Consider the following 70069-nt stretch of genomic DNA (forward strand, 5'->3'; position numbering starts at 1 on the left):
TGGAGACACTTGCGGTCTCCGTCGGGCTCCATTGAAATGAATGGAGTGCGGCCGTGTTTGAGCTCCCCCCACGGTATGCGGCGACCGCAGATTCTCCAGTCCGGCTCAGAAGTTTCAGCACCCGCCCTATAAGACGACACCCGGCGTATAAAACCACCCCTGACTTGAGAAGATTTTCCTGGGTTAAAAAGTCGACTTATACCCGGAAAATACCGTAATTAATCTTATACTTTTGTGTAGTGGGCACTTTATGTAAGGCAACATTCAAAATCACTTGGAAACGTGAGGTAATGAGTATGAAATTGTCTGAGAATATATTTGGAATAATTTAGCGAACTTTGTTCTCATTCTCTTTCGAAATTTCAATGTTTTATTTGAACTACTTAGAGACCAAGCCATACACCAGCATTGTATATGCCTAGTGATGATTCAAATAAAATCACCACGTTTGAAAATGTGTGTGTGTGTGTGTGTGTGTGTGTGTGTGTGTGTGGTTTTTTTAACATGGGATGGGAAGAGGGAGAAATTGGAAGAAGCAGATGTGTGAGCATGGATGGAGGTAGAGGGTCCTGTAAGATTGGGGTTCAGACCAGTAGGTGCACCGTTAGCCCAACATCGGGGAAAAGGATGGTGCCAGGACTGAGGACTAAAGACAAAAGAGTAAAAATGGAAAGTCAGGTGAAACCCATTTAGTGGAGAAAAGTTACTTTTACAACTGAAGAGAGAGAGCGCATTTCAGACTCCCATATATAAGAGACATGGAAGTCAGTCCTTTTTACAATGTATTTACGTCCTGTATTTTTAAATGTCCTTTCACTGTCAGCTTTATTCACATCAGAATTCAAGAAAGACATCCAGGCTGAGTTCCTTCGGTACGTTTTCCATCTTTGAAGAAATCTGTATCGGTTCTCCCTTCCCCTGTTCCTCTCACTTGTGGAAGAGATCAGGTTCATTGTGTCGCGGAGTTTCAGAAATCCCGGGTCTGGCAGATCGCACCCCTGCTGTTTCTTTGCGCATTCTTCTCGCTGATGCTCACTGACCCGGTGGAGCTGGAGGCTTCATCAATTCAGCATTGACTCTGGCAATAACGTGGCCTAGACGGTGCTTTGTGCTTCCCCTCGCGTCCGCAGTCCGTCAGGAGATCCTTCGTGTCCGTGTCGTTCTTCATTGTGCTGTTCAGGTGGAGCCCGTTGTTTCAGGTGTTCATGGCTCCCACGCTCATTACAAGGTTTCCTCTCACGAGGCTGATCATGTATCATTCAAACGAAGGCGGTTCTGAGCAGGGGCTGCAAGGAGGTGCCGTGTTGGTCACGCTGACCACGCAGCCACTGTAAACCAGGCCTTGTCCCAGGAAAAGCACGGTGTGTGTGCTCCGGCCACAGCAACCTCCACCTGATCCAACCTGCATCTTGGGTTGCACATGGGGTGCAAACACTTCGTTCCCCACGGAGGGTGCAGAGGAGACAGCTTTCACCAGGAATCCCGCCTGTGGTCCCAGGTCCGCCTGCATGCTTTTCCTGCACCGAAGGAGGGCGCACAAGATGCAGGTTGGATCAGGAATTAATGGATTGAGCAGCCAGCCAGGGTTGCTGCCAGATTCAGGAATTCGTTTGATGTTGCAAATGATAATTTTTCTACAGTGATTGCTCAGAAGTGGAAATAGAGAATAACTGTGGCCCGGCTGGCGTGGCTCAGTGGTTGAGCGTTGACTGGGTTGTAGATTACCCGGGAGAAAAATCCCCTTATGACGCCATTGCTAAATACCCTAAAGTGTCCACATGTGAGCAGATGTCACCACAGGAAGCCCCGAACTGCTTGAAAAAGAAACCTTTGGAATCCATAATAATTCCATAAGTGATGAATATATAAACAGTTCTTATTCCAAGCGGTTCTGAAAAAGAAAAACACAAAAAACACTTTAGAATCAACTTATGCTTTGGTCCAAAAACAGATGGCAACTCACAAATTACAGTCTCAGAATTGAAGATTATCTTTCACATATGTTGTTCAACTCATTAAGTGTAGTTAACATAATCTATGTGTTCTATAAACACCAAGAAAAAAACAACAGCCCTGACTGGTTTGGCTCAGGGGATAGAGCGTCGGCCTGCGGACTAAAGGGTCCCAGGTTCGATTCCGGTCAATGGCATGTACCTGGGTTTCGGGCACATCCCCAGTAGGGGGTGTGCAGGAGGCAGCTGATGGATGTTTCTCTCTCATCGATGTTTCTAACTCTCTATCCCTCTCCCTTCCTCTCTGTAAAAAATCAATAACATATATTAAAAAAAGAAACAAACAAACAAACAAACAAAAAAAAACCCTGTGGAAAATGGGACTTGGGTAATAACATGCTTCTGGTTATGCGACATGTGAAAAGTAATTAGTGTATGGCTAGAAACAATAAGTTAAAATGACAAGTCTGACCTTCCAATTAGTCATTACTGACTTTCCCGTTATTAGTACTCTCAAATAAACAGCACTGGCCAAAAGTTTATGTGCTGCAAAGTATTTGTGTGAAATGCAAATGCAATGTACTCTTTTGTTTGTTAATCTTCACCTGAGGGTATTTTTACATTGACTTTTAGAGAGAGTGCAGGGGAGGGAAGGGAAGGGGAGAGAGCAACATCAATGCAAGAGATGTACCTTGATTGATTGCCTCCTGCAGTGCCCAATGAAGCAGCAACCCAGGTAAATGCCCTGTTGTGGGCATTCTGAGAACAGCACCCTAGCAAGGATATAGGTGCATCCTTTTGCAAGCAGTTTGGGGCTGACTGTGGTGACATCTGCTCACAGGAGGCCCTGTTGTGGGCATTCTGAGAACAGCAGCCTACTAAGGAATTCTGGGAGTCTGAAAATAAAACCTGTCCCACAGCTTCCTTAAGTTGTCCTCCTGTTTTTATTTTATTTTTTATTATTTTTTAAAGTATATTTGATTGATTTTTTACAGAGAGGAAGGGAGAGAGATAGAGCGTTAGAAAAATCGATGAGAGAGAAACATGGATCAGCTGCCTCCCGCACACCTCCCACTGGGGACATGCCCACAACCAAGGCACATGCCCTTGACTTGGCCGAAATCGAACCTGGGACACATCTGTCAGCAGGCCGATGCTCTATCCACTGATCCACAGCAGTTAGGGCTGTCCTCCTGTTTCTAAATTGTGGGTGTTTTTCGTTTTTTGTTTTTTTTTTTCTTTTTGGTTCTCTGTTCAGTGATGTGTTTCTCTACCTGTCTCCTAATTCATTGATCCGATCATCAGTTCTCCCCAACCTGCTTGTGTGCCTTCCAATGTGTTCTTTATGAGGAAAGGGTTTTTCATGGGGCTGCACGTCCTCTGTGCCGCCCAGAGGGCGCAGAGGAGACGGCACCCATCAGCAATGGAAACTGTGGCCCCCACAAGGGGTGCAAACACTTCGTTCCCCACGGAGGGTGCAGAGGAGACAGCTTTCACCAGGAATCCCGCCTGTGGTCCCAGGTCCGCCTGCATGCTTTTCCTGCACCAAAGGAGGGCGCACAAGATGCAGGTTGGATCAGGAATTAAGCATTTGGTCCCCTTTTGTGCTGCTTGTTCTCCGTGCGCCACAAGAGGGCGCCAGAGAGACAGATCTGTCAGGAATTCAGCCTTTGGTCCAAAGGTGGTGCTGTGTGTCCTCTGTGCGGCACAAGGGGCTGGAGAAGCCGCAGCGCCCATCAGGAATTCAGCCTTTGGTCCACACTTAGGGCTGAATGGCCTTCGTTCCTCACAGGGGGGTGGAGTGCTGCCATTAGGAATTCAGCCTTTGCCCCCACCTGGGGATGCATGTCCTTCGTTCAACACAAGTGGGCGCAGAAGAGGCACCTCCAATCAGCCATCAGGCATTCAGCGTTTTGTGCCATTACTGGGTTGCATGTTCTCTATGCACTGCAGGAGGGCGCAGGACAGGCAGCTTGGGTCGGGAATCAGCCTTTGGTGTCCACGCTGTCCTGAGCAGTTCAGTCTCCGGCACCTGTAGAGCCTGGTTTGTGCTCCCCTGTTTCCTAGATCTCCGTCTCCCAGCCCTGGGAACATAGATTGACCTGGGCAGGAATAGGGTCACATGCATGGCAGTTGTAAGTCAGCCTGGTGTCCCTAGCAAAGGGAGGACATGTTTTGGGGGGGGGCACTGAACACACCTCTGCCACGTGACACCTTTTAAACACAGTTAGGACTTCCTCCCTCTGTGGAGAAGCTCTGCAGAGGGCCTGTGGATGTGCTTCTGGAGGGGCACGGCCGCAGACACATGCAGGGCCCTGTGGCCTGGGCAGCCAGGCCATGTCCATTATTCATCTGCCCCAGCCCCTTGAGCCTCTTCTATTGGAAGATCCCTTTACCCGAGGGGGCACAGCCTCACCCCCAAGCTCAAAGCAAACACACTTGCTGCTCTCCTTCCCAGCCTCCCTTGCAACTGGAAGAAGGCACAGGGCTCTGCAGAGCCAATCGGACGTGCCCAAGAGCTAGAGGCTGTGCCTACCCATTGCCACTGCAGACACTGAGCTCTGCCCAGGCCCCAGAGCCACACACATGGACATTGTGGTCACGGTGCGTCAAGCCAAGCCGGTGAATAAGAGACAGTCATTGAGCCAACACACCCATAAAGGAGAAGACTTGGTGCTCAGCCCTTTCCTGGGGAGACCCTCTGCAGGGGATGTTTGGTTGTTGCTCAGGTGGCAGGTTCTAGAGCCCGCGGGGATGATAAGGCCCTGGGAGCGATGAGGGGAGGAGGGGTGCCCGCAGGGGGAAGCTCTTGAAGAGCTGCAGGAATGGGACTCACACAGGAGTTTGAGTTGACAGGGGTGTAGCCGCGGTGTCGTTTGGGTAGAACAGTGCTCCTAGCGGGCAGCTTCAGGGTCCCTGTAACTTCCTGGTCTGTTTGTCATAACGTAAGAGGCTTAGGAGTTTCTAGAACTTTGGGGTCCTCTTAGACACGGAGAACAGGAGGCCACTGGGATTTTTTGCCCTCGGGGTACCTATTGCCAGATGGGTACTCGATTTATCAGGGTGATCACTTCGCAACTTATATAAATGTCTAATCACTAGGTTGCGTACCGGGAACTAATATAATATTACACGTCAAGTGTAAATGAAAAACAAAAAAAGTTAATCAAAAAGAAGGGGGGAGAACTTGGGGTACCTGTAGAAAGGAGGAGGTGCTTTGGGTCCCCCTTAATCAGCTTCTGGTCAAACAAATAAGTTGTAAAGGGTCTTCCAGCTTCAGGGTCCCTGTAACTTCCTGGTCAGTTTGTCATAACGTCAGAGGCTTAGGAGTTTCTAGAACTTTGGGGTCCTTTTAGACATGGAGAACAGGAGGCCACTAAGATTTTTTGCCCTGTGGGGGACACACACCTTCCTGTGGGAGATACACAGCATCCTGTGGGGTAAATACCAATTCCTGTGGGGGAAATGCACCTTCCTGTGCGGGACACACCACTTACTGTGGGGGACACACCGCTCCCTGTGGGGGAATGCTTCTTCCTATAGGGGAAATACCACTTGCTGTGGGGAAATGCACCTTCCTGTGTGGGACACATAGCTTCCTGTGGAGAACACACAGCATCCTGTGGGGGAAATACCACTTCCTGTGGGAGAAATGCACCTTCCTGTGGGGGGACACACCACTTACTGTGGGAGACACACCGCTTCTTGTGGGGGCATGCTTCTTCCTGTAGGGGAAATACCACTTTCTGTGGAAAAATTGCACCTTCCTGTGATGGACATGCACCTTCCTGTGGGGGACACACACAATCCTGTGGGGAAATGCTTCTTCCTGTGGGAGAAATACATCTTCCTGTGGTGGAAATACACCTTCCCGTGGGAGACTCACACCTTTCTGTGGGGGACACACAGCTTCCTGTGGGGGAAATACCACTTCCTGTGGAGGACACACTGGTTCCTGTGGGGGACTCACACATTCCTGTGGGGGACACACAGCTTCCGGTGGGGGAAATACCACTTTCTATGGGGACACACTGCTTCCTGTGGGGGACACACCACTTCCTGTGGGGGAATGCTTCTTCCTATAGGGGAAATACCACTTCCTGTGGGTGAAATGCACCTTCCTGTGGGTGACACATACATTCCTGTGACTAAAGACTTCTTCCTGTGGAGGAAGTACATCTTCCTGTGGTGGAAATACACCTTCCTGTGGGGGAAATACCACTTCCTATGGGGGACACACTGCTTCTTGTGGGGGACTCACACCTTGTTGTGGGGGACACAAAGCTTCCTGTGGCGGACACACCACTTACTGTGGGGGACACACCGCTTCCTGTGGGGGAATACTTTTCCTGTAGGAGAAATACAACTTCCAGTGGGAGAAATGCACCTTCTGTGGTGGACATGCACCTTCCTGTGGGGGACACACACATTCCTGTGGGGAAACGCTACTTCCTGTGGGAGAAATACATCTTCCTGTTGTGAAAATACACCTTCCTGTGGGGTACTCACACCTTTCTGAGGGGGAGAAACAGCTTCCTGTGGGGGAAATACCACTTCCTGTGTGGGACACACTGCTTCCTGTGGGGGACACAGCGCTTCCTGTGGGGGAATGCTTCTTCCTGAAGGGGAAATACCACTACCTGTAGGGGAAATGCAACTTCCTGTGGGGGAGACACACCATCCTGAGGGGGAAATATCACTTCCTGTGGGGGTATTGCACCATACTGTAGGGGACACACAGCTTTCTGTGTGGGAACTCTTCTTCGTGTGGGGAAATACAACTTCCTGTGAGAGGAATGCACCTTCCTGTGGGAAAACGCTTCTTCCTGTGGGGGAAACACAATGTCCTGTGGGGGAAATGCAGCCTCCAGTAGGGGAACACTTCTTCCTTGGGGAAAATACAACATCCTGTGGGGAACACTTCTTCCTGTATGGGCAATAGAAGTTCCTGTGGGGGAAACTCACCTGCCTGTGGGGGAACACTTCTAGCTGTCGGGGTATCACACCTTCCTGTGTGGGAACACTTCTTCCTGTGGGGTAACTAAAACTTCCTCTGGGGGGCACACACCATCCTTTTGTGGAAATACAACTTCCTTTAGGGGAAATGCACCTCCCTGTGGAGGATATGCACCTTCCTGTGGTCGTACACACGTTCCTGTGAGGGAACCCTTCTTCCTGGCAGGGAAACACACCTTCCTCTGTGGAACGCTTCTTCCTGTGGGGGACTCACACCTTCCTGTGGGAGACACACAGCATCCTGTGGGGAAAATACCACTTCCTGTGGGGGAAATGCACCATCCTGTGGGAGACACGCAGCTTCCTGTGGGGGTATGCTTCTTCCTGTGGGGTAAATACCACTTCCTGTGGGGGACACACAGCTTCCTGTGGGGGAATGCTTCTTCCTGTGGGGGAAATACCACTTCCTGTGGGGAAAATGCACCTTCCTGTGAGGGACACACAGCTTCCTGTGGGGGAATGCTTCTTCCTGTAGGGGAAATACCACTTCCTGTGGGGGAAATGCACCTTCCTATGGGGGACACACAGCTTCCTGTACGGGACACACCGCTTCCTGTGGGAGAATGCTTCTTCCTGTAGGGGAAAAACCACTTCCTGTGGAAGAAATACACCTTTCTGTGGCGGACATGCATCTTCCTGTGGGGGACACACACATTCCTGTGGCTAAAGGCTTCTTCCTGTGGGGGAAATACATCTTCCTTGGTTGAAATACACCTTCCTGTGGGGAAAATACCACTTCCTATGGGGGACACACTGCTTCTTGTGGGGGCCTCACACCTTTTTGTGAGAGACACACAGCTTCCTGTGGGGGACACACCACTTATTGTGGGGGACACACCGCTTCCTGTGAGGGAATGCTTCTTCCTGTAGATGAAATACCACTTCTTGTGGGAGAAATGCACCTTCCTTGGGGGACACACACATTCCTGTGGGGAAACACTTCTTCCTGTTGTGGAAATACATCTTCCTGTTGTGGAAATACAACTTCCTGTGTGGACTCACATCTTTCTATGGGGGACACACAGCTTCCTGTGGGGGAAATACCACTTCCTGTAGGGGAAACACTGCTTCCTGTGGAGGACACACCGCTCCCTGTGGGGGAATGCTTCTTCCTGTAGGGAAAATACCACTTCCTGTGGGGGAAATGCACCTTCCTGTGGAAGACACACTCCTTCCTGTGGGGTAAATACCACTTCCTGTGGGGGAAATGCACCATCCTGTGGAAGACACACAGCTTCCTGTGGAGTATATGCACCTTCCTGTGGAGGAAAAAGAATTCCTGTGGTAAAAATGCCCCTTCCTGTGGGGGACACACAGCTTTCTGTGTGGGAACTCTTCTTCGTGTGGGGAAATACAACTTCCTGTGAGAGCAATGCACCTTCCTGTGGGGGACACACACCTTCCTGTGTGAGAACGCTTCTTCCTGTGGGGGAAACACAACATCCTGTGGGGGAAATGCAGCTTCCTGTAGGGGAACACTTCTTCTTGGGGAAAATACAACTTCCAGTGGGGGAACGCTTCTTGATGTGGGGGAATCACACCTTCCTGTGGGGAACACTTCTTCCTGTAGGGGCAATAGAATTTCCTGTGGGGGAAACTCACCTTCCTGGGGGGATCCCTTATTGCTGTGGGGGAATCACACCTTCCTGTGGGGAACACTTCTTCCTATCGGGTCAATAGAAGTTCCTGTGGGGGAAACTCACCTTCCTGTGGGGGAACCCTTATTGCTGTGGGGGAATCACACCTTCCTTTGGAGAACACTTCTTCCAGTGGGGACAATAGAAGTTCCTGTGGGGGAAACTCACCTTCCTGTGGGGGAACACTTCTTCCTGTGGGGGAAATACAACTTCCTTTGGGGGAAATTCACCTTCCAGTTGGGGAACCCTTCTTCCTGGGTGGTAACTACAATTTCCCCTGGGGAAAACACACCATCATTTTGTGGACATACAACTTCATGTGGGGGAAATGCACCTCCCTGTGGGGGATATGCACCTTCCTATGGGCGTACACACGTTCCTGTGGGGGAACCCTTCTTCCTGTCCGGGAAACACACCTTCCTCTGCTGGAACGCTTCTTCCTTTGGGGGCAATACATCTTCCTGGGATGGAAAAACACCTTCCTGTGGGGGACTGACAGCTTCCTGTGGGGAACACTACTTCCTGTGGTGGCAATAGAAGTTTCTGTAGGGAAAGCTCACCTTCCTGTGGGGGAACCATTCTTGCTGTGCGGGAATCACACACCTACCTGTGGTGGAAATGCACCTCCCTGTGGGGGATATGCACCTTCCTGTGTGGGGGTACACACCTTCCTGTGGGGGAATCCTTCTTCCAGTTAGGGAAACACACCTTCCTCTGCGGGAACGCTTCTTTCTTTGTGGAAAATACAACTTCCTGTGGGGGAATGCTTCTTCTTTTTGGGGAATGCACCTTCCTGTGGGGGACACACACCTTCCTGTGGGGGAATGCTTCTTCCTGTCGGGGAAACACAATGTCCTGTGGGGGAAATGCATCTTCCTGTAGGGGAACACTTCTTCCTTGGGGGAAATATAACTTCCTGTTGGTGAACGCTCCTTGTTGTAGGGGAATCACACCTTCCTGTGGGGAAAATAGAAGTTCCTGTGGAGGAAACTCACCTTCATGTGGGGGAACCCTTCTAGCTGTGGGGGAATCACACCTTCCTGTGGGGAACACTTCTTCCTGTGGGGACAATAGAAGTTCCTATGTGGGAAACACATCTTCCTGTAGGGGAACTCTTTTTCCTGTGGGGGAATCACACCTTCCTGTGTGGAACACTTCTTCCTGTGGGGGAAATAGAAGTTCCTGTGCGGGAAACTCACCTTCCTGTGGGGGAACCCTTCTAGCTGTGCGGAAATCACACCTTCCTTTGGGGGACACTTCTTCCTGTGGGGGCAATAGAAGATCCTGTGGGGGAAACTCACTTTCCTGTGGGGGAACCCTTCTTGCTGTGTGGGAATCACACGTTCCTGTCGGGGCATACTTCTTCCTGTTCGGTAAATACAACTTCCTTTGGGGGAAATTCACCTTCCTGATGGGGAACCCTTCTTCCTGTGGAGTAACTACAACTTCCTCTGGGGGACTCACAACAACCTTTTGTGGGAATGCACCTCCCTGTGGAGGATATGCACCTTCCTGTGGATGTACACACGATCCTGTGAGGGAACCCATCTTCCTGGCAGGGAAACACACCTTCCTCTGCGGGAAAGCTTCTTCCTGTGGGGGAAATACATCTTCCTGTGGGGGAAAAGCACCTTCCTGTGGGGGAAATGCACCATCCTGTGGGGGAGAAACTGCTTCCTGTGGGGGACACACCACTTGGTGTGCGGGAATGCTACTTCCTGTAGGGGAAATACCACTTCCTTTGGGGGAAATGCACAATCCTTTCGGGGACACACAGGTTCCTGTGGGGTATATGCACCTTCCTGTGGAGGAAAAACAATTCCTGTGGTAAAAATGCGCCTTCCTTTGGGGGACACACAGATTTCCATGTGGGAACTCTGCTTCGTGTGGGGAAATACAACTTCCTGTGGTGGAAATGCACCTTTCTGTGAGGGAAACACAGCTTCCTGTGGGGGACACGCCACTTACTGTGGGGGACACACTGCTTCCTGTGAGGAATGCTTCTTCCTGAAGGGGAAATACCACTTTCTGTGGGGGAAATGCACCTTCCTGCGGCAGACATGCACCTTCCTGTGGGGGACACACACATTCCTGTGGGGAAACGCTTCTTCCTGTGGGAGAAATACATCTTCCTGTGGTGGAAATACACCTTCCTTTGGGAGACTCACACCTTCCTGTGGGGGACAAACATCTTCCTGTGGGGGAAATACCACTTCCTGTGGAGGACACACTGCTTCCTCTGGGGGAGTCACACCATCCTGTAGGGGACACACAGCTTCTGGTGCGGGAAATACCACTTCCTGTGCGGGAAATTCACCTTCCTGTGGGGGAAATACCACTTCCTGTGGGGGAAGTGCACCTTCCTGTGGGGTACACACAGCTTCCTGTAGGTGACACACCGCTTCCTGTGGGGAATACTTCTTCCTGTAAGGGAAATACCACTTCCTGTGGGGGAAATGCACCTTCCTGTGGCGGACATGCATCTTCCTGTGGGGGACACACACATTTCTGTGGCTAAAGGCTTCTTCCTGTGGGGGGAATGCTTCTTCCTGTAAGGGAAATACCACTTCCTGTGGGGGAAATGCACCTTCCTGTGGGGGACACACTGTTTCTTGTGCGGGACTCACACCTTCTTGTGGGGGACACACAGATTCCTGTGGGGGAAACACCACATAGTGTGGGGGACACACCACTTCCTGTGGGGGAATGCTTCTTCCCGCGGGGGAAATACCACTTCTTTTGGGGGAAATGCACTTTCCTGTGGGGGAAACACAACTTCCTGTGGGGGATATACACCTTCCTGTGGGGTCACACCGCTTCCTGTGTGGGAATGCTTCTTTCTGTAGGGGAAATACCACTTCCTGTGGGGGAAATGCACCTTCCTGTGGGGGATACACACATTCCTGTGGGGGAAATACCACTTCCTGTGGGGAAAATGACCCATCCTGTGGGGGACACACAGCTTCCTGTAGGGGACACACCGCTTCCTCTGGGGGAATGCTTCTTCCGGTAGGAGAAATACCCTTCCTGTCGGGTAAATGCACCTTACTGTGGCGGACATGCATCTTACAGTGGGGGACACACACATACCTGTGGCTAAAGGCTTCTTCCTGTGGGGGAAATACATCTTCAATGCTGGAAATACACCTTCCTGTTGGGAAAATACCACTTCCTATGGGGGAAACACTGCTTCTTGTGTGGGACTCACACCTTCTTGTGGGGGACACACAGCTTCCTGTGGGGGACACAGCACTTATGGTGGGGGACACACCACTTCCTGTGGGGGAATGCTTCTTCCTGTAGGGGAAATACCACTTCCTGTGGGGGAAATGCACCTTCCTGTGGCGGACATGCACCTTCCTGTGGGGATACACACATTCCTGTGGGGAAAAGCTTCTTCCTGTGGGAGAAATACATCTTCCTGTTGTGGAAATAAACCTTCCTGTGGGGGAATCACACCTTCCTGGGGGGGACACACAGTTTCCTGTGGGGGAAATACCACTTTCGGTGGGGGACACAATGCTTCCTTCGGGGGACTCACACCTTCCTGTGGGAAACACACAGCTTACGGTGGGAGAAATACCACTTCCTGTGGGGGACACACTGCTTCCTGTGTGGGACACACACCTTTATGTGGGGTAAATACCACTTCCTGTGTGGGAAATGCACCATCCTGTGGGGACACACAGCTTCCTGTGGGGTATATGCACCTTCCTCGGGAGGGAAAACAATTCCTGTGGTAAAAATGCGCCTTCCTGTGGGGGACACACAGCTTTCTGTGTGGGAACTCTTCTTCTTGTGGGGAAATACAACTTCCTGTGAGAGCAATGCACCTTCCTGTGGGGGACACACACCCTCCTGTGGGAGAACAATTCTTCCTATGGGGGAAACACAACGTCCTGTGTGGGAAGTGCAGCTTCCTGTAGGGAAACACTTCTTACTTGGGGAAAATACAATTTCCTGTGGGTGAACATTTCTTGATGTGGGGGAATCACACCTTCCTGTGGGGAACACTTCTTCCTGTAGGGGCAATAGAATTTCCTGTGGGGAAACTCAACTTCCAGGGGGGAACCAGTATTGCTGTGGGGGAATCACACCTTCCTGTGGCGAACACTTCTTCCTGTGGGGGCAATAGAAGTTCCTCTGGGGGAAACTCACCTTCCTGTGGGGGAACCCTTCTAGCTGTTTGGAAATCACACCTTCCTGTGGGGAACACTTCTTCCTGTGGGAGCAATAGAATTTCCTGTGGTGGAAACTCACCTTCCTGTGGGGGAACTCTTCTTGCTGTGGGGGAATCACACCTTCCCTTGGGGGAATACTTCTTCCTGTGGGGTAAATACAACTTCCTTTGGGGGAAATGCACCTTCCTGTGGGGGACGCACAGCTTCCTGTTGGGGACACACCGCTTCCTGTGGGGAAATGCTTCTTCCTGTAGGGGAAATACCACTTCTTGTGAAGAAATGCACCTTCCTGTGGGGGACACACACCTTCCTGTGCGGGAAATACCACTTCCTGTGGAGGAAATGCAACATCCTGTGGGGGACACACAGCTTTCTATGGGGGATATGCACCTTCCTGTGGAGGAAAAACTATTCCTGTGGTAAAAATGCGCCTTCCTGTGGGGGACACACAGCTTTCTGTGTGGGAACTTTCCTTCGTGTGGGGAAATACAACTTCCTGTGAGAGGAATGCACCTTCCTGTGGGGCACACACACCTTCCTGTGGGGGAACGCTTCTTACTGTGGGGAAAACACAATGTCCTGTGGGGGAAATGCAGCTTCCGGTAGGGGAACACTTCTTCCTTGGAAAAAATACAACTTTCTGTGGGGAAGGATTCTTGATGTGGGGGAACCACACCTTCCTTTGGGGAACACTTCTTCCTGTAGGGGCAATAGAACTTCCTGTGTGGGAAACTGACCCTACCCGGGGAAACCCTTATTGCTGTGGGGGAATCACACCTTCCTATGGGGAACACTTCTTCCTGTGGGGGCAATAGAAGTTCCTGTGGGGGAAACTCACTTTCCTGTGGGAGAACTCTTCTTGCTGTGTAGGAATCACACCTTCCTGTGGGGGAACACTTCTTCCTGTGGGTGATATACAACTTCTTTTGGGGGAAATTCACCTTTCAGATGGGGAAACCTTCTTCCTGTGGGGTAACTACACTTCCTCTGGGGGACACACACCATCCTTTTGTGGAAATACAATTTCCTGTGGGGGAAATGCACCTCCCTGTGGGCGATATGCACCTTCCTGTGGGCGTACACAATTTCCTTGAGGGAACCCTTCTTCCTGGCAGGGAAACACACCTTCCTCTGTGGAACGCTTCTCCCTGTGGAGGAAATACATCTTCCTATGGGGGAAATGCACCTTCCTGTGTTGGACATGCACCTTCCTGTGGGGGACACACACTATCCTATGGGGGACACACAGCATTCGGTGGGGGAAATACCACTTCCTGTGGGGGAAATGCACCATCCTGTGGGGACACACAGCTTCCTGTGGGGGAATACTTCTTCCTGTGGTAGAAATACATCTTCCTGGGATGGAAATACACCTTCCTGTGGGAGACTCACACCTTCCTGTAGGGTCACCCATTTTGTTGTGGGGAAATCACAGCTTCCTGTGGGGAACACTACTTCCTGTGGGGGCAATAGAAGTTTCAGTAGGGAAAACTCACCTTCCCGTGGGGGAACCCTTCTTGCTGTGCGGGAATCACACAGCTACCTGTGGCGGAAATGCACCTCCCTGTGGGGGATATGCACCTTCCTGTGTGTATACACACCTTCGTGTGGGGGAAACCTTCTTCCAGTTAGGGAAACACACCTTCCTCTGGGGCAACGCTTCTTTCTTTGGTAAAAATACCACTTCCTGTGGGGGAACGCTTCTTCTTTTTTGGGAAATGCACCTTCCTGTGGGGGGCACATACTTTCCTGTGGGATAACGCTTCTTCCTGTGGGGGAAACACAACGTACTGTGGGGGAAATACAGCTTCTTGTAGGGGAACACTTCTTCCTTGGGGGAAATACAACTTCCTGTGGGTGAATGCTTCTTTCTGTGGAGGAAACTCACCTTCCTGTGGGTAACCCTTATTGCTGTGGGGGAATCACTCCTTCCTGTGGGGAACACTTCTTCCTGTGGGGGCATAGGAAGTTCCTGTAGGGGAAAGTCACCTTCCTTGGAGGAACCCTTCTAGCTGTGGGGGAATCACACCTTCCTGTGGGAACACTTCTTCCTGTGGGGGCAATAGAAGTTCCAGTGGGGGAAACTCACCTTCCTGTGGGGGAACCCTTCTTGCTGTGGGGGAAACACACCTTCCTGCGGGGGAACACTTCTTCCTGTGGGGTAAATACAACTTACTTTGGGGGAATTTCACCTTCCAGTTGGGGAACCTTTCTTCCTGTGGGTAACTACAACTTCCTCTGAGGGACACAACCATCCTTTTTTGGAAATACAACTTCTTGTGGGGGAAATGCACCATCCTGTGGGGGACACAAAGCTTCCTGTGGGAAAATGCTTCTTCCTGTGGAGAAAATACCACTTCCTGTGGGGGAAATGCACCTTCTTGTGGGGAAAACACAGCCTCCTGTGGGGGACACACCACTTTACTGTGGGGGACACACCGCTTCCTTTGGGGGAATGCTTCTTCCTATAGGAAAAAGACCACTTCCTGTGGAAGAAATGCACCTTCCAGTGGGGGACACACACGGTTTTGCGTGAGAAATATTACTTCCTGTGGGGGAAATGCACCTTCCTGTGGGGGACGCACAGCTTCTTGTTGGGGACAGACCGCTTCCTGTGTGGGAATGCTTCTTCCTGTAGGGGAAATACCACTTCCTGTGGAGAAATGCACCTTCCTGTTTAGGACAAACACCTTCCTGTGGTGGAAATACCACTTCCTGTGGGGGAAATGCACCATCCTGTGGGGGGACAAACTGCTTCCTGTGGGGAACACACCGTTTCCTATTGGGGAATGCTTCTTCCTGTGGGGGAAATACCACTTCCTGTTGGGAAAATGCACCTTCCTGTGGGAAACACACACCTTCCTGTGGGGGAAATACCTCTTCCTGTGAGGTAAATGCACCATCCATTTGCGGACACACAGCTTCCGGTGGGTATATGCACATTCCTGTGGAGGAAAAACAATTCCTGTGGTAAAAATGCGCCTTCCTGTGGGGGACACACAGCTTTCTGTGTGGGAACTCTGCTTCGTGTGGGGAAATACAACTTCCTGTGGTGGAAATGCACCTTCCTGTGAAGGAAACATAGCTTCCTGTGGGGGACTCACCACTTACTGTGGGGGACACACATTCCTGTGGGGAAACGCTTCTTCCTGTGGAGGAAATACCACTTGCAGTGGGAGAAATGCACCTTCCTGTGGCTGACATGCACCTTCCTGTGGGGAAACGCTTCTTCCTGTGGGAGAAATACATCTTCCTGTGGTGGAAATACACCTTCCTCTGGGAGACTCACACCTTCCTGTGGGGGACACACAGCTTCCTGTGGGGAAAATACTACTTCCTGTGGGGGACACAATGCTTCCTCTGGGGGACTCACACCTTCCTGTGGGTGACACACAGCTTGCGGTGGGGGAAATACCACTTCCTGTGTGGGGACACACTGCTTCCTGTTGGGGACACACCGCTTCCTGTGGGGAATGCTTCTTCCTGTAGGGGAAATAACACTTCCTGTGGCGGAAATGCACTATTCTGTGGGGGACAAACACCTTCCTATGGGGGCAATACCTCTTCCTGTGGGTGAAATGCACCATCCTGTGGGGGACACACAGCTTACTGTGGGAAATATGCACGTTCCTGTGGAGGAAAAACTTCCTGTGGTAAAAATGCGACTTCCTGTGGCAGACACACAGCTTTCTGTGTGGGAACTCTTCTTCGTGTTGGAGAAATGCAACTTCTAGTGGGAGGAATGCACCTTCCTGTGAGGACACACTCCTTCCTGTGGGGAAACGTTTCTTCCTGTGGGAGAAACACAACGTCCTGTGGGGGAAATGCAGCTTCCTGTAGGGGAACACATCTTCCTTGGGGAAAATACAACTTCCTGTGGGGGAACGCTTCTTGCTGTGGGGGAATCACACCTTCCTGTGGGGGACACTTTTTCCTGTAGGGGCAATAGAAGTTCCTGTGGTGGAAACTAACCTTCCTGTGGCGGAACTCTTATTGCTGTGGGGGAATCACACCTTCCTTGGGGAACACTTCCTCCTGTGTGGGCAATAGAAGTTCCTGTGGGGGAAACTCACCTTCCTGTGGGGGAACTCTTCTTTCTGTGTGGGAATCACACACCTACCTGTGGCGTAAAAGCACCTCCCTGTGGGGGATATGCACCATCCTGTGTGGGTACACACCTTTCTGTGGGGAACCCTTCTACCAGTTAGGGAAATACACCTTCCTCAGCGGGAACGCTTCTTTTTTGGGAAAATACAACTTCCTGTGGGGGAACTCTTCTACCTGTGGGGTAATCGCACCTTCCTGTGGGGAATACTTCTTCCAGTGGGGGCAATAGAAGTTTCAATGGGGAAAACTCACCTTCCTGTGGGGGAATCCTTCTTGCTGTGGGGCAATCACACCTTCCTATGGGGGAACACTTCTCCCTGTGGGGTAACTACAACTTCCTCTTGGGGACACACACCATCCTTTTGTGGAAATACAACTTCTTGTGGGGGAAATGCACCTACCTGTGGGGGATATGAACCTTCCTGTGGGCGTACACACGTGCCTGTGAGGGGACCCTTCTTCCTGGCAGGGAAACACACCTTCCTCGCGGAACGCTTCTTCCTATGCCGGAAATACATCTTCCTGTGGGGGAAATGCACCTTCCTGTGGTGGACATGCACTTTCCTGTGAGGGACACACACCTTCCTGTGGGGAAACGCTTTTTCCTTTGAGGGCAATACAATATCCTGGGGTGGAAATACACCATGCTGTGGGGGAAATGCACCTTCCTTTGGGGGACTCACACCTTCCTGTTGGGGACACACAGCATCCTGTGGGGGAAATACCACTTCCTGTGGGGGAAATGCACCATCATGTGGGGGACACACACCTTCATGTGGGGAAAATACCTCTTCCTGTGAGGTAAATGCACCATCCTTTTGCAGACACACAGCTTCCTATGGGGTATATGCAGCTTCCTGTGGAGGAAAAACAATTCCTGTGGTAAAAATGCGCCTTCCTGTTGGGGACACACCGCTTCCTGTGGGGGAATGCTTCTTCCTGTAGGGGAAATAACACTTCCTGTGGGGGAAATGCACTTTTCTGTGGGGGACAAACACCTTCCTATGGGGGCAATACCACTTCCTGTGGGTGAACTGCACCATCCTGTGGGGGACACACAGCTTACTGTGTGAAATATGCACGTTCCTGTGGAGGAAAAACAATTCCTGTGGAAAAATGCGCCTTCCGGTGGGGGACACACAGTTTTCTGTGGGGGAATGCTTCTTCCTGTAGGGGAAATAACACTTCCTGTGGGGGAAATGCACTTTTCTGTGGGGGACAAACACCTTCCTATGGGGGCAATACCACTTCCTGTGGGTGAACTGCACCATCCTGTGGGGGACACACAGCTTACTGTGTGAAATATGCACGTTCCTGTGGAGGAAAAACAATTCCTGTGGAAAAATGCGCCTTCCGGGGGGGACACACAGTTTTCTGTGTGGGAACTCTGTTTCGTGTGGGGAAATACAACTGCCTGTGGTGGAAATGCACCTTCCTGTGAGGGAAACATAGCTTCATGTGGGGGACACACCGCTTCCTGTGGGGGAATGCTTCTTCCTGTAGGGGAAATACCACTTGCAGTTGGAGAAATGCACCTTCCTGTGGCGGACATGCACCTTCCTGTGAGGGACACACACATTCCTGTGGGGAAACACTTCTTCCTGTGGGAGAAATACATCTTCCTGTGTTGGAAATACACCTTCCTGTGGGAGACTCACACCTTCCTGTGTGGGACACACAGCTTCCTGTGGGGGAAATACCACTTCCTGTGGGGGACACACTGCTTCCTCTGGGGGACTCACACCTTCCTGTGACACACAGCTTGCGGTGGGGGAAATACCACTTCCTGTGTGGGGACACACTGCTTCCTATTGGGGACACACCGCTTCCTGTGGGGAAATGCTTCTTCCTGTAGGGGAAATAACACTTCCTGTGGGGGAAATGCACTTTTCTGTGGGGACAAACACCTTACTATGGGGGCAATACCACTTCCTGTGGGTGAACTGCACCATCCTGTGGGGGACACACAGCTTACTGTGGGAAATATGCACGTTCCTGTGGAGGAAAATCTTCCTGTGGTAAAAATGCGACTTCCTGTGGCAGACACACAGCTTTCTGTGTGGGAACTCTTCTTCGTGTGGGGGAAATGCAACTTCTAGTGGGAGGAATGCACCTTCTTGTGGGGACACACTCCTTCCTGTGGGGAAACGTTTCTTCCTGTGGGAGAAACACAACGTCCTGTGGGGGAAATGTAGCTTCCTGTAGGGGAACACATCTTCCTTGGGGAAAATACAACTTCCTGTGGGGGAACGCTTCTTGCTGTGGGGGAATCACACCTTCCTGTGGGGGACACTTTTTCCTGTAGGGGCAATAGAAGTTCCTGTGGTGGAAACTATCCTTCCTGTGGTGGAACTCTTATTGCTGGGGGGAATCACACCTTCCTTGGGGAACACTTCCTCCTGTGTGGGCAATAGAAGTTCCTGTGGGGGAAACTCACCTTCCTGTAGGGGAACTCTTCTTTCTGTGTGGGAATCACACACCTACCTGTGGTGTAAATGCACCTCCCTGTGGGGGATATGCACCTTCCTGTGTGGGTACACACCTTTCTGTGGGGAACCCTTCTTCCAGTTAGGGAAATACACCTTCCTCAGCGGAACGCTTCTTTTTTGGGAAAATACAACTTCCTGTGGGGGAACTCTTCTACCTGTGGGGGAATCACACCTTCCTGTGGGGAATACTTCTTCCTGTGGGGGCAATAGAAGTTTCAATGGGGGAAACTCACCTTCCTGTGGGGGAATCCTTCTTGCTGTGGGGCAATCACACCTTCCTATGGGGGAACACTTCTCCCTGTGGGGTAACTACACCTTCCTCTTAGGGACACACACCATCCTTTTGTGGAAATACAACTTCTTGTGTGGGAAATGCAGCTACTTGTGGGGGATATGAACCTTCCTGTGGGCGTACACACGTGCCTGTGAGGGGACCCTTCTTCCTGGCAGGGAAACACACCTTCCTCGCGGAACGCTTCTTCCTATGCCGGATGTACATCTTCCTGTGGGGGGAATGCACCTTTCTGTGAGGGAAACAGAGCTTCCTGTGCGGGACACACCACTTACTGTCGGGGAAATGCACCTTCCTGTAGGGGACACACACCTTCATGTGGGGGAAATACCTCTTCCTGTGAGGTAAATGCACCATCCTTTTGCAGACACACAGCTTCCTGTGGGGTATATGCAGCTTCCTGTGGAGGAAAAACAATTCCTTTGGTAAAAATGCGCCTTCCTGTGGGGAACACACAGCTTTCTGTGTGGGAACTCTGCTTCGTGTGGGGAAATACAACTTCCTGTGGTGGAAATGCACCTTCCTGTGAGGGAAACATAGCTTCCTGTGGGGGACTCACCACTTACTGTGGGGGACACACCGCTTCCTGTGGGGGAATGCTTCTTCCTGTATGGGAAATACCAGTTGCAGTGGGAGAAATGCACCTTCCTGTTTGGGACACACACCTTCCTGTGGGGGAAATACCACTTCCTGTGGGGGAAATGCACCATCATGTGGGGGACACACACCTTCCTGTGGGGGAATGCTTCTTCCTGTATCGGAAATACCACTTCCTGTGGTGGAAATACACCTTCCTTTGGGGGAAACAGAGCTTCCTGTGCGGAACACACCACTTACTGTGGGGGAAATGCACCATCCTGTGGGGGACACACACCTTCATGTGGGGGAAATACCTCTTCCTGTGAGGAAAATGCACCATCCTTTTGCAGACACACAGCTTCCTGTGGGGTATATGCAGCTTCCTGTGGAGGAAAAACAATTCCTGTGGTAAAAATGCGCCTTCCTGTGGCGGACACACAGCTTTCTCTGTGGGAACTCTGCTTCGTGTGGGGAAATACAACTTCCTGTGGTGGAAATGCACCTTCCTGTGAGGGAAACATAGCTTCCTGTGGGGGACTCACCACTTACTGTGGGGGACACACCGCTTCCTGTGGCGGAATGCTTCTTCCGGTAGGGGAAATACCACTTCCTGTGGGGGAAATCAACCTTCCTGTGGCGGACATGCACCTTCCTGTGGGGGACACGCACATTCCTGTGGGGAAATGCTTCTTCCTGTGGGAGAAATACATCTTCCTGTGGTGGAAATACACCTTCCTGTGGGAGACTCACACCTTCCTGTGGGGGACACACACCTTCCTGTGTGGGAAATACCACTCCCTGTGGGGGACACACTGCTTCCTCTGGGGGACTCACACCATCCTGTGGGTGACACACAGCTTGCGGTGGGGGAAATACCACTTCCTGTGTGGGGACACACTGCTTCCTGTTGAAGACACACCGCTTCCTGTGGGGGAATGCTTCTTCCTGTAGGGGAAATAACACTTCCTGTGGGCGAAATGCACTTTTCTGTGGGGGACAAACACCTTCCTATGGGGGCAATACCACTTCCTGTGGGTGAAATGCACCATCCTGTGGGGGACACACAGCTTACTGTGGGAAATATGCACGTTCCTGTGGAGGAAAAACTTCCTGTGGTAAAAATGCGACTTCCTGTGGCAGACACACAGCTTTCTGTGTGGGAACTCTTCTTCGTGTTGGAGAAATGCAACTTCTAGTGGGAGGAATGCACCTTCCTGTGGGGACACACTCCTTCCTGTGGGGAAACGTTTCTTCCTGTGGGAGAAACACAACGTCCTGTGGGGGAAATGCAGCTTCCTGTAGGGGAACACATCTTCCTTGGGGAAAATACAACTTCCTGTGGGGGAACGCTTCTTGCTGTGGGGGAATCACACCTTCCTGTGGGGGACACTTTTTCCTGTAGGGGCAATAGAAGTTCCTGTGGTGGAAACTAACCTTCCTGTGGTGGAACTCTTATTGCTGTGGGGGAATCACACCTTCCTTGGGGAACACTTCCTCCTGTGTGGGCAATAGAAGTTCCTGTGGGGGAAACTCACCTTCCTCTGGGGGAACCCTTCTTGCTGTGGGGGAATCACACCTTCCTTTAGGGAACACTTCTTCCTGTGGGGGCAATAGAAGTTCCTGTGGGGGAAACTCACCTTCCTGTCGGGGAACCCTTCTTGCTGTGGGGGAATCACACCTTCCTGTGGGGGAACACTTCTTCCTGGGGGGAAATACAACTTCCTTTTGGGGAAATTCACCTTCCATTTGGGGAAACCTTCTTCCTTTGGGGTAACTACAACTTTTTCTGAGGGACACACACCATCCTTTTTTGGAAATACAACTTCTCGTGGGGGAAATGCACCATCTTGTGGGGGACACAAAGTTTCCTGTGGGGGGAGTGCTTCTTCCTGTGGGGAAAATACCACTTCCTGTGGGGGAAATGCACCTTCCTATGGGGGAAACACAGCTTCCTGTGGGGGACACAGCACTTACTGTGGGGGACACACCTTCCTGTGGGAAAATGCTTCTTCCTTTAGGGGAAATACCACTTCCTGTGGGGGAAATGCACCTTCCTGTGGGGGACACACACCTTTCTGTGGGGGAAATACCACTTCCTGTGGGGGAATGCTTTTTCCTTTAGGGGAAATACCACTTCCTGTGGGGGAAGCACAGCTTCCTGTGGGAGACACACCGCTTCCTGTGGGGTAATGCTTCTTCCTGTAGGGGAAATACCACTTCCTGTGGGGAAATGCATCTTCCTGTGGGGGACACACACCTTCCTGTGGGGAAAATAACACTTCCTGTGAGGGAAATGCACCATCCTGTGGGGGACACACAGTTTCCTGCGGGGTATATGCACCTTCCTGTGGAGGAAAAACAATTCCTGTGGTAAAAGTTCACCTTCCTGTGGGGGACACACAGCTTTCTGTGTGGGAATTCTTCTTCGTGTGGGGAAATACAACTTCCTATGAGAGCAATGCACCTTCCTGTGGGGAAACACACCTTCCTGTGCGGGAACGCTTCTTTCCTGGGGACAATACAACTTCCTGTGGGGGAACGCTTCTTGCTGTGGGGGAAATATAAATTACTTTTGGGAAATTCACCTTCCAGTTGGGGAACCCTTCTTCCTGTGGGGTAACTACAACTTCTTCTGGGGGAAACACACCTTCCTTTTGTGGAATTACAACTTCCTGTGGAGGAAATGCACCTCCCTGTGGGGGATATGCACCTTCCTGTGGGCGTATACACGTTCCTGTGGGGAAACCCTTCTTCCTGTTCGGGAAACACACCTTCCTCTGCGGGAACGCTTCTTCCTTTGGGGGAAATACATCTTCCTGGAATGGAAATACACCTTCCTGTGGGGGACTCACAGCTTCATGTGGGGAACACTTCTTCCTGTGGGGGCAATAGAAGTTCCTGTAGGGAAAACTCACCTTCCTGTGGGGGAACCCTTCCTGCTGTGCGGGAATCACACACCTACCTGTGGCAGAAATGCACCTCCCTGTGGAGAATATGCACCTTACTATGGAGGTACACACCTTCCTGTGGGGGAACCCTTCTTCCAGTTATGGAAACACACCTTCCTCTGCAGGAACGCTTCTTCCTTTGGGGAAAATACAACTTCGTGTGGGGGAATGCTTCTTCTTTTTGCGGAAATGCACCTTCCTGTGGGGGACACACACCTTCCTGTGTGAGAACGCTTCTTCCTGTGGGCGAAACACAACGTCCTGTGGGGGAAATGCAGCTTCCTGTAGGGGAACACTTCTTCCCTGAGGGAAATATAACTTCCTGTGGGTGAACGCTTCTTGCTGTGGGGGAATCACCTTCCTGTGGGGGAAATAAAAGGTCCTGTGGAGGAAACTCACCTTCCTGTGGGGGAACTCTTCTTGCTGTGGGGAAATCACACCTTCCTGTGGGGAACACTTCTTCCTGTGGGGGCAATAGAAGTTCCTGTGGGGGAACCTCACTTTCCTATGGGGAAACCCTTCTTGCTTTGTGGGAATCACACCTTCCTGTGGGGAAAAACTTCTTCCTGTGGGGTAAATACAACTTCCTTTGGGGGAAATTCACCTTCCAGAAGGGGAACCCTTCTTCCTGTGGAGTAACTACAACTTCCTCTGGAAGACACACACCATCCTTTTGTGGAATTACAACTTCCTGTGGGGGAAATGCACCTCCCTGTGGGGGATATGCACCTTCCAGTGGACGTACATACGATCCTGTGAGGGAACCCTACTTCCTGGCAGGGAAACACACCTTCCACTGCGGGAAAGCTTCCTCCTGTGGGGGAAAAGCACCTTCCTATGGGGGAAATGCACCATTATGTGGGGGACAAACTGCTTCCTTTGGGGGACACACCGCTTCCTGTGGGGGAATGCTTCTTCCTGTGGGGGAATGCTTTCTCCTGTGGGGGAAATACCACTTCTTGTGGGGGAAATGCAACATCCTGTGGGGGACACACAGCTTCCTGTGTGGTATATGCACCTTCGTGTGGAGGAAAAACTTCCTGTGGTAAAAATGTGCCTTCCTGTCGGGGACACACAGCTTTCTGTGTGGGAACACTTCTTCCTGTGGGGGAAATACAACTTCTTTTGGGGGAAATTCACCTTTCAGTTGGGGAACCCTTCTTCCTGTGGGGTAACTACAACTTCCTCTGGGGGACACACACCATCCTTTTGTGGAAATACAACTTCTTTTGGGGGAAATGCACCTGCCTGTGGGGGATATGCACCTTCCTATGGGCGTACACACATTCCTGTGAGGGAACCCTTCTTTCTGGCAGGGAAACACACCTTCCTCTTCGGAACGCTTATTCCTGTGTGGGAAATACATCTTCCTGTGGGGGAAATGCACCTTCCTGTGGTGGACATGCACCTTCCTGTGGGGGACACACACCTTCCTGTGGGGGACACACAGCATCCTGTCGGGGAATGCTTCTTTCTGTGGTCGAAATACATCTTCCTGGAATGGAAACACACCTTCCTGTGGGGCAACCCTTCTAGCTGTGGGGGAATCACACCTTTCTGTGGGGAACACTTCTTCCTGTGCGGACAATAGAAGTTCCAGTGGGGGAAACTCACCTTTCTTCGGGGGAACCCTTCTTGCTGTGGGGGAATCACACCTACCTGCGGGGGAACACTTCTTCCTATGGAGTAATTACAACTTCCTTTGGGGGAAATTCACCTTCCAGTTGGGGAACCCTTCTTCCTGTGGAGTAACTAAAACTTCCTCTGAGGGACACACACCATCCTTTTTTGTAAATACAACTTCTTGTGGGGGAAATGCACCATGCTGGGGGGGACACTAAGCTTCCTGTGGGGAAATGCTTCTTCCTGTGGGGAAAATACCACTTCCTCTGGGGGAAATGCACCTTCCTGTGAGGGACACACACCTATCTGTGGGGGAAATACCACTTCCTATGGGGGAAATGCACCTTCCTGTGGGGGATGCACAGCTTCCTGTTGGGGACACACCGCTTCCTGTGGGGGAATGCTTCTTCCTGTAGGGGAAATACCACTTCCTGTGGGGAAATGCACCTTCCTGTGGGGGACTCACACCTTCCTGTGGGGGACACACAGCATCCTGTGGGGGAAATACTGCTTTCTGTTGGGGAAATGCACCATCCTGTGGGGGACACACAGCTTCCTGTGGGTGTATGCTTCTTCCTGTGGGGAAATACCACTTCCTGTGGGGGACACACAGCTTCTGGTGGGGGAATGCTTTTTTGTGGGGAAATACCACTTCCTGTGGGGAAATGCACCTTCTTGTGGGGGACACACAACATCCTGTGGGAGAAATGCACCTTCCTGTGGGGACTCACCACTTCCTGTGGGGAATGCTTCTTCCTGTAGGGGAAATACCACTTCCTGTGGGGGAAATGCACCTTCCTGTGGGGGAAACACAGCTTCCTGTGGGGAACACACCACTTACTGTGGGGGACACACCGCTTCCTGTGGGGGAATGCTTCTTCCTATAGGGGAAATACCTCTTCCTTTGGGAGAAATGCACTTTCCTGTGAGGTACACACAGCTATCTGTGGGGGAAATACCACTTCCTATGGGGAAATGCACCTTCCTGTGAGGGAAACACAGCTTCCTGTGGGTACACACCGCTTCCTGTGGGGGAATGCTTCTTCCTGTAGGGGAAATACCACTTCCTGTGGGGGACACACTGCTTCTTGTCGGGGACTAACACCTTCTTTCTGTGGGGAAAATACATCTTCCTGGTGTGGAAATACACCATCCTTTTGTGGAAATACAATTTCCTATGGGGGAAATGAACCTTCCTGTGAGGGACACACACCTACCTGTGGGGGAACGCTTGTTCCTGTGGGGGAAATGCCACTTCCTGTGGGGAAAATACCACTTCCTATTGGGGAAATGCACCTTCCTGTCAGGGAAATGCACCTTCCTGTGGAGTACACGTAACTTCCTGTGGGGGGACACACAGCTTCTTGTGGGGGAACGCTTTTTCCTGTGGGGGAAATACATCTTCCTGTGGGGGAATGCACCTTCCTGTGGCGGACATGCACCTTCCTGTCGGGGACACACACATTTATGTGGGGGACTCACACTGTCCTGTGCGGGAACGCTTCTTCCTCTGGGGGAAATACATTTCCTGTGGGGATATGCACCTTCCTGTGTTGGACACACATCTTCCTGTGGGTGAACGCTTCTTCCTGTTAGGGAAACACCACGCCTTCCTCTGTGGAACGCTTCTTTCTTTGGGAAAATACACCTTCCTGTGGGGGCACGCTTCTTGCTGTGGGGGAATCACACCTTCCTGTGGGGAACACTTCTTCCTGTAGGGGCAATAGAAGTTCCTGTGGGGGAAACTCACCTTCCTGTGGGGGAACCCCTCTTGCTGTGGGGAATCACACCTTCCTGTGGGGAACACTTCTTCCTTTGGGGGCAATAGAAGTTCCTGTGGGGGAAACTCACCTTCCTGTGGGGGAACGCTTCTTCCTGTGGCGGAAAGTCAACTTCCTATGGGGGAAATGAACCTTCCTGTGGGGACACACACCTTCCTGTGGGGGAACGCTTCTTCCTGAGGGGGAAATACCACTTCCTGTGGGGAAATACCACTTCCTGTGGGGGAACCCTTCTTCCTGTTGGGGAAACACACCTTCCTGTGGGGGAAACACACTTTCCTGTGGGGGAACGCTTCTTCCTTGGGGGACACGCACTTTCCTGTGGTATAAACATTCTTCCTTTGGGGGAAACACACCTTCCTGTGGGGGAACCCTTCTTTCTGTGGGGGAAACACAACTTCCTTTGGGGGAGCACTTCTGCCTGGGGGGGGGAATACAACTTCCCTTGGGGGAAATGCACCTTCCTGTGGGGGAACCCTTTTTCCTGTGGTTGAAATACTTCCTCTCTGTGGGTGAAATACACCTTCCTGTGGGGGACACACATCTTCCTGTGGGGGAACACTTCTTCCTGTGTGGGGAAATACAACTTCCTGTGTGGTGCATGCACCTTCCTGTGGGTTAACCCTTCTTGCTGTGGGGGAAACACACCTTCCTGCTGGGGAACACTTCTTCCTGTGAGGGAAATACAATTTCCTTTGGGGAAAATTCACCTTCCTGTGGGGGAAATGCAACTTCCTGTGGGGGAACCCTTCTTCCTGTTGGGGAAACACACTTTCCTGTGGGGGAACGCTTCTTCCTTTGGGGGAAATACAACTTTCTGCAGGGGAAATGCACCTTCCTGTTGGGGACACGCACGTTCCTGTGGTGTAAACATTCTTCCTGTTGGAGAAACACAATGTCCTGTGGGAGAACCCTTCTTCCTGTGGGGTAAATGCAACTTCACTTGGGGGAACCTTTCTTTGTGTAGGGTAAACACCCCTTTCTGTGGGGAATCCTTCTTCCTGTGGGGGAAGCCTACGTCCTGTGGGTGAAACGCAGCTTCCTGTAGGGGAACACTTTTTCCTGTGGGGGAAATACAACTTCCTGTGGGGGATCGCTTCTTTCTGTGGCGGAAATACAACTTCCTGTGGGGAAAACCATCTTCCTGTGGGGGAAATGCACCTTTCTGAGGGGAAACCCATCTTCCTGTGGAGGAAACACGCCTTCCTATGGGGGGAATCCTTCTTCCTGTGGGGGAAATACAATTTCCTGTGGGGGAACACTTCTTCCTGTGGAGAAATACAATTTTCTGTGGGGAAATGTACCTTCCTGTGGCGAAACCCTTCTTCCTGTGGGGGAAACATACCTTTCTTCGGGGGAAACACACATTCCTGTGGGGGAAACCCATATTCCTGTGTGGGAACCCTTCTTCCTGTGGGGGAAATATAACTTCCTGTGGGGAAAACCATCTTCGTGTGGGGAAATGCACCTTCCATTGGGGAAACCCATCTTCCTGTGGAGGAAACACACGTTCCTGTGGGGGAAACACACCTTCCGATGCGGCAACCCTTCTTCCTTTGGTGTATACATTCTTCCTGTGGGGGACACGCACTTTCATGTGGTGTAACCCTTCTTCCTCTGGGGGAAACACACCTTCCTGTGGGGAAACCCATCTTCCAGCTCTGTGGGGCGCCGGGTAGGAAGGGATACTGCAGGAACAGGCCTGTCACCTGTGCTCCCTCCAAGGGGTCGCCCACAGCCTGGTGCTGGGTGGCTTAGGCAAGTTCCCCTCCCTCCCCCGTCCGTGTGCTCTCACTTTAGGTTCCCCATGGCTGCGTGCCCGTGTCCTCGTGCTCTTGCCTTAATTTTCCCCGTGTCTACGTGATCTCGCTTTAGGTTCCCCGTGTCTACGTGCTCTCCCCTTAGGTTCCCTGTGTCCGCGTGCCCTCACCTTAACGTTCCCCGTGTCCGCGTGCTCTCACCTTAACGTTCCCCCTGTCCACGTGTTCTCGCCTTAACGTTTCCCGTGCCAGCGTGCTCTTACCTTAACGTTTCCCGTGTCAGCGTGCTCTCACCTTAACGTTCCCCGTGTCCAAGTGCTCTCACCTTAACGTTCCCCGTGTCCAAGTGCTCTCACCTTAACGTTCCCCGTGTCCGAGTGCTCTCGCCCTAACGTTTCCCGTGTCAGCGTGCCTCGCCTTAATGTTCCCCGTGTCCGCAAGCCCTCGCCTTAACGTTCCCCGTGTCCGCGTGATCTCGCCTTAACGTTCCTGTGTCTGACGCGTGCTCCCTCGGTGTTAAAAGGAGCGTTTATTTTTATGTGGTTGGCACACTTGCATTCCCTTCATTGAAGTTCTGTCGTCTTCAGATTTCAAGTTCCCAGTTTCTACAACCGTTCTCATTGGGCCTATGTCATACTTTCAACAATAAAGATTTTAAAAACTAAAAAATAAAAGAAATATGTAAATGGGACAATATAGACTATAATCTTGGTTAAAGTACCAAAAGCAAACAAACTAATCAATAGGGGAAAATATTCTCAGGTGAGGATTAACAAGCAAACAAAAGAATATATTGTGTTTGTCAAAGTGATTTGCATTTCACCCAAATATTTAGCAGTCCGTCAACTTTTGACCAGCGCTGTTTATCCATAGTGATTCCATTTGCGTACTAATGATGGGGAGGTCAGTAATGACAGATTGGAAGGTCGGTTTTCTCATTTTAATTTAGTTTCTAGCCATGAACTAATTAATTTTGCTGTGTTGCATAACCAGGAGAATTATTAACCCAAGTCCCATTTCCCACTATTTTGGGCATTTATAGAACATAGATGATGTTAATTGCACTTAATGCGTTGAACAACATATATGAAAGATAATCCTCAACTCCAAGACTCTAATGTGTGAGTTGCCATCTGTTTTTGGACCAAAGAAGAATAATTTGATTCTAAAGCTTTCTTTGTGTGTGTGTGTGAACAGCTTGGAATAAGAACTGTTTCTAGGGAAAAAGATGGCGACCGGCAGGAAGGTAGGGAGAGAGAGAGTGTGAGTGAGGAACCCATAGAGGAGAGTGTAGACGTGTGTGGTGTGTGTGTGTGTGTGTGTATGAGCTAGGGTCAGTTAGATTCTGCAGGTCTTCCAAGGGACTCCCTAAACGGGCAGTCCTAGACGGCAGAGCCCCGCGCACAAAGCGGACACTTCTGGGCGGCTGGTGCGGACGCGGAGACCACGCCATTTTGAGAAACAGAGCTGCCTGAGACTCGGATCCTGGCTTCTGACACAAACCAGGACCCTGCAGCCACTGGGGACAGAGAACTGCTATCACAGCTTCAGACCAACAAACAACAAGAATCCAGACTTCCCCGCAGATTTCCGTGAGTCAAAGAGCCTATCCCCCTCCCCGCAGGCGCGTGGATAGCGCCATAGTAACTGATAGACCCGCCCCTCGCCCAAGCTGCCGAGCTTTGCGCAGGGACGCGCTCCCCCGTAGGGAATTTGGCACGCACGGGACAGAAGCAGCTCCCCGTCGGGGAAATCTGTCAGTGCGCACAGAGGGCTCCCCTTCAGGGAATTTGGGGGAATTTGGCTTGCGGGTCACAGCTCCCCCTTCGGGGAATCTTAGAGCGTGCACAGAGGGGCTTCCCTTTGGGGAATTTGGCGCGCAGGACGGACTCCGCCCCCCTTCCGGGACTCTGGGAGAGTGCACGGAGCCAGCTCACCTTCAGGATTTTAAGAATGTGCGCTCTAGCCAGTTTGGCTCAGTAGAGAGAGAACACATAGGACGCAGCTCCACTTCAGGGAATTTGGCACGCCGGAAACAGCTGCCTGGGATCCCTGACTCACAGCGCATTCACACTAAGAGCCAGCGACCCCAATTGTTGGTGCATGCACACACAGGGACCCTGATTCTCAACGAGAAACCACACAAGGCAACAGAGACTTTGACACTCGAGTCTTGGTGCAGACACAGGGAAACTCTGACTCTTGGCACATGCTAAGGATCTCATTTTCAGCACATACCAACAGTGTGGTGCAGACAGGGCCCCTGATTCTAAGTGTGCACACGAGACCACACGAAACACTGGGGACACTGACCCTGGGCAAGACTGGTTCCCGCCAACCAAAGGCAGCCACACGTCCTAGTGTCAGAGCACTTCAGTGAAACTCGGGTGGAGCGAAGTCCCCACAGCACACGGCCCAGGTCCATGCAAACGGAAGCTTGAGCTTTCTGGTAATAGCCAGAACGGGGAAACGAAATAACTCAGAGGAAAGAAAATGTGGAGTCGCCAAGAAAGGAAATTAGTGAAACTGAAGCTTGCAACATGTCCGAAAAGGAGTTCAGAGTAATGGTCATGGAATTTATACATCGGATGGATGAGAAAATCAACAACTTATGCAAGAATCAGGAAGAAATGAAAAGTGATATAGCTGCAACCAAAAACACCATGGAAAGTTTCAACAGTAGACTACAAGAAGCAGAGGACCGAATTAGTGAGTTAGAAGATCAGGTACAGAAACAAGCTCAATCTGAACAGCAATTGGAGAAAAAAATTAAAAAGCAGGAGGAAAGCCTAAGGGAGCTTCGGGACAACATGAAACGAAGTAACATGCGTATAATAGGGCTGCCAGAAGGACAAGAAGAGCAGCAGGGATTAGAAAATCTATTTGAAGAAATAATGACAGAAAACGTCCCGGATATGGGAAAGATAAAAGTTACACAAGTACAGAGAGTCCCAAGCAGGATCAACCCCAAAAGACCCACACCAAGACATGTCATAATTTCAATGGCAAATATAAATGATAAAGAGAGAATCCTAAAGGCGGCAAGAGAGAGACAGAGAGTTACCTACAAAGGAACACCCATCAGATTGTCAAATGATTACTCAACAGAAACACAACAAGCTACAAGTGAATGGAAGGAGGTATACAAAGTGTTGCAAAGCAAAGGACTGAATCCAAGAATACTATATCCAGCAAGACTATCAATCAAAATTGAAGGGGAAATCAGGAGCTTTGCAGACAAAAAAAAGCCTCAGGGAGTTTATCACCACCAAACCAGCAATGCAAGAATTGCTAAAGGGAATACTGTAAAAAGAAGAAATAAACAGGTAAGAAGGAATACAGACACAAAAATAGATATGACTACAAAGAAATACCTTTCAGTAATATCTTTAAATGTAAACGGACGAAATGCTCCAATCAAAAGACATCCAGTAGCTGAATGGATAAAAACACACGACCGATATATATGCTGTCTACAAGAGACCCACCTCAGAACAAGAGACTCACACAGATTGAAAGTGAAGGGATGGAAAAATATCTTTCAGGCAAATGGAAATGAAAAAAATGCTGGGGTAGCAATACTTATATCTGACAAAATAGACCTCAAACTAAATGCCATAACAAGAGATAAGGAAGGCCACTTCATAATATTAAAGGGAGAAATCCAACAAGAAGAAATAATTCTGGTAAACATATACGCTCCCAATATAGGAGCACCCAAATACATAAAAAAACTCCTGGAGGATATCAAGGGAGAGTTTAATAGCAATACAATCATAGTAGGAGACTTTAATACCCCACTATCACCACTGGACAAATCCTCTAAACAAAAAATCAGCAAAGAAACAGCAATCCTAAATGACTCACTAGACCAGATGGAATTAATTGACATCTTCAGAACATTTCACCCCAAAGCCACAGAATATACATTCTTCTCAAGTGCACATGGGTCATTTTCAAAGATAGACCATATGCTGGGTCACAGGCAAAGTCTCTTCAAATTCAAGAAGATAGAAATTATATCAAGCATCTTCTCAGATCACAGTGGCATGAAACTGGAAATCAACTACAATAAATACAATCCAAAGAAATCAAACACATGGAGACTAAACAGCATGCTATTAAACAAGGACTGGGTCACCAGAGAGATCAAGGAAGAAATAAAAAACATCATGGCAACAAATGACAATGAAAACACAACAATCCAAAATCTATGGGACACAGCGAAAGCAGTCTTGAGAGGGAAGTTCATAGCTCTACAAGCCTATTGCAAAAAACAAGAAACAATGGTAATAAATTACTTAACCCTACAACTCAAAGAGCTAGAAAAAGAGCAGCAAGAAAAGCCCAGTGTAACCAGAAGGAAGGAAATAACAAAGATCAGAGCGGAGATAAATGACATAGAGACCAAAGAAACAATACATAAGATCAACAAAACCAAGAGCTGGTTCTTTGAAAGGATAAACAAGATTGATGGACCTCTAGCCAGGCTCACCAAGAAGCAAAGAGAGAGGACCCAAATAAACAAAATCAGAAATGAAAGAGGTGAAATAACAACAGACCCCGCTGAGAATCAAAGGATTGTTACAAAATACTACGAACAACTCTATTCCAACAAACTGGACAACCTGGAGGAAATGGACATATTCCTAGAAAAATATAACCTTCCAAAAATCAATCAAGAAGAATCTAAACAGCTCAACAGGCCAATAACTATGGACGAAATTGAAGCAGTCATCAAAAAGCTTCCGGCAAACAAAAGCCCGGGACCTGATGGCTTCACAGGAGAGTTTTACCAAACATTCAAGGAAGAACTAAAACCTATCCTCCTCAGACTATTCCTAAAAATTCAAGTGGAAGGAACACTTCCAAGCTCCTTCTATGAAGCCAGCATCACCCTAATACCAAAACCAGATAAAGACAACACAGTGAAAGAGAATTACAGACCAATATCCCTCATGAACATAGATGCCAAAATCCTCAACAAAATTCTAGCAAATCGACTCCAGCAGTACATCAGAAAGATCATACACCATGACCAAGTAGGATTTATCCCAGGAATGCAAGGATGGTACAATATCCGCAAATCAATAAACGTGATACATCACATAAACAAATTGAAAGATAAAAATCACATAGTCATATCAATTGATGCAGAAAAAGCATTTGACAAAATCCAACACCCCTTCTTGATAAAAACTCTCAACAAGGTGGGAATAGAAGGCTCATACCTCAACACAATATAAGCTATATATGATAAACCCACAGCAAACATCATACTCAATGGACAAAAACTAAAAACATTTCCCCTAAGAACAGGAACAAGACAGGGATGCCCACTCTCACCACTCCTGTTTGACATAGTACTGGAAGTATTAGCCATTGCAATTAGACAAGAAGAAGAAATAAAAGGCATCCAAATTGGAAAAGAACAAGTAAAGCTGTCTTTATTTGCAGGCGACATGATATTGTACATAAAAAATCCGAAAGACTCCGTCAAAAAACTAATAGACTTAATAAATGAATTCGGCAATGTAGCAGGATACAAAATTAACGCCAAGAAATCTATGGCCTTTCTATACACCAATAGTGAACTTACAGACAGAGAGACTAAAAAGGCAATCCCATTTACCATCGCACCAAAAAAATTAAGATACCTAGGAATAAGCTTAACTAAGGAGGTAAAAGACCTATACACGGAAAACTACAGGACACTGAAAAAAGAGATAGAGGAAGACGTAAACAGATGGAAGAACATACCATGTTCATGGATTGGTAGAATCAACATCATTAAAATGTCCATACTACCCAAAGCAATCTACAGATTCAATGCACTCCCCATCAAAATACCAACGGCATATTTCACAGACCTTGAAAGAACTCTCCAAAAATTCATCTGGAATAAAAAAAGACCCCGAATAGCCACAGCAATCCTGAGAAAGAAGAATAAAGTAGGAGGGATCTCAATACCAGATTTCAAGCAGTATTACAAAGCCACTGTTCTCAAAACAGCCTGGTACTGGCACAAGAACAGACATATAGATCAATGGAACAGAATAGAGAATCCAGATATCGACCCAAACCACTATGCTCAATTAATATTTGACAAAGGAGGCATGAACATACAATGGAATAAAGACAGTCTCTTCAACAAATGGTGTTGGGAAAATTGGACAGATACATGCAAAAAAAATGAAGCTTGATCACCAACTTACGCCATACACAAAAATAAACTCAAAATGGATACAGGACTTAAACATAAGACGGGAAACCATAAAAATACGAGAGCAATCCACAGGCAGCAAAATCTCAGACATATGCCAAAAGAAATTCTTCACTGACACTGCCCCTAGGGCAATGGAAGCTAAAGAGAAAATTAACAAATGGGTCTACATAAAAATAAAAAGCTTTTTCACAGCAAAAGAAACCATCAACAAAACAACAAGAAGGCCCACTGCGTGGGAGAACATATTTGCAAATGGCATCACTGATAAAGTTTAATCTCCAACATCTACAGGCAGCTTATACAACTTAATAAAAGGAAGATAAATGATCCAATAAAAAAAAAATGGGCAACAGACCTAAATAGAATCTTTTCAAAAGAAGACAGAAGGAAGGCCAAGAGACACATGAAAACATGCTCAACGTCACTAATTATCCGAGAGATGCACATCAAAACAACAATGCCGTACCATCTCACACCTGTCAGAATGGCTATCATCAACAAATCAACAAACGACAAGTGTTGGCGAGGATGCGGAGGAAAAGGAACCCTCGTGCACTGCTGGTGGGAATGCAGACTGGTGCAGCCACTGTGGAGGACAGTATGGAGTTTCCTCAAAAAATTGAAAATGGAACTCCCATTTGACCCAGTAATCCCACTCCTGGGAATATATCTGAAGAAACTAGAAACACCAATCAGAAAGGATATATGCACCCCTATGTTCATAGCAGCACAATTCACCATAGCTAAGATTTGGAAACAGCCTAGGTGCCCGTCAGCAGATGACTGGATCAGAAAACTGTGGTACATCTACACAATGGAATACTATGCTGCCATAAAAAAGAAGGAATTCTCATCATTTGCAGCAACCTGGATGGAATTGGAGAACATTATGTTAAGTGAAATAAGCCAGTCAATGAAAGAAAAATACCACATGATCTCACTCATTTATGGATAATAAAGAACATTATAAACTGATGAACAAAAAGATAGATACAGAGACAGTAAAGCAACAGACTTTCAAATTACAGGGGGAAGGTTAAGGAGAGGTGGGGGAGATAAGAAATCAAACGAAGGACTTGTATGCATGCATATAAGCATAAACAATGGACGCAAAACTCTGGGGGGTGAGGGCATATATGGGTGTGGGGTGGGGGGGGAATGGTAAGATATGTACACATATAGTACCTCAATAAAAAAAAAAGGTTACATGAGATACGAACGGTCTGAGTCATTTACCCAATATCTTTAATTTTACCATCAGAAATGCCTTGTAAAACCTTCAAAAGGGACAGGCAAGCCCTGACTGGGTGGCTCAGTGGGTTGGGGCATCCTCCCATACACCAAAAGGTTGTGGGCTCGATTCCTGGTCAGGGCACCTTCCCAAGTCTGGGCGCATATGGGAGACAACCGATCAATGTTTCTCTCTCCCCCTTCCTCTCTCTCTAAAAGAAATTAATTGAAAAAAAGTTGATACACAAGGATATATATTTTTAAATAGATACAGACAAAATGCACTTTCATACTCAAACATGCGGGGAGCGAGCCCTTGCTGGGCCAGGTCACAATGCCTGCCCCCCATCTTTCCCAGGAGCACACAGTTCAACACCAAGTCAGCGCCCTCTCACCAGGCCGCCCTCAAGTCTGCAGTTCTGCAAAGATAAACCTGAGCGAAAGCAAGGAACGGAGAAGCTGGATGGCTCCCTGGCTATCTGAACAACAAAGCCACTTCCCAAATTCATGGCCGAGGGCGGGTTAGCCATCACCAGGCTTCTCCCTGCACCGGGCAAGCAGGAGGGGCCAGAGGACCGACAGGTCACCTTCACTCGCTCCCAGCAGCCACGCACTTTCACACTGTAAATGGCACTTTATCCCTGGGAACGACCTGCCCAACCCTTCCCAACTCCACGCGCCATCCCACCCCTGGAGCCAGAAGAAAACAGGAAGACTGGGTTGTTGTTTGCGTGTTTTCATAGGTTCCGCGGGTCCACTTCGAGGTGGGCTTTGTTTTTGAGACAAGAGAATTCAGTTCTAAAGCAGCCCCTCTCCCCATCTCATACAGGGGAAACCCATTCCCCCTGAGACACACTAGGAAGCATTGCTGGTGCTGGAACTCCACGTCCAGAAAGGCGCTGAGAAGTTCCCTTAGCTTCTGCGGGTCTCCAGAGCGCCGGGCAACTGGAAGCCGAAAGGCGGTAAATATTGATGGGCTGATGGCAATCCAGAAGCTGGGCTGGCGGCAGCTGCTGGGCTGTGTTGCCCAGTGATCAGGGCGCGGGTCCGAGGAGTGCAGAACCCAGGGTCCACAGAGGCGCACGCGGCTGGGGCGGCTCCGTCCACCCCTGGGCACGTGGGAGCGTCTCTCCCCGGCCTCCGGGCAGCCCCCACAGGTGCAGGCTGCTGCCCGCCAGACCGCGAGTGGCCAGGGACCCCGTCAGGCTCCTTCCCAGAGGGGGAGGGGAGGGGACCCGGAACAGAAGCCATGTACACTCTGGCGGCGCCCGGAGCCAGCAGGGCTGGGAGCCCCGAGGAGCGGCGGGGTGGGGGTGGGGGGCGCCCGGACCCACACACCTATCCGTGGCCCGCAGGCCACCTCCCCAAGGTGATCAGGCAGGACTGGGCGCGTCCTGGAGCCCTGGGCGCGAACGCTCGGCTCCCTCAGGTGCCCAAACCCCTCCGAGCCCCCCGCCCACCCGCGGGCTGTCACCGCGCGGAGCCCGCGGGCTGTCACCGCGCGGGGCCCGCGGGCTGTCACCGCGAGGGGCCCGAGGTCGCCCTACCTTGGTGATGACCAGCGGCTCGCCGTGCTCGCGGCCGCCCTTCAGGGTGAAGCCACACGGGGCGCCGCCGTTCAGCTGCACCTCCACCAGGCGTCCACCTTCCACCGTGCTCCCCTCGGCCTCGGCCTCGGCCTCAGCCGGGCGATCGGGCCACGCGCGGGGCTCGGCGCCCTCCATGGCACAGGGCGCGCAGGCAGCCAGGCCCCTGAGACCCAGGGCCCGCGCCCATGCACCCCTGGAGTGCCGGCTGGCCGAGGCTGGGAGGCTGCGGATGCCCGCCCAGCAGCTGGCCACCAGAGAACTTGCACTGCAACTTGAGAGCAATGTACCTGCTGAGTCGGGAGGGAGCAGGAGGGCGGAAGCAGGGGCGGGGCGGAAGCAGGGGCGGGGCGAAAGGAGGGGCGGAAGCAGGGGCGGGGCGGAAGCAGGGGCGGGGCGGAAGCAGGGGCGGGGCGGAAGCAAGGACTGGGTGGAAGCAGGGGCGGGGCGGGACCTGCAGGGGGTGGGGCCCTCCAGTCACTGGGTCGCGCAATGCCTTGTGGGAGTCCACGCAGCGGCCTGGCCGTTGACGTGGCGTCAGGGGGCGTGCCAGGTCCCTCATATTTGAAGAGGAGCCGCCCTGCTGCCTGAGCCCCAGCCTTGCCCGCACTCTGTCCTTTAGCGGCTCCGTGAGCCCTTGGCTGACGGACACTCGGAGGCCGTGACACGAAGAAGACACCCCCAAAGCCCATCTACTCTCCGGGCGGAGCCCCCGCCCGAGGAACGCTCAGGAGGTAAGTGTCCTCTCGGCGGCGTTTCTTTCTGCTGCGCTGGGATGGGAGTCGCTCCGTGTCCCCTGGTTGTAATAACGTGACCCTTTAACGTGGGAAATAATCATTGTGGGAAATGTTTGTTGTATTTTGTAATTTCTAAAAGTGTTTTAAGTGTTTCGGTTACATTCTTGTGTCCTTGTAGAGGGTCTTGGGGTGCGAATGAATTTGTGTTTGCTTCTGGTAATGGTAATGGAGGTGTGTGTAGTGCAGTGAGGAAAGTTTTGATTTCATGGAGCCTGGGTGTGTGGGAAATGTGACAAAATACTGTTGGTGGGATGTCTGTATCCAATATGCTTTGAGCCTGAGGTGAGACTAGGGCTTGTTTGCCTTTGTGTAGTATTTTTCCTCGTGTGGGGTAGGCTGGGGTCACATTTCCTGTGACTCCTGCAATATGTCCTGTAGGTCCTTTTGTAAGGCCGTGACGACCCTGTGGCAGAGCGACGACCCCAAATCAAACGCCGAACTCGAGTCTTGATGCAAAAGCAAGAGGTTTCTTTTATTCAAGCGCAGCGCAGGGACTCACAGGCAGCAACTCTGACAAGAGACTGCTGACCGGAGCCCTGAGCCAGGGTTGATTACAAGCTTTTATGGGCAAAAACCACACGCAGGTGGGGGTGGAAAGGTGGGGGAGATGGCCCGTTCTCGTGGGAACGGAATGCTTTATCTTTAACAGAAAGCTCGTAAAAACAGGAGTTTGCTTTAACAGAAACTAGAAGCCAGGATGTCTTTAATTTGTTTCAACAAAGACCAGGACATTTACTGATAAGCACTAAAGGGGAGTTCAGCACGCTCTTTTCTGGGAACTGAACTATGCCCACTTAATCTTAACTATCTCTGCCTCCCAGAACAGCCTCCGGAGCGCCAGCCCTGAGAGTGCATCCTTTCATTCCCCCCTTTTCTTTTTGGGGAGTTCCAATCATGGAACTTTTGTAGTATAATAAGGGGACCCATCAGGGTGGATATGAGGGTGGTGAACCAAGGGGATCGGCTGTATCAATTTTTCAAACTATTCTATTGTCCAAGCAAGCAAGTGTGTACAAAAGCCAGAATAGCAGGGTTAAAATTCAAACAGCAGTTTTTATCTAAGTATGGTTGCTATTATACTTCAGTACCATGGTCCCCATCAGTACTGTCCTCACTGAAGTCCAGTTCCCCTCCTGCAGGTGTCGAGTCTCCTCTTGGCCTGCGTGGAGCCCAGGCTAGGGATCTCACGGGTGAGGCTGCTGGTTGCCAGGATCTAGGCCGTTTCCTGGTGCAGGAGCTGGGAGTGGTGTAGCCAGATCTGGGTGCTGTTCATTTTAATAACCGTGGGCATGCCCAGGATAACAGTGTAGTATCCCTTTCAGGTTGGGGTGAGTCCTTGGGCAGTGAATTTCTTTACCCATACCGAGTCCCCGGGCTGGAAGGGATGTACAGGGTCCGCGGTGGGCACTGGCAGTGCATCTCGAACAAGCTTATGGGTGGCTCTCTGGGTATAGAGCCTGTAAGGACTTAAGGAAGGGAATGGTTATGAATTCCAGCTTTCAGTTTCTTCCTGTCCCTGGAAAGGAAGCGGTGGGGGGATGTCTATCATATATGATCTCTAAAAGGGGGAAACCCCTACCGGTAGGGGGTACACCTGGCCCATAAGAGGGTGAAGGGCAGGAGGTTGGTCCAGTTTTCACCGGTTTCTAGGACAAATTTAGTTAAAGTACTTTTAGAGTCCTGCTCATGCCTGTCCAGATTCTGGGCCTAAGGCTTGAGCTATACCCAGAAATACCTTGGCTATAAAGGCGGGGCTGTTATCTGATCCTATGACTACTGGCAGCCCGAAGCTAGATATAATCTCCTGGAGTAATTTCTGTGGGGCCCGAATTCTCAGGGCGACCCTCTTACCTTGCTTAGTATTTACCTGTGCACAAACTGTATTTCTAGTGACTATGCTTTTAATTATTTTATCTAAGAGTACCTGCCTTGCAGAAGTTCAGAAGTCTTGGTGATGCTAAGTGGGTAGCCTGGTGTAACTGGGCAACTCACGTCCGACCTAGAGCCTCTGGGACCAACAGTCTGTCATCTGGTAGGATCCACCAACTATCTGGTCCTTTGATGGCTTGCTTCTGTTCTGCCAGTTTCTCCTCTTGTTTGGTGTAAGAGGGGGTCTGCGTAGGTCCAGGTACGGCAGGGTTACTAAAACTGAACATAACTGCTCCCAACCGTGCTGTCAGGTCTGGGCGAGCTGTTCATACTGCGTCTGTTACCTCTGTGCAGCCCTGCATAGGTTCCTCTGGACTATCATCTGGAAGCAGGCTGTCAGGGTTGGTGGCCAGTGTCTTATGGAACCGGACACAGGGCTGGTCTAGGAGAAGAGCTTGGCACTGGGTGATCCTGGTGTTTGATATTCATCTCTTCAGAGTACCTCAAAGGAGGGCCTCCACACCATGGGGTGTTGTCAGGGCTAGTTCCTAGCCCAGAGTCTACTTATCTGCCTCCTTTACCAGCAATGCTGTGGTGGCCACTGCCCAGAGGCACGCTGGCCACCCTGCTGCCACGGGGTCTAGCCTCTTAGCAACAGGTCTCTTCCAGGGACCTAGAGTCTGAATGAGAACCCCTTTGGCAATGCCCCTTACCTCACTCACGTAGAGGTGGAAGGGCTTCGTGACGTCTGGCAAGGCTAGGGCAGGTGCTGAGACGAGAGCCCTCTTTAGCTTCTCAAAGGCCTGTTGTTCCACTTCGGTCCAGTTCAGTGGATGCATTCCCCTAGTACTTGAGTACAGAGGTTTAGCAATCTCCGCGAGCCCCGATATCCACAGGTGGCAGTATCCAACTGCCCGTAGGAATTCCCGCTCCGTCCCCCTCAAAGGATATGGTGGCACATCCAAATAGTTTCTGCAGGAGGTCATGTCTACATAGGGGGTACGGACATTCTCGCATGATCAGAAATGAATGCGTCACCGTGTCCTTTCGAGGTCTACAGTCCTTTTTGATGTCTAAGGAAAACAGGCAATTTGTCCGGTGGCTCCCTGGACTGATGTCTTCTTAGAGGTTACGGGTCCCATCGGCTCTGTCAAGACTGAATAGGCTGCCCCAGTGTCCACCAGGAAACTAACAGGTTTGCCCCCCACTTGTAAGGTTACCCTGCGCTTCTGGGGGCTCAATGGAAAGGAGCCCCAGTCCTGTCAGTTCTCTTCCTCTAAGTTAAAGACCTTTGGAGTCTGAGTCTCCCCTTTTGCTTCTCTAGGTAACCTGCCAGGATATTTTCTCTTGCAGTGCCCCCGCTTCCTATTTGCTGCTGGCCTTTTCTTTCTTTTTACTTTTCTCTGTTCTATCTTATCACATGCACAAACCTTTACAAAAATCTTCACAATTTCAAATTAGCCTTCAAACCTTTCTTCTATGTCCTTCAAAAATGCATAACCATGCCTCAGACCTTCTATTAAGTATTTCTAAACATGTCTAGCAATCAATGTTTCAGTATTGTATGCTAGAAAAGGCAGCGGGGGAGGGAGCAGGCTCTGCAGCCGGTTCCCAGGCTAGCCAGGCCTCTAGCCGCTTGAGTCCCAAATGGCCACATTCTTCCTACAGATAATGATCTCAGATTCTGATAAGCCTGAAAAGGGGAATTACTAGCTGTGCCTTCTTTAAGCCCCCTAACAGAACATGGCTTTAAGTCCCCTAACAGAACACGGTGAAAAGTGTCCAAGGAGACGTCAGGGGTTCTTGGGTCTCATTGGGGCGCAGGGGGTCACAAGGGAATTTCCCTTTTCATCGCTGCCTCCAGCAGCTACTCAAAACAACCCCTGGAGGGGATGGACGCTGGGTGGGCAGAGGCAGGGAGCGCGGCGCGGGTCCCAGGTGGCGAAGGAAGGCTCCCACCGAGGCGTTTTCATCTGGCAGTCCACTCTCTGTTCCCACTGGGAAAAGCGCTTGTCTCCTGCCAATGAAGGTGGCATGGGGGGTGGGGGGGAACCAGTGACCCTTACACTGCAATCAGACTCCCTGACCTTTCTGAAAAGCCCCTCTGCTTGAGTGTGTTTCTATTAAAATTACTGATTTTAAAACTATAATTTAAGAGTTGACACATACACACAAGGACCAAGTGGCCCACAAAATATTTTTCTTTCCTTCCTAAAGATTTTACAATGTGCTGTAATCATTAATCACATCAAAGTTAAATGGCCAATTGAGACAAACACTTCTGAGACCGTTTCTCCACCACTGATTCAGACTGGGTGGCAGCAGGTGTCAGAAATAAGATTCATTCAGTTTTTGAGCTTGCTGGGCAGACTTGGTGACTTTGCCAGCTCAAGCTTCCTTCTTATAAATAGTTAACTTTAAAACTTGGTCCCTGATTTTAACCTCTTGGACCACAATTGTTACAACGTTATACCTTCAAATTAATAAACTTAGACAGAACTTTTGCTAGGCGGGCCGATTCCCCCTCTGACAGAGAGCAAACACCCCTGGGAAAAAAGAAATCCCAGTGGCCACTCAGGGCGATTTGCTATGTGTCAGAGCACCCAGCCTTAAACAAATTAAATGTTTCTTATTTCTTTTTATAGATTTCTATATATGAACAAATAATTATAACCAGGCAGATAACAAAATATCAAATAAACATCTGTCCTTATATCATTTCAGTAAACAAGTATTCTTACATTCTTGGGATCTAAGCAGATAACAGGAATACTGCCTCTAAGTCCCCTGATGGGGGCCTCCTTTTCCTACCGTCGCTTTTTCTGGCTTCTGCCATAGGCCAGTTGGCGGGACCAGTGTGTTGAAGGAAAAGTCATCCTGCAGTCCGGCTCGGGGAGGGACAGGTTACACATAGAGCGTTATATCAGGAGAGGCAGAACCTTGATAAAAGCTCAGTAATCCAATTACACAGTCAAAGGTTACACAGGAAGGGAAGAACCACTCAATGTCCTCTCCTCTGAGAGGATTTTAACAAACTGATAATAAACTGACAAAACCTTGACAAATGAAAATTCAATAAATAATATATACATATAGGGCCCAATTATGACAGAAAATATAAGACAAAAAGACAAAACAAACAGTCCTGATACCGATATGACAAAACACAAAACAAACACCTGTTGAGAGGGAGAGCCTCCAGCCCCTTCTGGGGGGTCCCTTTCTCCTCTCGCAGGAGGAGATTTCTTGTGAGCTGAAAGCCTGGATGGCTTCCTGAAAGAAAAGATTTTTAATCCAGTTACAGATGCTATTAGAATCAGAATGAGAGAGGAAGGGAAAGATCAGGTTATGTCCTCTATGAGGATCCTAATAACTGAAAACAGTAAGTTAAACAAACGGTTAACGGGGTCTATAAAGAGTTAATAGTAACTTCAGCCTTAGTTTCACGTTGGACTATGATGTCACAGGCAGGGACAGGGCCTTGAAAATCTCTCCTCCCAGCGAAGCTGTTAGCTGGGAGTCTCCCAGCACCAAAAGAGATAAGGAAGCTGTAAATAAAAGTTCTTTTGTTCTTTGAAATGTTATAAATGGATATTTTTAAATCAACCTTAGGACTTTAAAATTCAATTTAATACAGTAAATTCACAAATCAGAGCAAACTGAAACCTTCATTTATACAAACAGAGGAATTTTTATTATCTAAGTGGGCTGATTCCCTCTCTGACGGAGAACAAAGGACTCTGAGAAAAAGGTGTCTCAGCAGCTGCTAAAGACCTTTGTATTCCGCCACAGCAGGTCCGCCCCATCTTTAAATAAATTAAAAGCAGAAAGAGACAACAAATACTTTTATATTTATATATTTATATACCAAACAATCTGAGGTTTTGACTCCTATTAGATATTTACCAGAGTTTAAACAGTCACCTGATTAATTTGCCTGAGGAAGCTCTATGGCCTCCGGGTGGGGGGGGTTAAGCTCCCCTTTCCACTCACTTGGAGTGGACTGAGTCTATCTCATAACGTCCGTCCAGTAAGTCCACAGAAGTCCACAGAAAGACACAGAAACCAAACAGACAAAGACACCTGGGAACAGCTGGACGATGTGCCAACCAGCGGGAGCGACCCGCTTCGTCCCAGAGTTTTGAGGGAAAGCCACTCCCCTCCAGACTGGGGTTTTTACACCTCCCCAGACGGGGGTTTTTACACCCCCCCAGACGGAGACTACCAGGCGTCCCTGGCTCTCCTCCACCCTTGGGGCGTCCCCCAGGGCTGCAACCTGTGGTCCTCCAGGCACGTCTACCGACTACTGCTCGGTCACTCTTACGAGTCGCCGAACGGCTGCAAAACCAGAAGTGTGCACACAGAACCAGACCAACTGAAACACAGGACAAAGACAGACAACAATGAACAAAACACTCAGACAACGGGCCCAACGAGACTGAAACAATGACCTAATATAACCAGACGGACGGACTCCCGTCCTCCAGATTGTCCGGCCGGACTTCAATCCGCCCGTCGCCGGACACCCGACGACGACCAATTTTACTCGGTCGTCTCCTGAATCTGGGGCGTCCCCCAGTTTGACAGTTTTTCTGACCGGACTCTAACCGGTCAGAGGAGCCCTCTCCTTACAGAGAGAACAACCTGTCACCAGAACCAGAAATAACCAGAAATACTGAAACAATTATCAGACGAACCGGACAACAGACAACAAAACAAGGGGGCCCCTTTACCTCCAAGGTCGGTTCTGACGTTTGAGGGGTGGTCGATCAATCTCGGTGGAACCTCCAAATGTAAGGCCGTGACGACCCTGTGGCAGAGCGACGACCCCAAATCAAACGTCGAACTCGAGTCTTGATGCAAAAGCAAGAGGTTTCTTTTATTCAAGCGCAGCGCAGGGACTCACAGGCAGCAACTCTGACAAGAGACTGCTGACCGGAGCCCTGAGCCAGGGTTGATTACAAGCTTTTATGGGCAAAAACCACACGCAGGTGGGGGTGGAAAGGTGGGGGAGATGGCCCGTTCTCGTGGGAACGGAATGCTTTATCTTTAACAGAAAGCTCGTAAAAACAGGAGTTTGCTTTAACAGAAACTAGAAGCCAGGATGTCTTTAATTTGTTTCAACAAAGACCAGGACATTTACTGATAAGCACTAAAGGGGAGTTCAGCACGCTCTTTTCTGGGAACTGAACTATGCCCACTTAATCTTAACTATCTCTGCATCCCAGAACAGCCTCCGGAACGCCAGCCCTGAGAGTGCATCCTTTCACTTTCTTTGGTTCTGCATTGAAATGTTTCTGTAAGCGGTGGTTTCTTTCAGCAGGGAGACCTGCCAGCCGGTGTCTATTACAAGATTTTACATTGTAATGGCCCGCTCCCCAGGGAGATTTGGAGGGATATGTATGGTCTGTGGTCATGGATGGTGTGGAATGGTGAGTCTGTAACCAATGGGGGGTTACTGAATATAGGCACCTTGGGTGGGGTTTCCTCAGGGTCTGGAGTGTAGAAGTCATGTTCTGGCATTGGTGTCCGGTATGGCCCCCCTCTTGCCGAACTTGCTGCTCGCCGGGGGCCTCTCCAGTTTCCCTGATTCTGTCTGAAGGGGTTTTGACTATTTTGAAATGGACTGTTGTCTTGAGTCTCTGTCCTGAAGGGTTGTTTTTTTTTTTGTTTTGATTTTGTGGTTGGATTGCTGGGTTTCTGCTGAATGGGTGGTTATTACCTCTACATGGGTTATTTTAAATGGGTTGTTATTATTATTATTATTTCTGAATTTATTATTGTCCTTGAAGAACAGATTGTTCCTTCTCCAATAATAAGCATGTCCTTGTCTGTATTGGTCATTCTGCCTGTTTTGATTGGTTTGGGGTGTTTTTAAGGGCTGTAGAGGTCCTCTATACCTTTGCATGGGAAAGGAGTATTTCTTTGATTCCTCTACCGCGAAGGCGAATTTCTTTTCTGGTGATAGGTCTTGGTGCAGTTGGATTTTCCTTTTAATATGCTCTGCGGTGTCGGACCTTGCGATAAGGTTTTGAAGCTGCATTTTGTAGCCATCTGGAGCGTTTCTTATTAGTACCTTGACTATCCCTTCTACATCTCAGTTTTCCCATGGTGAGCTCACATCTGGCTTATAGAGGCCAGTTAGGATCACCAGTTTCCGTAATTGGGCCTGTAATTGTGTAGGAGACTCCCAGTGTGCTGAAAACTGTCCCGAAGACAGGTCCACTGATGGAAACGCTCTTCTCCATGCATCTCCTATCCAGCTCCAGAATGATCTTCCTGTATTTGAGAGTTGTTCTGCAGTTTCCTTTACTGCTGTTTTTAACTTGGCTACTTCTGTTGCATCTATCACTGCTGTGAGTTCATCTGCACTTAACATAGACGTGTGGCCTCCAAGTTCGTATATTTTTACAAGCCACTCTACGTTCATTAATTCCCCTTTAATTAATAATTTTCTGAGTTCCGCTAGTTCCTGCCTTGAAAATGAGGTGAATTCTACCGATTCCTCAGTCCCTTCATTTTCAGATTTTATTACCTTCTTCTTTACTACTCCTGGCTTGCTGGAGCATTTTGCAACTGCCTTCTGTGCCGGTGATCTTCCCTGGTCGGTGTCCTCCTGCAGGTGATGGATGGTCTGCAGTACTATTCCTACTTCCTGCTGTGGTGGCGCCCTTTCTATTGTTGGAATCAGAATGTTAGGATCTACCATGTTTTGGTTGAGGCCTGGGGCTGTGTGCATTTTATATTTGGCCCTCAGGGCGTCCTCTACCGGCCTCCATTTGCTTTCTGGTAGTACGTTAGGCTCGGTAGGGTCATTTCTTTTGAAAAGCTTGTTAAAGAAGTTTTAACTTTCTGCATGGTGTTGAATGAGACGGAGCCTTGGTCCGTACCTACCCAACGGACAGAATCCTTGTGTATGCGGGGTGTTCCTATTGCAGTATGTGGTTTCTAGATGGAGAGTTGTTACTTTTTTTCGAAAATTAGAGAGAGTTTTAGCTAGTTTCTTCAAAATTTTGTTCATAAATTCGGCTCTGCTGTAAATTTATTCTTCAAAAGGTTTCATTTTCCTTTACTTTCCGTTTCCCTTAGTTGAATTCCTTGAATTTGAAGGGGAGTTTCGATTTTGGACCGAACCTAGACGACCCGGTGGTGCTCCGGGGTCGAGTCTCCGGATCGGGAATAGGTCGGTTGGTGTAATCCGCCATCTGGGCTCCTCTTGCACAGAGAGACTGCTAGGACCCCCGGCATTGGCCTTCGGGAGTCAGCCTCTCCTGGGTATGCCCTCACGGTGGACGACCACTGACCTGTGTCCTCAGAGACTAGTTCGCTTTCGGTCGGTGCCAGATTAATGCCCTTTACACTCGGTGGTCGTTTCCTTCATACTCCCACCGGAACCTGAGTGGTTTTGCCAATTTTAAATCCTTATCCGCCTGCGCTGCGGAGAAATGTGTTTTGGAATCCTGCCAACTACGCCACCCCTGCTCTGCAGCGCGGCCAACCTAGGCTGGACGCCGAGCTGGTCTGCTGGTTGAACTGCAGCCACTGTCACCACCAAGGTGGCCTTGTCTGACCGGAGAGCCGGGCCCAGATATGGCTGACCTTGGTCAGCTCCCGCCATAGCCTCCTCATGAGACCCGGGGATGGGTTGGATGGGTTGGGGGGCATCTTGGTCGGCTCTCAGGGAGGGGGGGCGTGTGGGGAGGCAGGGGTGGCCATCGCGGTCTAGGCCTGGGCTCCTCCTCAGACAGGAGCGGAACCCTGTGTGAAGGGCGGGGGGAGGGGCAGGGGTGGCCATCGCCTGGGCAGAGGCTCACCTCAGAGGCTCCAAGCACAGAAGCAGGCCCCCTATCCACCGCCACTCACCCCTGCATCGCTACCTAGGGGCCCAACCATCCCCCCCCCAGACCCTTGGGGTTTGAGAGAGGAGGCGCGAAAGAAAGGCTAAGGGAAGCAGATGGTGCCCTCAGCTCTGTCAGCTCTGAGTGCCCGAGGTTCTCCCTCCCATCTCCATCCTTCCCACGGCCGCTGCGGCGGGGACGGGGAGTTGTGGGTGGGCAGCAACCCACAGGGAAGCGGGTGTGAAGGACCTGCCAGTCCTGGGAGGGATCCAACATGTGTGGGAGGGGAGCGAGGGGAGGGTGGGGTCCCAGTCTGTCCCTCTGACCCAGCGGCCTGGCAGGGCAGCTCAGCCCTGTGAGGGGTCATGGGGTTCAGGCAGGGCGTTGGGACTCCCTGAGACCTGACTGCCCGGACCTGCACAGAAAGGCTTCTTCCCACTTTCCCGGGCGGGCCCTTACTTTATCAGGCCCGGGAGCGAGGGTGGGGGGAGGGGGCTAGACCCCTTTGGGACTGAGGGGCAGGCACGGCCTCCGTCCCAGCAGAGGGGCTGACACGCAGATGTCGCTGCGCAGGTGCCGCCCTCCATTGCCGCCCTGGGTGGGAGGCTCCGCTGTTCCAAACTGCTCTGTTTCCGGGGAATGGGGGGGGGGGGCAGGAGGCCGGCGACACAGACACTGTCTGGGGGTCAGCCCGGAGGTCGCCGGCCCCGCATCCACCACTGATCTTGAGCCTGCCCTGTAACCTTGCATTGGCGCGCACAGGCTCAGGAGACCCGTGACCACCCCGGGACAACGACAGGATGCCACTGCGTCGTAAGAAGGACATGAACAGAGACTTGGAGCCCCTGTTGGAGGAGCAGGGTAAGAGAAACGATGACTTTGGGGGCAAAGAAACACCTGAGGCCGAGGAACTTCCCTCCGGTACCTTCTGCGTGACCCTTAGCAGATCCAGTGCATGGGGCTGGGCTGTGTCCTTGATGTTAAAACAGTAAACTCCAGGAGCTGGGACACAGGCTATGTCCTGGAGGCGGCTCACTTGAGCCTCAGACCCCCAGAGGGATGACAGGTGCTGGCCCAGCAGCTCCTTGGACGCTGGCAGCCTGGCAACACCCTCTGCCGTGTGTCCCAGGCTCGGCTCTCACCCTGCCCCTGGAAGGCCTGCAGCAGCGTCTTCACAGCACGGCCCTGGTCCCTTACCTGTTTCCATCTGCCCTGCACCTCCACGGCTCCTCTCATAGGTCTGCCTGCAACACTTGTGGCGGCGGAAAGCTTAACCCTCCCCAGTGAGGAGCTCTCGCCCTGGACGATTCCCCAAATAAGTTACTAAACTCATTTAATACCTTTTCCATTTTTATTCCGATGCAGAAGACAGTTCTTCTGACCTTCAGGAGAGGAAATCGAGGTAGTGTGTTCACCGTCATTTTTGCTTGCTGGATAGGAAAGTAGAGGTCTCCTCAGGTAACATGTATCGCATGTAAAACACTTGGCGTGGCATTTCTTCAGGTGCCCTTCACTAACACTGAATGCACTTCCTTTACAGTGAGGAATTGGAGGAAATCCTTGACCAAAACGCAGGTATGATTTAGGAGGTAGTGTCATGAAAATAAACTGTTTCAGACCGTGTCCCATTGACAATGGGGAATGCTCACCAGGGGCGTGCATGACTGCCTTTTAAAGCCTTGGGACGCTTTTCTGTGGCAACTTTGAATCTCCCTCGCTCTCCGGAGCAAGCAGTTCCTCTATGGGACTCGTTTGTTTCCTTTAGCTCCCGAGGGGTCTGACTTCGCCCTTCCCCACCCCAACCAGGTAAAAAGAAGGAATTCTACCCTAGCGCCGAGCCTCCATTTCTCTGCAAATATTGACAGAATGTGACAGAGTGTTCAATAAATTATAGTCTGTGGGCCCTCAGTTGTGTGTCATAAACAACTTGTGGGCCGAGCAGCACCTATGTGCCTACGCAGGATTCGACTTGTGTGGGTGTTAGACATGGAGAGAAGGGCCTTTTGCCTCCTCTCACTAACTCACATTACCATCACATGAGCAGACTTCGCACAGTGCTGTCACATGACCCCTTGCGTAATCCTACAGAATTATGTCCTTTACATAGGCAGGTGCATAACAGCGACAAGGACCATAATAGCACTCAGTGCTTACGCTTACTCTGTGCCAGGCACTGTTGGGAGCTCTGGTTTGTGTTAATTCAACGGTTCCCACGTTTTAGAAGCAAACCACTGTACGGAATACTTTTACATAATAACAGGTGTATGTATGCATACCATGTATGTAACAAACAACGTCTTGGTAAAACGGTACTTATCCTTTACTACATGCAATGTATGCGGGTAATTAAAAACAATAAAGCCTTGTTCTCAGATACAGTAAGTATTTGTGTGATTTGGTTTCATAGATTTCCTTAGTTTCTCTTGTTCTTGTGTGTGTGGAGAGAACGGTGCTACCAATGCTGATATAAGAGTGATGCTTTTATCTTATACACGGGTACACTGGATGGCTGTGCGATATTACAAGAGTTTGCATGAAATAACCTCTATTCCACTTGGTGTGGCCGAGTGAATGACATATCCGGTTTTTATATCAGTGTTAAGTTTTCTCATTGTAGCTATTGTCTTTGACTTTCCTGATTCTTTTCTTTGGTGCAGCAGCTTACATTGAAGCCTGTAGAACATCGGTTCTCAACCTGTGGGTCGCGACCCCTTTGGGGGTGGAACGACCCTTTCACAGGGGTCGCCTAAGACATCCTGCATATCAGATATTTACATTATGATTCATAACAATAGCAAAATTACAGTTATGAAGTAGCAACGAAATTAATTTTTTGGTTCGGGGTCATCATAACATGAGGAACTGTATTAAAAGGTCGTGGCATAAGGAAGGTTGAGAACCACTGCTGTAGAATATAAGTATTTCTCTCTTATACCGCGTCCAGCCCGGCTAGAGAGCGGAACACAAATCCTGAGTAGGGGTGACTGGGGATTGAGAAAATGGAAAAAGAGACAGACAGAGACACAGAGACAGAGGGGAAAGGCTGTGGCCGGTTGGGACACCTGGCCCTCTGATGGAAACACAGTGACACAGAGCCGGTGAAGCAGCGTGTTTATTTTATAAAGTATGATTCCAGGAAGTTTTACAAGAATTTAAAACAAAGGAAATTATGTGGAATCCTGGTTAAAGATCAAGCTGTAAATGTTTCATTCTTGTGGCTTCTTTGTAATCGTCACTCCTGGCTAAGCCCGGATAATGGCGTCCGTTCTTTGCGCCCGGCTGAACTTAAATAATGAAATCCATCCCCTGTCACTCGAGCTAAAGGACCAGGCTGACAACATACCTGCCTCTGGCATGGCATGTTTCTAGGACATGGTGCTGCCAATGCCACTGGACTCAGCTGACAGTAATGTAAGAAATGCTCATGTGCCTTCCCAGGTGCTCTCTACACACAGTTATACAATTAATGGTGGTGGTGTGGGTAACTAGACATTTACACAGCACAAGAAAGGAACCATGAATCTTGGTCGTTCAACTGATGCCTATTAAAAAATAATACTGTCTTTCTAGAACTGCTGAATGAACATTGCTCATACTGTCTTCAACAAGCAGGAAAAACGAATTTCACCATTACATGTTAATATGTATGTTTTATGTAGATTCTCTGAAAAGGACTTTTCTGAGGAAGGAAAAAGAACTATTCATGAAAGCAAACTCTTATGTGGATACAATTTCCGACAAGCTGCGAGACAACTACAGGAAGAGGCAGGAGCAAAGGTTGGCTGCCGGGCGTCAGGGGCAGGACTGTGCATCACTTCTTAGTGTCCGTGGGGACAAGTCACTGAAGAGCATCACTGTCATTTCCTATGCGGTGACGTCCCTATTGAAAACTGTATTTGGCTCGATTTTTTTCAAAGCAAAAAACTCCATTATTTCTATAAAGTCACACACCTTAACTGAATGGAGAGGCATTGTCTAGAGGTCAATAAAGATGACCCTTTCTGCCTTTCAAATGACAATGGAGTTTTAGGGCTCCTAAAGGAAAACATATGTATATGACATATATGTATATACTAGAGGCCCGTTGCAGGAAGATTCCTGCAAGAGTAGGGCTTGCTGTGGCCTGAGCGAAACAGAGAAGGGAGGGAAGCCCTCTGAGGCGGGCAGAGGGCTTCCCTCCCTCCGCTACCTCCGCATCCCGCCTCCCGCCTCCCGCCTCCCGCCTCCTGCCTCCTGCCGCCGCCGCCGCCCCGCCTCGCTATCCGCTTTCCCTCCCTCTTCCTTGTATACTGTCTTCGGTCTTTGCTCCACGCTAGAGTATGCAAATTAACCACCATCGTTTTTGTGTTAATTTGAATGCTCACTCTGATTGGCTGGTGGGCGTAGCAGAGTGATGGTCAATTTGCATGTTTCTCTTTTATTAGTGTAGATACTTGAGTCGCAATGCACGGAATTCGTGCAGGATTAGGTCTTCCTTCCCCAGGCTGCTGGCACCTTCCTCCCTCTGGAACCCTGGACCTGGGCTTCCCTCGCAGCCCAGGCTTCATCCAGAAGGTCGCCTGGAAGGATGCCCGGTCTAATTAGCATGCTATGCTTTTATTATTATAGAATCACTAGAGGCCCAGTGCACAAATTTGTGCACTGGTGGTACTTGGCCTGGCCAGCGATCGGGGCCATCTCTCCCAGGCCCGATTGGGGCCAGCTGGCTGGGGGGAGGGACCACGGGAGGTTGGCCGGCGAAGGGGATAAGGGGGACCGCGAGAGGTTGGCTGTGGGAGCACACTGACCACCAGGGGGCAGCTCCTGTGTTGAGCATCTGCCCCCTGATGGTCACTGCATGTCATAGCGACCGGTCAATCGGTCTTTTAGGCTTTTATAGGTATAGATAACATGCTAACTGAACGAAAGATAAGTGTAGTGTACTATTTAGCTATATCCGCTTATGTAAAGATAAGTGTAGTGTACTGTTTAGCTATATTCACTTCCCTACACTAATAAAAGAGAAGCATGCAAATTGGCCATCATTCCTCTACGCCCACCAGCCAATCAGAGCGAGCATGCAAATTAACCCCCAAAAAAAGATGGCGGTTAATTTGAATACGCAGGCGCGGAGTGAAGACCGAAGACAGCGCACAGGAGGAGGGAGGGAAAGTGGGGCGGTGGCAGGAGGGAAAGCACAGGGCGGCGGTGGCAGCTGTGGGATGGAAAGTGCGGGGTGGTGGCGGCAGCGGGAGCTCATGCCCCAGGAAGCCCCATTATTGCAGGAATCTTCCTGCAACGGGCCTCTAGTATTGTAAATATCTTCTAAATTTCCTGAACTGGGTTTATTCTTCATGTGCACAATGAAGAATATCTGTTGTGCCAAAGCGAGTAAAAGGTAAACTGTTCCCGTTTGGAAATGTTATATGATAAATGGGTATGCTATGTCCAATGATTCTGTTTGTCTATAGCTCAAACTGTAGGTTATTTTGCAAGAAAAAATGATCAAAACACTTTGTAGATGCAATGCCGTTTTCAGAAAAAATTATATTACCAGTAAATTTCCCTTCGTTTTCAACAGCCAAGCCATGTGAGAGAGCCTCCCACTTAGCCAGTTAGGGACACACAATCTTGAATGACAGGAAGGCACTTCATTTTCCTGTTTCCCACCCAGAGACTTCAGTTCCTCTTCTCCCTTCTCCTCTTCTTCCCTTTATGGTATAATTGTGTCAAGTGAAGTTTGTTTTGAATGTGCTGACTTTCACCTTATCGACATGCAGTGTGACAGTGCCCGTCTCTATGTTTTCCAGGGAGGAGCTTGCCAAGGAATATAATAATCAATTAGAGACTTTGTTTGAAGACGTGGAGAGAGCTCAGAAGAACCTCACGTTAGCCGAGCAAAACTTTAAGGTTGGTATCAGGTTCTCGATTAGTTTATTGTAGGCAAGTCTCGAGCAGGATGGCGAGCCTGTTCATGTCTTGGACCCATAAGGAGAGCCGGGGTCCCGTTCCCATGGCTGGCTATGTGGATGGGCCCCGATCACAGAAAAGCAGAGAAGTACAGGCATCCACCAGACTCGGGAAAGCCCTTCGTCTCTATTTGCTCTCGTGCTTGTGATTCTTGCAGTTTCCAAGAACAGAAATTTGCCAACTTGCAAAAGAGGGGTGTCTTGGTTTATCCGAGGAAGACCAGAGGGGCGGGCGGTTAGCTCCAGGTGCAGCTGCCTGTGCCTGGGCTCCGGTTGCTCAGCTGGTGTCTTCTGGGCTCTGCCTCCCTCTCCTTTCAGGCTCTCTCCATGGGGTCAGAATCTAGGCTTCCCATCCTAGATTCCCCACCGGGTTGGGACCCCAGTGGACGGAGACAAACCTTCCCGGGAAGCCATCTTTGTCGGGCACCTGAAGCAGAAAAGCCTCTGAAGGAGGAGGACTCATCCAGCCTGGATGCTTGGTTCATTGCTGGGCCAGTCACTGTGGTCAGGGCGTGGTCCGCGCTTGATGGACTGACCTGATCACCCTGGGGAGGGAGGACAGTGGAGGAGGTGCTGCTGTCTCAGGGCAGAGGGCAGTGTGTGGAAACGTCTCCTGAGAGGGGGGCCCGTGAAGGGACTTGGGAAGGCTCATTGCCAAGCCTCACTACGGGCCTGACTTAGGCTAGTGTCTCAGTGACTTATGAATCCATCCGGAGACTAGGATGCAATGCTAAGTAAGGCAGAGCAGCCGGAGGGCTGGGTGTTTCAGGGTGGGCTTTGGGCACGTACACGGACAGAGTGAGTAGGGGACAAGGTAACACAATGCAAGGGTGTAGGATTTATGAGGGACCGTGAATTCACGCCGGAGGGAGGAAAGTGAAGACCCGGGTTGGCAATAGGGCCACTGGGATGTGTGTGATGCAATGGGTGTTAAGTCTTGACGGAGTATTAGCCATCATGTGACAGGAGTGAGCTACAGACAGAGAGAGGTAGAGGGGGGAATGTTGGGGAACATGGAGAAACAGCCCACAGTACAGCGTGTTCACGACCCTGGGCTCTGGAACCATAATGTTTGGGATCCGGTTCTGATGGACTAATGAGTAGCCATGGGGCCGTGGGCAGATTGTGTATCGCTGAGTGTCAGGGTCCGCACCTACGAAGGGGACATAAGAAGAGCACCTTGGTCATAGGTTAGTTTTGAGGATACAGGGTGCCCTATGTAAAATAAGGTCATTGGAAACCTTTCTGGACAAAACCTGGCATATCGTTCCTATACTAGTACAAGGCTGCTCTCCTTCGTGTTGTATAGATGTTACAATTGTTGGGAGCGAGAGAATGCAGGGTACAACCCTGACAGGAAATGGCTAAAGTAGGGGAGAGGGCAACATTGTTCCTGGAGGTTAGGTGAAAGAACACAAAGGCCTCCATTATTGGGAAGTGCGTCTGCGTGGAAGCTGAATGGCCAATCGTTACGACGTGTCTAAATATTGTTCGGAAAGGATGTTTCCTACTTACTCACCTATGTTTTGAATATGGGTAAGAAAGGAACTGTTGTCCTCAAAGACTGATGTATACCAATATTGTGGTTTTTGTATTTTACTGGTGAGTACAAATGTCTGGAATCCTGTATAATAAAAGCGTACCGTGCAAATCGACTGAACGACAGAACGACCAGTCACTATGCTGTACACTGACCACCAGGGGGCAGACGCTCAATGCAGGAGCTGCCCCCTCGTGGTCAGTGCGCTCCCAGAGGTAGGGCCACTCACCCCCAAGCTGGGCTGATGGCTGGTGAGCGTAGCGGCAGCACTATGGGTGGCAGTACTATGGGTGTCCAACTGCAGCTTAGGCTGTCAGTCAGACATCCCCCAAGGACTCCTGGAATGCAAAATGGCCCAGGCCAGGCTGAGGGAATCTCCCCCCTCCCCCCTCCAGTACACGAATGTTCTGCACCGGGCCTCTAGTGTGTTATATAAGGGAACACAGAAACTGTTAAACGTACTGACTGAAAGGAATCCTTTTAACTTAATGCAGAATTACGTTTTGCTAAATATTAAGTTAACCATGTTTTATTTTCTTTTATACCTGTAGAAGGCTTTTTTAGAGCACCAAAGGTGTTTTCAAAAAGTGATAAAAAGGCTGCATCAGATCCATCAGGAAGTGAAAGCTGCACATAAGGAGCACAAACAGGTGTGTTGTATTTGGTAACCCAGTGCGTTCTTATAAAGCATCATGTATGTTTTGAAGTAGAAGCTAAATTGTTTCACGATATATGGGAACAACATTTTGGTTGTACATTTTAAGTTCTTAGCTATTTTCCATTTGGGTTTAATGACCTTGGTTTATCATAAATGCTAAATTTATTTTTATTTTTAGGATTTCTTAAGAGTGTTACAATATTAAAACAAGAAATGGTAAAGGGGGACTATTACCTAGGAATAGACACATTGTGATTGAAATTGATTCATTAATCCTAATTTCATTTTCAACAATCAGTTTTCAGGAGATGAGCAACGACTATCTTATGGATCATAAAAAGCCTATGTTGAGGTTCCAGTTGTCTTTCACTTCTGTTTCACTGGTTTATGCAAAATAGGAAATAGCGATTGTAATTATTGAATAGCTGTGTTATTTTCCAATACATTCTATGAGTGTCTGATGGCCCATTTGCTGTTAGAATTATTACAGCGACTCAAAGTGGCCCCGGATGCATGACAGTTAGGAAAAGCCACAGCAAGGCCAAAAGCTTATGTGCTGTTCCACTCTCACACCAGCAGATGGTCCTCGTGACATTGGCCTCTGCTCCACACAGACCCATACTTATGTAGGAGGTGATCGAATCCTGGATATGCCTCCTCTTCTGTGGATGGGATGTTCTTCTTATTAATCTTGTTCAAATACACGTTGCTCTGGCGCTGTTCAGAACTAACCGAAATAGGTTAAGTAAAATAGTAAGAGTTTGTAAAATAATCATTCTTTAAAAACTTCAGAAGCATACGTATGCAGTAGCTGTTTTACAGTTGTTTCCCTGTCGACAACGTGTTTACCCTAATGCTCTCTGGGAACCCGTCACTAATTGGTGTGAAGATTTGATAAAGTGCTAAGGAAGATTTCATCTGAAGTTTATTACTAAGTGTCAGCTCTGTGGTAGGAACTGGAGTGTTATCTGCGACTCCTGCAGAGTCCCTCATCCTTCCCATCCAGGTATCACCAGGCCCTGCCATTGCTACCTCTGCACTTGGACTTTAATTTCTTTCTTTGCATTCCCACTGCTGCTGCCCGCGTGCAGGACCCATCATTCCTAGCTGTGCTAGTAGTGAGCGCTTACCTGATTTCTCTCTTCTCCAGTCCATCCTCGGCAGCTCTGCAGTATCATGGTCCGATCCTATTCCTTCCTCCTGAGAGCCTGTCCTTAGCTTTGCATTTTACATTGCGGGGTATTCAGCATCTGCCCCATGGCTAGCCTCCCTTTGTGTCTCATGCTTCCTTTCTTTCTTCCCTCCCGCTCTCCAGATGAGTGGCTTTCTCTGAAGGAATGCACCATTACTTCCTGTGCTTATATTTCTCCTCTCGAATACTTTCCATTCCTTCTTTACCAGGTGAAATCTTACTCCTTTTCTCAACTAAATAATAATCTTCTTTATCACTACACAGTAATGGCCATATGTGTTTCCTTAATTGTTCTATAAGACCATTTTGAGTTGTGCTGGTATTTTTATTGACAGGTCTCTTTTGCTCACTCCTATAGGGGACGGGGTGGGGGGGAGAGTGTATTCCTTCCTAGGTCCCTCCACAGCACTTAACAGAGTGCTTCTGACAGGATGCACTAGGCGACTGTTGAATGAAGCGGAAAGGTTTAGAGCAGGCGTCCTCAAACTACGGCCCGCGGGCCACATCAGGTGTTTTTGCCATTTTGTTTTTTTACTTCAAAATAAGATGTGTGCAGTGTGCATAGGAATTTGTTATAGTCCGGCCCTCCAACGGTGTGGGGGACAGTGAACTGGCCCCCTGTTTAAAAAGGTTGAGGACCCCTGGTTTAGAGCATACGTTTGTTTTCCATAGCTTTCAGAGGTCCTGTGACAGATCATGTTATTCCCTGTTACACTGGCGGTCAGTCACTTAAGAACATTGTTAGCTGGTGTCTGGAAAGCTCACTATAGTTTTTAAATTGTGGTATTTCGTGATATGGGCCAGTCCAGCTTTTTCTTCTTTCTTTGCTTTTCCTTTTTTGCTCCAGCCTGACTGTAACTGTTCAGTAACCCATTGTGTCCAGTAAATCGTTTTCCTGTTACACTTCTACAATAATAACATTTGACTCAACTATAACATTAAAAATAAGAATTCTTAGGTGACTTTCATGCATTCATTATCATCTTTTTATTTGGGATAAATAATGAGCAGCCTGTGAATATTAACAGTTGCTACTTTTGAAATGTAATTGCACATGTTGAGAACGTGGGATGAAACTTAGTGGTTTATACCTCAGCTCTGCGCCTTGTTTCAGAATGTGGCATCCTTAACGACACTAGAGGAAGAGCATGTTGCCACAGAAATAAAAGAATTTAAAGAGGAATTGACCTAATTACACAAAACGCTTGTGAAAGAGTTGGTAAGTAGTGTACACTTAATATTAAGAACTAAGGAGGGAAGTCAGCATTGGGGTATTTTGCTTGTCAAAATGTATATAATAATCGCCCAAATCGTATTTCCTTTCCAGAAACAGCAAGAGCGAACAAATCTGGCCTTTGTTAACTGACTAGTTGAGGACTCCAAAGAACAAACTGGCACTGAAGTTCCAAATGTCATTTAAAGACCGTTGTTTCACAATTAAGTGACACCTCTCCTTAGCTTTGTTTGTTTTTTAAATTTAATAAATATTTATTGTTGAGATTTTTACAATTGTTCCTCTTTTTCCCCCCCGCATAGCTCCCCTCCACCAGGTTCCTACCCCACCCTCTGCCCTTACCCCCCACCCCACTGTCCTCATCCATAGGTGTACGCTTTTTGTTCAGTCTCTTCCCGCACCCCCTACTCCCCATTTTCCCCGAGAACTGTCAGTCCACTCCCTTTCTATGCCCCTGATTCTATTATATTCACCAGTTAATACTGTTCATCAGATTTTTTATTCCCTTTGTTTTTAGATTCACTTGTTGATAGATATGTATTTGTTGTTCATAATTTTTTATCTTTCTCTTTTTCTTCTTCTTCCTCTTCTTAAAGAATACCTTTAAGCATTTCATATAATTCTGGTTTGGCGGTGATGAACTCCTTTAGCTTTTTCTTATCTGTGAAGTTCTTTATCTGCCCTTCAGTTCTGAATGATAGCTTTGCTGGGTAGATTAATCTTGGTTGTAGTTTCTTGCTGTTGATCACTTTGAATATTTCTTGCCATTCCCGTCTGGCCTGCATAGTTTGTGTTGAGGAATCAGCTGACAGTCATATGGGTGCTCCCTTGTAGGTAACTGTTTTTCTCTTGCTGCTTTTAATATTCTCTCTTTGTCTTTTGCTATTGGCATTTTAATGATGATGTGTCTCGGTGTGGTCCTCTTTGAATTCCTTTTGTTTGGGGTTCTGTGTGCTTCCTGGACTTGTAAGTCTATTTCTTTCACCAGGTGGGGCAAGTTTTCTGTCACAAATCCTTCAAAAAGGTTTTTAGTATCTTGCTCTCTCTCTCTTCTTCTGGAACCCCCATAATTCTGATGTTGGTACGCTTGAAGTTGTGCCAGAGGCTTCTTATACTGTCTTTTAACTTTTTGGATTCTTTTTTTCTTTTGCTTTTCCAGAGGAGTGTTTTTTGCTTCTTGGTATTCCAAATCTTTGACTTGATTCTTATAATGCTCTAGTCTGCTTTTAGGTCTACTATAATGTGGTTTTTTTTTATTTCAGTCAGTGTATGCTTAATTTCTAGTTGATCCTTTTTCATATCCTCGAGGATCTCGTTAAATTTATCGGCCTTTTCTAGGAAATTCTTGAAAAACCTTATAACCGTGGTTTTGAACTCGATATCCAGTCTTTTGCTCTCCTCCATTTCCTTCTTTTGTGGCCTGCCTCTTTGTCTCCCCATTGTAGCTGCTTCCCTGAGCTGATGGAGTGGCTTTGTGTGCTAGGTGTCCTAGCAGGGCCCAGTGGCTCAGCCTCCCCAGTTACCTGAGGTGGACACTCTTGGTGCAGCCCTTTGTGGGCTGTGTGTGCAGTCTTGTTGTAGTTAAGCCTTGATTGTTGTTGGTATCACTGGGGGGAGTTGACCTCCAGGCCAATTGGCTGTGAGGATCAGCAGTGTCTCCGCTGGGAGGGCTGCTGTGCTCAGCGTGGATGGGGCGGAGGCTCCGGGTGGAGCAGACAGCCTTGGTTTCCCGCCAGCCCCGCCCCGCCCTAAGAGGGCCCTGTTCTCAGTGTCCCTTGGCAATGGCTGCGCGCACCTCTGTGAAAAGGCTGCTCTCGAGTTTCGCCCGCTGCCAGGCAGTCCACTTTCTCCCCGAATGAGTTTGGTACTCAAAGTCTCACCCGGACCTGGAGTTCAGTGCAGTCGGGAGCTTTTGTTTTCCTCCCGAACGAGAAAGCTAGCCGCGCGTTTGCTGCCCGCCCTCTCCGCATGCTGCGAATAAGCCAGCCGCGTGTTCAGCCGCCCACCCTTTCCACGCACACGGGTCTCCGCACCTCCACAGCTCCTGAGTCCCAGAGTCCTTTCCTCTTTCCTACTTGTTGTAGAATTTCCACTCAGCCAGCTTTCCGGTGGTTCCGGACGATGTCTGCTCTGTCTTCCAGTGGCAGTTTTAAAATCGTTGTGCGAAGCAGCAGTATAGGTGTTTACCTTATGCCGCCAACTTGGTTTCTCTGACACCTCTCCTTAGCATTGTATTAAAAATGTTTCATTACCATGTACATACATTTACTTTCTTTTTTAAAAATATATTTTATTGATTTTTTATAGAGAGGAAGGGAGAAGGATAGAAAGCTAGAATCACCGATGAGAGAGAAACATCGACCAGCTGCCTCCTGCACACCCCCTACCGGGGATGTGTCAGCAACCAATGTACATGCCCTTGACCGGAATCTAACCTGGGACCCCTCAGTCCGCACACGGACAATCTATCCACTGAGCCAAACCTGTTCTGCCACATTTACTTTATTTTCGTTCAGATATTTCACACCTACCTTTATAGGAAAATTAACTGGAAAATTTTGTTTTTTAAGTTTGATTTTCAGTGTGCATGTGGCCATTTCATTGTCCACGCATCTAAAAGCTTACCATATTTTCCGGCGTATAAGACGACTGGGCGGATAAGACGACCCCAAATTTTCCAGTTCAAATATAGAGTTTGGGATATACTCGCCGTATGAGACTACCCCTCTTCCAACGCACACCAAATAAAAATTAAAGACACATCAGCTTTGATTTCAATACGGTAATTTTAACTCAAATGCTTATGACATGCAGGTACTTAGCAGGAAAACTGTCACTTATAAACATAAGGCTGTTTGTCATCAAACATGTAAACATAAAACAGTGCAAGTGGATTAAACTTTTCCTAATTCACTCTAAAGCTGAAAGGAAGGATAAGACAATAAACCCGTGGGAGCTGCCAAGCTGTTTGTTTTCTAAGCTGTCAACCAAACTGGAACCGATGATGATAGGAGGAAGATAACAAACAATAGAGAGAGAGCAAGTGCCGGGCAGGTCCCTGGGACTTAGCAACGCCGCTTCACTGCAGTCCTCAGGAGCGAGATGTGAGAGGCAGAGAAGGAGGTATGGTAATAGGATACAAGGGCGGGCCAGACGGGTGAAAGAGGCGTGTTTTTCTGGGCACAGCTCTATCTCTTTTTGTCCATACCCTGGGTGTCCCGGACGCCTGCAGCTTGCTCCGCCCTTCACTTACACCTTCCCGGTGAGGCGCCCCCTCACCTTGTCATCAGGACCGCGTTAAGTCACTTCTTTTCACGAATCCTGGTGAGTGGATTTTCTTCTACCGTGCTTGTACAGCGCAGCCCTTGCTGCTTTCATAAGGTCGCTGCATATGGTGGCGGGGAGCTCAAAAAACGGCCGCGGCCGAATCCCCGCCTTATGCGGCGAGCACCAGGCCGCACTCCATTCATTTCAATGGAGCCGGACGGAGACCATACGCGGCACGAAAACGAGCCAACTGGAGACACTTGCGGTCTCCGTCGGGCTCCATTGAAATGAATGGAGTGCGGCCGTGTTTGAGCTCCCCCCACGGTATGCGGCGACCGCAGATTCTCCAGTCCGGCTCAGAAGTTTCAGCACCCGCCCTATAAGACGACACCCGGCGTATAAAACCACCCCTGACTTGAGAAGATTTTCCTGGGTTAAAAAGTCGACTTATACCCGGAAAATACCGTAATTAATCTTATACTTTTGTGTAGTGGGCACTTTATGTAAGGCAACATTCAAAATCACTTGGAAACGTGAGGTAATGAGTATGAAATTGTCTGAGAATATATTTGGAATAATTTAGCGAACTTTGTTCTCATTCTCTTTCGAAATTTCAATGTTTTATTTGAACTACTTAGAGACCAAGCCATACACCAGCATTGTATATGCCTAGTGATGATTCAAATAAAATCACCACGTTTGAAAATGTGTGTGTGTGTGTGTGTGTGTGTGTGTGTGTGTGTGTGGTTTTTTTAACATGGGATGGGAAGAGGGAGAAATTGGAAGAAGCAGATGTGTGAGCATGGATGGAGGTAGAGGGTCCTGTAAGATTGGGGTTCAGACCAGTAGGTGCACCGTTAGCCCAACATCGGGGAAAAGGATGGTGCCAGGACTGAGGACTAAAGACAAAAGAGTAAAAATGGAAAGTCAGGTGAAACCCATTTAGTGGAGAAAAGTTACTTTTACAACTGAAGAGAGAGAGCGCATTTCAGACTCCCATATATAAGAGACATGGAAGTCAGTCCTTTTTACAATGTATTTACGTCCTGTATTTTTAAATGTCCTTTCACTGTCAGCTTTATTCACATCAGAATTCAAGAAAGACATCCAGGCTGAGTTCCTTCGGTACGTTTTCCATCTTTGAAGAAATCTGTATCGGTTCTCCCTTCCCCTGTTCCTCTCACTTGTGGAAGAGATCAGGTTCATTGTGTCGCGGAGTTTCAGAAATCCCGGGTCTGGCAGATCGCACCCCTGCTGTTTCTTTGCGCATTCTTCTCGCTGATGCTCACTGACCCGGTGGAGCTGGAGGCTTCATCAATTCAGCATTGACTCTGGCAATAACGTGGCCTAGACGGTGCTTTGTGCTTCCCCTCGCGTCCGCAGTCCGTCAGGAGATCCTTCGTGTCCGTGTCGTTCTTCATTGTGCTGTTCAGGTGGAGCCCGTTGTTTCAGGTGTTCATGGCTCCCACGCTCATTACAAGGTTTCCTCTCACGAGGCTGATCATGTATCATTCAAACGAAGGCGGTTCTGAGCAGGGGCTGCAAGGAGGTGCCGTGTTGGTCACGCTGACCACGCAGCCACTGTAAACCAGGCCTTGTCCCAGGAAAAGCACGGTGTGTGTGCTCCGGCCACAGCAACCTCCACCTGATCCAACCTGCATCTTGGGTTGCACATGGGGTGCAAACACTTCGTTCCCCACGGAGGGTGCAGAGGAGACAGCTTTCACCAGGAATCCCGCCTGTGGTCCCAGGTCCGCCTGCATGCTTTTCCTGCACCGAAGGAGGGCGCACAAGATGCAGGTTGGATCAGGAATTAATGGATTGAGCAGCCAGCCAGGGTTGCTGCCAGATTCAGGAATTCGTTTGATGTTGCAAATGATAATTTTTCTACAGTGATTGCTCAGAAGTGGAAATAGAGAATAACTGTGGCCCGGCTGGCGTGGCTCAGTGGTTGAGCGTTGACTGGGTTGTAGATTACCCGGGAGAAAAATCCCCTTATGACGCCATTGCTAAATACCCTAAAGTGTCCACATGTGAGCAGATGTCACCACAGGAAGCCCCGAACTGCTTGAAAAAGAAACCTTTGGAATCCATAATAATTCCATAAGTGATGAATATATAAACAGTTCTTATTCCAAGCGGTTCTGAAAAAGAAAAACACAAAAAACACTTTAGAATCAACTTATGCTTTGGTCCAAAAACAGATGGCAACTCACAAATTACAGTCTCAGAATTGAAGATTATCTTTCACATATGTTGTTCAACTCATTAAGTGTAGTTAACATAATCTATGTGTTCTATAAACACCAAGAAAAAAACAACAGCCCTGACTGGTTTGGCTCAGGGGATAGAGCGTCGGCCTGCGGACTAAAGGGTCCCAGGTTCGATTCCGGTCAATGGCATGTACCTGGGTTTCGGGCACATCCCCAGTAGGGGGTGTGCAGGAGGCAGCTGATGGATGTTTCTCTCTCATCGATGTTTCTAACTCTCTATCCCTCTCCCTTCCTCTCTGTAAAAAATCAATAACATATATTAAAAAAAGAAACAAACAAACAAACAAAAAAACCCTGTGGAAAATGGGACTTGGGTAATAACATGCTTCTGGTTATGCAACATGTGAAAAGTAATTAGTGTATGGCTAGAAACAATAAGTTAAAATGACAAGTCTGACCTTCCAATTAGTCATTACTGACTTTCCCGTTATTAGTACTCTCAAATAAACAGCACTGGCCAAAAGTTTATGTGCTGCAAAGTATTTGTGTGAAATGCAAATGCAATGTACTCTTTTGTTTGTTAATCTTCACCTGAGGGTATTTTTACATTGACTTTTAGAGAGAGTGCAGGGGAGGGAAGGGAAGGGGAGAGAGCAACATCAATGCAAGAGATGTACCTTGATTGATTGCCTCCTGCAGTGCCCAATGAAGCAGCAACCCAGGTAAATGCCCTGTTGTGGGCATTCTGAGAACAGCACCCTAGCAAGGATATAGGTGCATCCTTTTGCAAGCAGTTTGGGGCTGACTGTGGTGACATCTGCTCACAGGAGGCCCTGTTGTGGGCATTCTGAGAACAGCAGCCTACTAAGGAATTCTGGGAGTCTGAAAATAAAACCTGTCCCACAGCTTCCTTAAGTTGTCCTCCTGTTTTTATTTTATTTTTTTATTATTTTTTAAAATATATTTGATTGATTTTTTACAGAGAGGAAGGGAGAGAGATAGAGCGTTAGAAAAATCGATGAGAGAGAAACATGGATCAGCTGCCTCCCGCACACCTCCCACTGGGGACATGCCCACAACCAAGGCACATGCCCTTGACTTGGCCGAAATCGAACCTGGGACACATCTGTCAGCAGGCCGATGCTCTATCCACTGATCCACAGCAGTTAGGGCTGTCCTCCTGTTTTTAAATTGTGGGTGTTTTTCGTTTTTTGTTTTTTTTTCTTTTTGGTTCTCTGTTCAGTGATGTGTTTCTCTACCTGTCTCCTAATTCATTGATCCGATCATCAGTTCTCCCCAACCTGCTTGTGGGCCTTCCAATGTGTTCTTTATGAGGAAAGGGTTTTTCATGGGGCTGCACGTCCTCTGTGCCGCCCAGAGGGCGCAGAGGAGACGGCACCCATCAGCAATGGAAACTGTGGCCCCCACATGGGGTGCAAACACTTCGTTCCCCACGGAGGGTGCAGAGGAGACAGCTTTCACCAGGAATCCCGCCTGTGGTCCCAGGTCCGCCTGCATGCTTTTCCTGCACCAAAGGAGGGCGCACAAGATGCAGGTTGGATCAGGAATTAAGCATTTGGTCCCCGTTTTGTGCTGCTTGTTCTCCGTGCGCCACAAGAGGGCGCCAGAGAGACAGATCTGTCAGGAATTCAGCCTTTGGTCCAAAGGTGGTGCTGTGTGTCCTCTGTGCGCCACATGGGGCTGGAGAAGCCGCAGCGCCCATCAGGAATTCAGCCTTTGGTCCACACTTAGGGCTGAATGGCCTTCGTTCCTCACAGGAGGGTGGAGTGCTGCCATTAGGAATTCAGCCTTTGCCCCCACCTGGGGACGCATGTCCTTCGTTCAACAGAAGTGGGCGCAGAAGAGGCACCTCCCATCAGCCATCAGGCATTCAGCGTTTTGTGCCATTACTGGGTTGCATGTTCTCTATGCACTGCAGGAGGGCGCAGGACAGGCAGCTTGGGTCGGGAATCAGCCTTTGGTGTCCACGCTGTCCTGAGCAGTTCAGTCTCCGGCACCTGTAGAGCCTGGTTTGTGCTCCCCTGTTTCCTAGATCTCCGTCTCCCAGCCCTGGGAACATAGATTGACCTGGGCAGGAATAGGGTCACATGCATGGCAGTTGTAAGTCAGCCTGGTGTCCCTAGCAAAGGGAGGACATGTTTTGGGGGGGGGGGGCACTGAACACACCTCTGCCACGTGACACCTTTTAAACACAGTTAGGACTTCCTCCCTCTGTGGAGAAGCTCTGAAGAGGGCCTGTGGATGTGCTTCCGGAGGAGCACGGCCGCAGACACATGCGGGGCCCTGTGGCCTGGGCAGCCAGGCCATGTCCATTATTCATCTGCCCCAGCCCCTTGAGCCTCTTCTATTGGAAGATCCCTTTACCCGAGGGGGCACAGCCTCACCCCCAAGCTAGAAGCAAACACACTTGCTGCTCGCCTTCCCAGCCTCCCTTGCAACTGGAAGAAGGCACAGGGCTCTGCAGAGCCAATCGGACGTGCCCAAGAGCTAGAGGCTGTGCCTACCCATTGCCACTGCAGACACTGAGCTCTGCCCAGGCCCCGGAGCCACGCACATGGACATTGTGGTCACGGTGTGTCAAGCCACGCAGGTGAATAAGAGACAGTCATTTAGCCAACACACCCATAAAGGAGAAGACTTGGTGCTCAGCCCTTTCCTGGGGAGACCCTCTGCAGGGGATATTTGGTTGTTGCTCAGGTGGCAGGTACTAGAGCCCGCGGGGATGATAAGGCCCTGGGAGCGATGAGGGGAGGAGGGGTGCCCGCAGAGGGAAGCTCTTGAAGAGCTGCAGGAATGGGACTCACACAGGAGTTTGAGTTGACAGGGGTGTAGCCGCGGTGTCGTTTGGGTAGAACAGTGCTCCTAGCGGGCAGCTTCAGGGTCCCTGTAACTTCCTGGTCTGTTTGTCATAACGTAAGAGGCTTAGGAGTTTCTAGAACTTTGGGGTCCTCTTAGACACGGAGAACAGGAGGCCACTGGGATTTTTTGCCCTCGGGGTACCTATTGCCAGATGGGTACTCGATTTATCAGGGTGATCACTTCGCAACTTATATAAATGTCTAATCACTAGGTTGCGTACCGGGAACTAATATAATATTATACGTCAAGTTTAACTGAAAAACAAAAAAATGTTAAGCAAAAAGAAGGGGGGAGAACTTGGGGTACCTGTAGAAAGGAGGAGGTGCTTTGGGTCCCCCTTAATCAGCTTCTGGTCAAACAAATAAGTTGTAAAGTGTCTTCCAGCTTCAGGGTCCCTGTAACTTCCTGGTCAGTTTGTCATAACGTAAGAGGCTTAGGAGTTTCTAGAACTTTGGGGTCCTTTTAGACATGGAGAACAGGAGGCCACTAAGATTTTTTGCCCTGTGGGGGACACACACCTTCCTGTGGGAGATACACAGCATCCTGTGGGGTAAATACCAATTCCTGTGGGGGAAATGCACCTTCCTGTGGGGGAAACACAGCTTCCTGTGCAGGACACACCACTTACTGTGGGAGACACACCGCTCCCTGTGGGGGAATGCTTCTTCCTATAGGGGAAATACCACTTGCTGTGGGGAAATGCACCTTCCTGTGTGGGACACACAGCTTCCTGTGGAGAACACACAGCATCCTGTGGGGGAAATACCACTTCTTGTGGGAGAAATGCACCTTCCTGTGGGGGACACACCACTTACTATGGGAGACACACCGCTTCCTGTGGGGGAATGCTTCTTCCTGTAGGGGAAATACCACTTTCTGTGGAAAAAATGCACCTTCCTGTGACGGACATGCACCTTCCTGTGGGGGACACACACAATCCTGTGGGGAAATGCTTCTTCCTGTGGGAGAAATACATCTTCCTGTGGTGGAAATGCACCTTCCCGTGGGAGACTCACACCTTTCTGTGGGGGACACACAGCTTCCTGTGGGGGAAATACCACTTCCTGTGGAGGACACACTGGTTCCTGTGGGGGACTCACACATTCCTGTGGGGGACACACAGCTTCCGGTGGGGGAAATACCACTTTCTATGGGGACACACTGCTTCCTGTGGGGGACACACCACTTCCTGTGGGGGAATGCTTCTTCCTGTAGGGGAAATACCACTTCCTGTGGGTGAAATGCACCTTCCTGTGGGTGACACATACATTCCCGTGACTAAAGACTTCTTCCTGTGGGGGAAATGCAACTTCCTGTGTGGAGACACACCATCCTGTGGGGGGAAATATCACTTCCTGTGGGGGTATTGCACCATACTGTAGGGGACACACAGCTTTCTGTGTGGGAACTCTTCTTCGTGAGGGGAAATACAACTTCCTGAGAGAGGAATACACCTTCCTGTGGGGGACACACACCTTCCTGTGGGAAAACGCTTCTTCCTGTGGGGGAAACACAATGTCCTGTGGGGGAAATGCAGCTTCCAGTAGGGGAACACTTCTTCCTTGGGGAAAATACAACTTCCTGTGGGGGAACGCTTCTTGCTGTGGGAGACTCACACCTTCCTGTGGGGGACACACATCTTTCTGTGGGGGAAATACCACTTCCTGTGGAGGACACACTGCTTCCTGTGGGGGAGTCACACCATCCTGTAGGGGACACACAGCTTCTGGTGCGGGAAACACCACTTCCTGTGCGGGAAATGCACCTTCCAGTGGGGGACACACAGCTTCCTGTGGGGGAAATACCACTTCCTGTGGGGGAAGTGCACTGTCCTGTGGGGTACACACAGCTTCCTGTAGGTGACACACCACTTCCTGTGGGGAATGCTTCTTCCTGTAAGGGAAATACCACTTCCTGTGGGGGAAATGCACCTTCCTGTGGCGGACATGCATCTTCCTGTGGGGGACACACACATTCCTGTGGCTAAAGGCTTCTTCCTGTGGGGGAAATACATCTTCCTGCGCTGGAAATACACCTTCATGTGGGGGAAATACCACTTCCTATGGGGGACACACTGTTTCTTGTGCGGGACTCACACCTTCTTGTGGGGGACACACAGATTCCTGTGGGGGAAACACCACTTACTGTGGGGGACACACCACTTCCTGTGGGGGAATGCTTCTTCCCGCGGGGGAAATACCACTTCTTTTGGGGGAAATGCACCTTCCTGTGGGGGAAACACAACTTCCTGTGGGGGATATGCACCTTCCTGTGGGGTCACACCGCTTCCTGTGTCAGAATGTTTCTTCCTGTAGGGAAATACCACTTCCTGGGGGGGAAATGCACCTTCCTGTGGGGGACACACACATTCCTGTGGGGGAAATACCACTTCCTGTGGGGAAAGGAACCATCCTGTGGGGGACACACAGCTTCCTGTAGGGGACACACTGCTTCCTCTGGGGGAATGCTTCTTCCTGTAGGGGAAATACCACTTCCTGTGGGGTAAATGCACCTTACTGTGGCGGACATGCATCTTACAGTGGGGGACACACACATACCTGTGGCTAAAGGCTTCTTCCTGTGGGGGAAATACATCTTCCTGCGCTGGAAATACACCTTCATGTGGGGGAAATACCACTTCCTATGGGGGAAACACTCCTTCTTGTGTGGGACTCACACCTTCTTGTGGGGAACACACAGCTTCCTGTGGGGGACACACCACTTACGGTGGGGGACACACCACTTCCTGTGAAGGAATGCTTCTTCCTGTAGAGGAAATACCACTTCCTGTGAGGGAAATGCACCTTCCTGTGGCGGACATGCACCTTCCTGTGGGGGCACACACATTCCTGTGGGGAAAAGCTTCTTCCTGTGGGAGAAATACATCTTCCTGTTGTGGAAATACACCTTCCTGTGGGGCACTCACACCTTCCTGGGGGGGGACACACAGTTTCCTGTGGGGGAAATATCACTTTCGGTGGGGGACACATTGCTCCCTTCGGGGGACTCACACCTTCCTGTGGGAAACACACAGCTTCCGGTGGGAGAAATACCACTTCCTGTGGGGGACACACTGCTTCCTGTGGGGGAAACACACCTTCATGTGGGGTAAATACCACTTCCTGTGGGGGAAATGCACCATCCTGTGGGGACACACAGCTTCCTGTGGGGGATATGCACCTTCCTCGGGAGGAAAAACAATTCCTGTGGTAAAAATGCGCTTTCC

At 49.5% G+C, this 70069-nt stretch overlaps 3 protein-coding genes and 1 long non-coding RNA gene across 25 annotated transcripts; 1 reads left to right on the forward strand and 3 right to left on the reverse strand.

Moving 5' to 3' along the window:
* Positions 1–583: 583 nt before the first annotated feature.
* Positions 584–9184, reverse strand: LOC307096493 (uncharacterized protein; the record flags this gene model as incomplete). Its single annotated transcript, XM_079766160.1, has 6 exons — positions 584–1891; positions 5149–5191; positions 5638–5781; positions 6263–7167; positions 8571–8574; positions 9166–9184. The coding sequence occupies 5 exons, from the start codon at positions 9182–9184 to the stop codon at positions 5181–5183; spliced, it is 1083 nt and encodes a 360-aa protein (XP_079622286.1). The 3' UTR covers positions 584–1891; positions 5149–5180.
* LOC307096459 (uncharacterized protein) lies at positions 7155–19826 on the reverse strand. 9 transcript variants are annotated; one of them, XR_013813277.1, is made up of 22 exons: positions 18869–19826; positions 18429–18494; positions 17295–17750; positions 16348–16578; positions 16162–16269; positions 15891–16018; positions 15645–15731; positions 14876–14940; positions 14675–14737; positions 14429–14555; positions 14283–14350; positions 13852–13934; positions 13625–13689; positions 12969–13034; positions 12764–12827; positions 11941–12005; positions 11696–11756; positions 10114–10716; positions 9805–9868; positions 9601–9664; positions 8368–9439; positions 7155–8227 (listed from the first exon to the last, which is right to left on the reverse strand). XR_013813277.1 is itself a non-coding variant. In XM_079766094.1 (15 exons), the coding sequence occupies exons 3-15, from the start codon at positions 17537–17539 to the stop codon at positions 12799–12801; spliced, it is 1365 nt and encodes a 454-aa protein (XP_079622220.1). In that variant the 5' UTR covers positions 17540–17750; positions 18429–18494; positions 18869–19826; the 3' UTR covers positions 11956–12798. The 9 variants fall into 9 exon arrangements, 3 of the variants coding, with proteins under 3 accessions (XP_079622220.1, XP_079622219.1, XP_079622221.1); XR_013813278.1 differs by having other exon boundaries at positions 10114–11029; XR_013813275.1 differs by lacking the exon at positions 11941–12005 and having other exon boundaries at positions 10114–11029.
* A 508-nt stretch (positions 19827–20334) lies between these two features.
* LOC307096468 lies at positions 20335–21484 on the reverse strand. The gene is made up of 4 exons (XR_013813282.1): positions 21326–21484; positions 21088–21198; positions 20796–20946; positions 20335–20636 (listed from the first exon to the last, which is right to left on the reverse strand). It is a non-coding gene; the product is annotated as an uncharacterized lncRNA (long non-coding RNA).
* Positions 21485–37951: 16467 nt separating this feature from the next.
* LOC307096469 (uncharacterized protein) lies at positions 37952–58749 on the forward strand. Of its 14 annotated transcripts, XR_013813287.1 has the most exons (10): positions 37952–38141; positions 48674–48772; positions 49277–49313; positions 49452–49486; positions 51571–51688; positions 53701–53800; positions 55951–56049; positions 56850–57063; positions 58364–58468; positions 58577–58749. XR_013813287.1 is itself a non-coding variant. In XM_079766115.1 (9 exons), the coding sequence occupies exons 2-8, from the start codon at positions 48712–48714 to the stop codon at positions 58439–58441; spliced, it is 528 nt and encodes a 175-aa protein (XP_079622241.1). In that variant the 5' UTR covers positions 37952–38141; positions 48674–48711; the 3' UTR covers positions 58442–58468; positions 58577–58749. The 14 variants fall into 14 exon arrangements, 5 of the variants coding, with proteins under 5 accessions (XP_079622241.1, XP_079622239.1, XP_079622242.1 ...); XR_013813285.1 differs by lacking the exon at positions 56850–57063 and having other exon boundaries at positions 49277–49369; XR_013813286.1 differs by having other exon boundaries at positions 56850–58468.
* The last annotated feature ends 11320 nt before the right edge of the window (positions 58750–70069 follow it).

This window comes from Cnephaeus nilssonii (genome assembly GCF_951640355.1).
Source record: "Cnephaeus nilssonii genome assembly, chromosome: Y".
Lineage (NCBI taxonomy): Eukaryota > Metazoa > Chordata > Mammalia > Chiroptera > Vespertilionidae > Cnephaeus > Cnephaeus nilssonii.

What these genes read in the sequence shown, in the direction of transcription:
- LOC307096469 (XM_079766113.1), top strand. Translation starts at nt 48,712, where the DNA reads ATGCCACTGCGTCGTAAGAAGGACATGAACAGAGACTTGGAGCCCCTG. An exon ending in GCCCCTGTTGGAGGAGCAGG is followed by an intron (nt 48,773 to 49,276) that starts GTAAGAGAAACG and finishes ATTCCGATGCAG; the next exon opens with AAGACAGTTCTTCTGACCTT. An exon ending in TAGCCGAGCAAAACTTTAAG is followed by an intron (nt 53,801 to 54,177) that starts GTTGGTATCAGG and finishes CTCTCCTTTCAG; the next exon opens with GCTCTCTCCATGGGGTCAGA.
- LOC307096459 (XM_079766093.1), bottom strand. Translation starts at nt 17,539, where the DNA reads ATGGTGTATTTCCACCCCAGGATATTGTATTGCCCTCAAAGGAAAAAG. An exon ending in TGTGTCCCCCACAGTAAGTG is followed by an intron (nt 15,732 to 15,890) that starts GTGAGTCCCCCA and finishes TTTCCTCCACAG; the next exon opens with GAATGTGCATATACCCACCG. An exon ending in GGTATTTCCCCCACAGGAAG is followed by an intron (nt 14,941 to 15,644) that starts GTGTGTGTTTCC and finishes TTTACCCCACAG; the next exon opens with GAAGAAGTGTTCCCCCGCAG.